General features: G+C 51.8%; 2 protein-coding genes across 3 annotated transcripts; both read right to left on the minus strand.

Moving 5' to 3' along the window:
• Positions 1-7,271: 7,271 nt before the first annotated feature.
• On the minus strand, positions 7,272-11,045 carry CBX4 (chromobox 4). The gene is made up of 5 exons (XM_054393874.1): positions 10,977-11,045; positions 10,834-10,877; positions 9,978-10,043; positions 9,107-9,173; positions 7,272-8,606 (listed from the first exon to the last, which is right to left on the minus strand). The coding sequence occupies exons 1-5, from the start codon at positions 11,043-11,045 to the stop codon at positions 7,272-7,274; spliced, it is 1,581 nt and encodes a 526-aa protein (XP_054249849.1).
• A 23,931-nt stretch (positions 11,046-34,976) lies between these two features.
• On the minus strand, positions 34,977-60,251 carry TBC1D16 (TBC1 domain family member 16). 2 transcript variants are annotated; one of them, XM_054393848.1, is made up of 11 exons: positions 60,074-60,251; positions 58,413-59,043; positions 43,499-43,660; positions 42,844-42,991; positions 40,703-40,870; positions 39,890-40,038; positions 38,998-39,132; positions 37,683-37,869; positions 36,354-36,533; positions 35,692-35,838; positions 34,977-35,222 (listed from the first exon to the last, which is right to left on the minus strand). In XM_054393848.1, exons 1-11 carry the CDS (start codon positions 60,249-60,251, stop codon positions 34,977-34,979), a joined length of 2,331 nt encoding a protein of 776 aa, XP_054249823.1. The 2 variants fall into 2 exon arrangements, with proteins under 2 accessions (XP_054249823.1, XP_054249825.1); XM_054393850.1 differs by lacking the exons at positions 42,844-42,991; positions 43,499-43,660; positions 58,413-59,043; positions 60,074-60,251 and adding an exon at positions 41,760-41,777 and having other exon boundaries at positions 40,703-40,855.
• Between the last annotated feature and the right edge of the window lie 697 nt (positions 60,252-60,948).

The raw sequence follows: 60,948 nt of genomic DNA on the forward strand, positions 1-60,948 counted from the left end.
CCTACCTCACCCTGCTCGCCCCCCAGCCTCAGGGCTAGTTTCTTCCTCCCTAAAGCAGCTGGGGACAGATCCTGCCTCTGCAAGGGTGACATGGCACCGCGGAGCTACACCCCGGGCGGGGCTGGACCAGCCCACTCCCTGCTGCCAGCACCAGGCTGGTGCCCCCTCACCCCACCTCCGTGCTCACCCAGCCACCACTGGCACCGGGCAGGAGAGGAATCATAGAATCATCGAATGTTTTGGGTAGGAAGCCATCTTTAAAGGTCGTCTAGTCCATCCCCACAATGAGCAGGGATGTCTTCAACTAGATCAGGGTGTTGAGTCCGAATTTCCACCTCTCTGCTCACAAGCTCTCAGAGCAGCTTGTGGGCTCCAATTCTCCATCTTTTGAGAGGCAGCTTCTGAAGTCTGAGTCCACCCGGTTTACACAGAATTGTAAGGATGGGGAAAGACCTCTGGAGATCATCCCCTGTTCTTGTGCTTTGTCAATGAAAGTAACACAGTCCCACATGAGAGGGGAAAGAAGCAAGGCTGAGTGATCCAAGGCCCTTCTACAAGGAAACTCCCAGCTGGAGCAGGTTGCTCCCTCTGGAAGATCAGGCTGCAGCTCATTTCACGCCCATTACTGAACCTCACTGTTCCTTGTGTCATACATCCCAGGTTTATCCCTGCTGCAGATGAAGATGGGTGTCCTGTGACTTCTCAGGAGATGCAGCTTTACATTGGCACAAGTTTTTGCTCAGCACAACCTTTATATCCAACACCAAACATGTTTGTTAAAGCTTCCATCAGCTCAGCCCCTCCATGCGGGCTGCCTGTTAATGTATTTTATAATAATATCTAAGTCTGTTTAATGTATTTTCTCTCTCTGTAGGATCTCTCTGCCCTGGCTGCTACAGCACAACAGCAACACCCTCTTAAGGTTTTGGTTTTTTCCCTTTTTCACCTCCAGCTAAGTAATTCTGACTGAAGCACATTTGTATCACAGAAGCTGCACCCGCTTGAGCAGTGAACAAACCTCCTGGAAAATGGGTGTGTGGCCATACCCCCTTCCCAGGAACAGAGCCTGTAACACTGCCAGGGCTCTACCTCAACTCCACTGGTGCCAGAGATGCCCCTTCCATAAAGGTCTTGGTGTTTAATAGAGATCCTAGAGGGTTTGGCAGTTGGTGATTAAGTTTCCTTCTCTCCCCACCCTTAAACCCCAGGGACCTGCCATCAGGAGGGTCAGCCAGGGACAGCACATGGCCCAGCATGTTGAAGCCACGACTGCTGGGATCCAGGGTGCTTCCTGCCGGGCTGTGCTGTGCTGCACATCATGTTTTATATGTCTGCTCGTCCGATAAAAATAAATCTTCATGTTTGCAGTTCGCTTTAAACTACATCAAGGTGTCAGCAGAACTGATGGCTCCCGCTGAGAAATGACTTCAGTAGGTGCCGGCAAATTGCTCCTGGGTGAGCCTGGGATCTCACCCCGTGACAGGAGGCATTGGCGGGTCCCAAGAGGAGATCTCAGCCACCATCACCCCCTGGCTCAAACTTTTATTATTAGAGACTCGTTTCTCTTCTGTTTGCACCCAAAGGTCCACCATTGTCATTGCCTGTGAGACCTCACACACTGGCATAGACCCAGAGCAGGCTCCAGCAAGCAGCTGCACCACCAGGACCTTCTTTTCTTCCAATCCTGCCCCAGCTGGCTACATAGTACTCATACAAAGCCACTGCAGCCCCTCTCCCACTTCTTCCAGCCCTGTCACCCTCCTGTCATTCCCTACAGCAATCAGGGAGTCCATCCTCTGGAGCACCATCCAACACCTCACTCACACAAGCATCCTTCCTTGCTGCATCAATGCTGTTCAAGACTGTGCTGTGTTGCAGAGTTGTGTTTAGATCAGACATTGCTGGTGGCAGCTGCCTCACGAATGCATTGAGTTGCTTAATTTTTCCTCTAATGGGAGTCTCCCCATCTGAGGATGCAGGCAGGAGCTTTCCCACACACAGGGCATCCTCCAGAGCCACTCACAGAGGCTCTGAAAGTGCTTTGGAGCTGGTTTGGGCTGTGCCCAGCACTGTGCAGCCTTTTTCCTCTTCTAGTGCAAACATAAACAGAGCAGTGTCCTTGCGGTCATCTCCTCCCGACACAGATCTCGCATGAATCTGGGCTGAATCCAAATGATCTTATCTGTGGAGGAGACAGAGGATTTCCTACCGCCAGGCATTTCAAACCATGGGATGGGGGAGGTGAGCAGGCCAGGGCAGGACTGGGGGAAACTGCTTACATCCCCCTCTCCCAGCTATCCCAATTTTGGTGGAAGGGGCTGCATCCCAGCCTTGCCCTCCTGCTGTTGCTCTCCCAGGCAGAGGGACACCAACCCAACCAAAAATCCAGCAACAGACCTTGGTGGCAGGCCTCTGCTGCTGGACCAGTCCCACTGGGTGCAGTTTTAGTTGAAATGGTTTATAGCAGCCAGCACGTGTGCAGCCGAGCTGTACAGCCCCTGCCGTGCTCAAGGGGATGGGCCTGGAAAAATACAGCCTCAACAGCAGCTTTTTTTTCCCATGAATGTTTACCTTGTTGCTGGCTTCTCCAGCAGGGAAAGAGATGCTAAGGCCACTGCATTCAGTAAAGCAAAACAGTTGGCTCTCAACGTCCTATAGCAAAATGCTAAATGAGAAAAACAAAGGAATCTCCCCCCGAAAACTCGTGCACTGACTGCCTGGAGGAGCCCAGACCCACGTATGAACAAAAGCACTGAGTGCCCTGACTGCCTGGGAAACTCTCTGCTTCCCACTGTGTATGCTCACATACACCTTCTGCCCTACTCCACAGAGTAGCTCCTTTCCCAGTCCCAGTCCGGACCTCTAAGTCTCCCAGTCGCCATGAGGCTGTTTCTTGTTCTTATTAAAAGATGTCATCTGTGTGCTGTGTGTTTATTTAACATTCTTCCCCTTAACAGCATCCTCACCCCAGAGGTGTCACCTTTTCTACCAAGCCTCAGGGCATGGCCTGTGGGTGCAGTGTTTCTGTCACCTCCCATGGAGCAGGGACCACACCAACGCCTGCTGAAACTGCACTGGCCCAGAGCTCAGCAAGGGAGGGCTGGAAGCTGGATTTCAACCCAATGCTGGTGCAGGCACTGGTACCACCACGGCTGGGGTGGGGAGAACCTGAAAGCAGTTTTACCACACGGATTTGCAGCCCCTCCTCTTGGGATGGCCATGGATAGGTGGACGCATCAGACCCTTTCAGAAGAGCTAAAATATGAACACAAATTCTCCTTTTAAATCAGCAAATGTTTGTCTGGAATAAATCCAAGCTAAGCAGAGGTTAACGCATTCCTGGGAAACACATTAAATGTAGCTGGTGTGCTCACCAGCCTCCTTAATGGAGCGTGGTGACACTCCATCTTGTCCTGGATCACTTTGATAACCATTGGAAGTCATAGTGGACTTCACATTAATTTGCTCAGTAACAGGCATTTAGGTTTGATGCACTTAATATGGAAAGAGCAAGGCATGAATAAGTAATTCATAGCCTAAACGTTTCATTTTTCCCAGCCAGTGGGCACAAGGCAAGGGAAGAGGGTGTCTTTTAATCCAGGAACTACTTATCACACCTTTCAGCATCAGGCAAGCTGCTGGAGTTGTGATAAACATGATCAAACTATTAAACTAAGAAATATCTGTCTCTGTGTTTTCCAGGCAATGGTGCCTCAAACCAACCACAGCTACTGCCAGCAGAGACAATATTCTAGGTGCTTCTCCTGCTGATGGAGCAGTGGTGGCCATAGGGAAAAGGAAGCTTGGAAAGCACATACTTGGAGGAACAGTTTCCTTAAAAACAGGCAACACAATGCAGTCCATGTTTTGAGATGTTAATGAGCTGAGCTGACTGTAAACCTGCAAACAGTTATTGTCAAGAGTCTCACACACCTACAGACCAGAGAAGGAAGCTGGAGACCCAGCTCATGACAAGCAGCAGTGATACTCATGCTTTTGGCCAGCAGGCTGTGAGCCCTTGTTTCAAAGACACAGCCTATTTGTGAGAAAACCTTTTGGTTTCCTCTGCCTTTGTCCAGCTAAAGAACAAATTCTCCCTTTGCAGACCCCCTGTCCCCACTCGAGCCCACCCGCCCAGCCTGCTTCTGGACTGGCTCCTGCTGCTGTCTGTCGAGCTGCACTTCTCCTTTCATAAATCACATTTTGCATTCTGAGCATGCGTCTCCTCTTCCATGCCATTTTTGTTTTCAGATAACCATTAGCTTAATTAATCAAGGGAAATGCATCATTTCTGATTGCCTGCTCTGCCAGCTAAGCCTGGGATGGCAGGGAAACGTCTCCCCCAAACCATTCATGGGCATTCCCCTAGTATGGACTGGGCTCCACCTGCCCAGTCTGCAGGTTTCTGCCCTGAACCCAGCACCCTTGGCCACCACTGCCTCTGCCTGTCACTCACACGGCCCCAGTGACATGCAAGGTTGATTAAAACCCTTTTAAGGTTCAGCACAGCTAACAGGCAAAATGTCAATTTTAATCAGAGTTCACCTCTTCCCACTTGCTCTCTGTGCCCATACAACCAGATTTTGGGGTCTCCTTGCAGGCAGGTGAAAACCACAGGCACTAAACACATTGCCCAAGTTTCTGTTGGCTTTGGAGTATCAGCTGAAACAAGAGATGAACCAAGCTGTCAGTGCTGACCTTGCCCACACAAACAAGTCTAACCAAATAGCTGGGATGGAGCCAGCTTCCTGGTGTAAGCTCACAGGAGCCATTTCCACCATCACATGAGCACACCAAGCAGCAGACCTGAGCTACACCAGACCGAAACCAACATCTGCAACAACGGTGTCCACAGTTAAGATTGTCCCACTTGGATATATGGCTGAGAAAATGGCATCCACACACTCAGTGTTTGCTTTTTCTCCAATTTAAGCCAAGCTGCCTCCTAAGAGCACTCTGCCTCTGGCATGAGAACATCTGTAAGCAAGACTCGGTCCGACATAGCTCACGCAGAGGTTCCCACTGTGAACAAGCCCCAGCAGATGACACCTGGCTGGATGCTGTCTCATCTTTCTGCAGATGCCACACAGCCCTCAGGATTTACAAAGGAACAGTTGCCAAGCTGACAGTTGAATTTATTTCGATAAAATGAAGCCTAAAAAGCCTGGACTGCCCAAAGATGGGCAACAGGAGATGCAGGGGTTGAGTTTTGCTTTGAGTACAGTACTGCCACATGCCCAGGCAGGTGCAGGCTGTTCCACAGCAGGACCCAGGGGCTGAGCCTGCAGGGTGCTGCCCACCTCTTGGGCTCTTACACATAGCTGGGGGGCAACTCACCCATGTCTTTAAGTAGCTCCTGTATAACCACAGGGGCCACCTTACCCAAACTAATTAATTCTGCTTCTCACAAGCTCCAGGCTCGTGTCCATATACATTAATATGCCATCACTGACAACATTTCAACTAAGATCTTGGGAAGAGAAATCAGCTCCGAGGAGAAGCTCAAGACAAGGACAACAGGTCACTGAACCAGTTTGACAAGCACAGATTCAGAGGACGGTTACTGTACGAGTGCTCAACTCTGCTTGGGGATGTTATTTGGGACCCTGGGGGAGCAGAGACTGAGCACTGTGTCTCAGCCATGTACAGATTGGCTCCACGGGCACACTGCTAGGTTGCCACCTTCATGTGAGACACTTTGTAAAGGATTAGCCCTGGATGGTATTTTCAGTAGACTCCAGTAATTATTAATCTAGTTCAGAGACATCTGCAGGCTTTTTGATGGAATTTGGACCTCCTCACCTAATCCTGATCCTCCCCAGCACTGGCAATGATGCCATGGAGAGTGACAGTACTGGGAGAATTTGCACTCACCCATCCACTGCAGCCACCTCCCCAGCCTGTGTGCCCAGCAGCCTTCCAGTGTCCCATTGCAGACCATGCAGAGCCTGTTCTTCTTGGGAGAAGCGCAGCCCTGCCTCAGCACCGCAGGGAGACACCGAACCACTGGCTCCTGCGACCTTGCTGCCTGCCTGGGCAGCACCAGGAGGAATTGGGGTGCCCTCACATGCCAGGGGCAGCACCAGGAGGAACCAGGGTGCACTCGCACGCCACGGGTAGCACGCTCTTGTCCATGTTCTTGGAGAAAAGGCAGAATTACATTCCACACACTGCACCTTGGAGCCAATTTTAACCTGCAGGTACCTGCTCCGGGGCACCCCAGCTGCTGCCTGCCCACATAGGAAGAGGGTCAGTGCCATCCAGATGCAGTTAACAAACGCACTCCAAATCCTGGCAGTTTTTGTAAAGGTTTATAGTCCTTTGCACTGATTGCATGATACATTTCTTCCCCCCCCCCTCCCCCCCCCGCCCCCCCCCCGCCCGCCTCCCCTCCGTGACACAGCCCTCGGACCAGGAAGCGCTGCTGGCAGCTTGTGCTCCACCTCCCAGCAGCTGGGCTTTGCAATCCGATCTACGCTAGCTGCAGAACATCAAATGCACTTTCAACATCTCCATTTAATATTTACATTCAAGCAATTAATAATTGGAAGCTTATAGTTTAGACATTTTCTAATAGCAGCAGTTTCTATAATAGCTTGTTTCGCTTTAGATAACCATTTTTTTTCCTCTTTTGTTTTGTTTTGCACATAGAAACAACCACGTGTACAGTATCAAAAAATATATACCAGGGATGGTCCTGCAGGTTGGAAGGAGGGCAAAGGGACGAGACTAACAAATGCTGAATGGTTAAAAAGGAGAACAGAAAATAGTTGTTTGATATAGTTTATAAGGTGATCTAGGGACTCCATAAATCTAGGCTTTTATATTTCATTATATAAATACCTACAAATAAATATATCAGTGTGGCCAGAGATCGACCAGCTTTCAGCTCAAACAATACATTTCAAGAACACCACGTACAAACGGGAGCAAGAATCACTCGACAAGTTAGCACTGTTAAAATATAATACTATAACTCTGAGTAACTGGCAGGCCCCCTCCTTGTGTGTCCTGGCACCTGCAGGTCCCAGGGTAGCCCCTGGCTGCAGGGCGGGAGCAGTAGCGAGGACACCCCGCATGGCAGGGATGACCACAGTGCCCAGCCCTGTCCCAGTGTCCTCTTGGTGGAGAGGGCAGGCTTGGCCACCACGGTGTGAGCAGGGGGCACACGGGTGCCAGGGAAGGGGCACCAGAACCTTAGAGGGAGGCTTCAGGGCTGGTGGCCCTGGGACAGGCAGGCAGCTCCCATGGGGAGCAGCCACCCTCCCACCTCACACTGTCACGTATTCCTTGAAGGTCACGGTCAGGCAGTTTGCGGTCACATCTGTGATAATTATATTCCCAAAGAAGGGTTTGAATTCCTGCAGGGACTCGGCCTCCTCCTCCTCCTCCACAACCTCCTGGGGCTGCAGAGGCTCCGTGGCTGCTGGTTTCTCAGCTGGTGCTGGTGGCACCTCTGGCTTCACCTGTGCCAGGGCCGGCTCGCTCTCCTCCCGTGGTTTCACACAGCGCAAGTCTATCGGCTCATCCAGGTCCGAATCCAGCAGGATGACCTCCGGCTGGGTGGGTGTGGGCGGCTCTGGCCGCTCCGGGGCTGGGGGGCTGAGGCAGGTGGGGGCACTGATGCTGCGGGAGGTCAGGCGCTTCTTGCCTGGCTCCCGCTCTGCGTGTGGCTCTGACAAGCAGCGCTTCCGCGCTCCGGGGCTGGAGAGGTTCAGTCCCATGGAAGAAGGGCTGTGCTCGCAGATGGGACTCAGGGACCAGGGCACAAGGTCTGGCTTGGTGGTGAGCTGCAGGGGCTGCTCCGTCGGAGGAAGGGGCAGCTCCTTGGCCAGGGGAGTCTTTCTGGGACTTTCCTCAAGCTCCACATCAGGCTGTTGGCCCTCACCCTCTGCTTTGCTCAGGGTGTTGCTGACCACCACCCTCTCCTCCCCTGGCTTCCTCCAAGACTCCAACTTCTCCTCCCCACCCTTCTTAGAAGTCCTCTCCTCTGTAGCTCGCTTCCGGGGAGGCTCCCCAGACTTGATCTTCACCGCTTGCATCCCATTCTCCATGTACTTGCTCATGACGATCACGATACGCCCATTCTTGTTTTTGTTCTTGACGATCTTCATCTTGCTCCCAAGACCATTGCTGGTCACCCTGTCCCTGGGTGGCGGCCCGGTACCACTAGATAGGTTCTTCTCAGCCCCATTCTTGCTCTCTGCAGTGAGGTTCTTAACTGGGCCCAGCATGTTTTTGGCTGGGCCATGAGCCCACTTGTCTGGGTGGGTGACCAGAGAGCTCTTGTTACTGTCCAAGCAGGCCTGGCTCTGTGGTTCCTTGCTGCTGGGCTGGTAATGGGGCTCGTACATCTTGGGGTCTGGCTGGTAGTGGTGGTGCTTCTTGCTGTTCAGCTGGTAGTAATACTTCCCTTTACTATGAGACTGGTGCTTCATGCTGCTCTCCTTGCCATTGGGCTGGTACTGGTGGTGCTTCTTGCTGTTCAGTTCATACTGGTGCTGCTGGCTCTTGCCAGAGGAGCCAAGATCCAGCTTGGGCCTGTTGTCCACGGCTGGGTCCTGCAGCCCCGTGAGGATGTTTGAGCGGCGGGCGAAGGAAGGAAGCTGCAACACAAACCCAGGGAGCCACGTTGAGCCAGTGCTCCGTCAGGTGCCAAAGGCTCTGGTGAAGCCCCCGCCCCTCCGGCAGCTCTCGTTACCGGACGCTGCATCGCGGGGCACTGCGTCCTCGAGCTGGTGGCCCCAGCCCACTCCAACTTACAGGCTGTGCATTGCTCCGGATTAATGAAGCAATGAAAAGAAGAAAAGCACCCTTCAATCAGCTGTCTGGTAACGGGGGCCAAGCGGGACTGCTGCTGCCGAGCTTGCGAGCAGCCTGCTAATGCCACCCGACCACGGGTGCAGCGGATCTGCCCTGCAACCCACAGGGAAAGGGGGGCTAGGACTGCCCAATGGGCTCAGTGCTGGGGCCTGCGGGTCCCTGGGGCATTGCAAAGCACCCGGGCTGCGCATATGGCTCCTCAGCATGATGAAACCTGCTGAAAGGGGCTCCCTGGGGACAGGGCCATGCTGCAAACAGGCTGTGGGCTTTACCACACATTTACCTGCACGACCAGAGGCTTTGGTTTGGGCCCCCGCTTGCGGTATCCCATCAGCTGCTCCTGCCGCTCCCTGCGGGAACACAGAGTTACAGTGAGGCCTGGTGTATGGACCCCCAGGATACACCCATCCCCACACCCAATAGCGTGACAGCTCCTGTGGTGCCAGTGACCCTGCATGGGTGCAGCAAGGGGTGGTGGGAAAGGAGCAAGGGCCCTGCAGATATGAAACTGTAGGTTGGGGGTCTTGCAGGTGCAAATCCACAGGCTGGGGGTCTTTCAGGTGCAAAGTCGCATGCCTGGGGGTCCCAAAGGTGGGAAGTCACATGCCTGGGGGTGCTGTAGGAGGAGGTGGTGAAATGGGGGCACAGCCAAGCTGCTGAGGCAGCAAGCAAGGCAACTTCCCTGCTCCCTCCTCTTGCTGCAGTGAGGGGTTGAAGTTTACAGTTTGCGCCAAAATACTACAGGAAATAAATGCACGGAAAGACGAGAGAAAAAAAAAAGGCTGAAAAAAAAAAAAAAAAAGCAAAAGGCAGCCAAAGCCCGGCCAAGCGCAGCAGCAGCAGCGCCGCCTCCTCCTCCCCTCGCAGGCATCGAATCCCCGGGCAGGCAGGAGCGCAAGGCGCGGCGTGGGGGGGCGCGGAGCACGGCTTGGAGGGGGTAGCGCGGCGTGGGGGGACCTTGACCCGCTGGCACCGCCCGCCCCACCGCGGCCGCTCCCCCGAAGAGCCCCGGCCCCGGCCCGTCCCGTGCCGTGCCCGCCCCCGCCGCGGCCCCCGGCTCCGTGACGCATCTGCAATTGCCGAAGCAGAAGCCCGCGGCCCCTCCCGCTGTGTCGTGTGTGTTCCCCCCCCCCATTACCCTTGCTGCTGCTCACCTGTTCTGGAAGGCGATGAGCAGCCGGGGGTCCAGGATGTTCTCCTCTGGCTCCCACGTGTTATATCTTGGAGAGAAGGAGAGCGGCCGTCAGCGGCGGGGCCCCGCCGGGAGGGACCGGGGTCCTGGGCAGGGGCACCCTGTCACCGCGACTCAGAGCAATGGGCCCGGCTGGGATCGGGTGTCCGGGGGCTGGGGTCCCGGGGGAGGGGGATGGGCGCAGGGAGGTAAGGGGGGATACACAGGGACGGAACTGTTTATTTAGCGCAGTTATTATTCCGGAGGAATTCTAGGCATGTCATGATGAAATTTTCCAAATCCCCTTTCCCGGACCCAGGAAAGCGGCCGCGGCGTGGAGGACAGACCCTGCCGTCGGGTCCGGAGCAGCGGCGTGGGCTCCCACTTCCACCACTCCACGCCACCCCCTCACGACACTGTCATGCGAACCCCAAAGACTCCGCAGCTCCGTGGCCGGTGCCTCCGCCTCGGCGGGCGGCTCTCGGAGGCTGCGGGACGGCGCGGGTTATTTTTGCGGTTATTCCCCCTCTTCCCTCCCCCACCCTGCTCCCCACGCCCCCCCCACCCCCACCCCCCCCACCTCTCCCCGCTCGGTTCTGCAATATGGAGCCCGGCTCCCAAGGAGGGAAAGGGGGAAGGAGCCATTTTCTGGTGCACATCAGCCGCCGCCTGCCCGCCTCACTCTGCTCCCACCGCCACCACCGGGCTCCGCGGCCGCTTCTCGCCGCCTGCACCGGGGCCCTTTCCGGGGCACCGAGAGCGGCGGAGCTCCCGCCGCCGGGACGGGCCGCCCCTACCCCCATCCCCATCTCCGTGCCCCATGCCCGCTCAGTACTCACTTAGGCGACCATCCCCTCCATTTCACCAGGTACTCGACTCTGCCCTGCGGAGCACGAGAGGCAAAGACATGGCATCAGCTGGACCCACCGACCGCTCGGCCGCCCCCCACCCCCACACCCCCGAGCGCCCCCCGTCTCCTCACCTTTCGGATCCGCTTCTTCTCAATGCTCTCCACCGCGAAGACGTGCTCCCCCACCGCCGGCAGCTCCATGCTGCAGCCGGGAGGGGCCGGGTCGGGCGTCCGCAGCCGCCGCTGCAGCCAAGCTGGGCTCCGGCTCCGGCAGCTCCCGCCGCCGACCCGATAGACACTGAACCCCGGCCGCCGCGGCACCGCAACCCGTGCAAATCCCGGAGCGAAACGTCAGGGAGGCGGTGCCTCCCGGGCCCGGCTGCCCGTCAACGGCGGGGCCGGGGGATTGGCGCAGACCTGCCGGGGAGCAAGGCGGGGAGGGGGCGGGCGAGGGCCGGGCAGCAGCGGCGGGGGTGTGTGTGTGTGTCGGGGGGAGACGCGGGCAGCCCGGCCCCCGCCCCCCGCCCCACGCGTGACTCAGCACAGCCCCCCACGGGCCCAGCGACCGGCGGGGGGCGGCAGAGCCCGTGGGGCAGGTGCGCGATCCACGCCGCACCGGGGTGGAGGGGGGGGTTGTCACGCGGGGGGGTCTTGAGGAGGATGCGCGGCTGGGTCGGAGGACAATCCCTCGCAGAAGTCCACGCCGTGAACTGTGGTGGGGCCGACGAGGGCTGTTGTGCCCATCCCTGCACTGCCCGGGGACGCCGCTCATCCCTTGGCGCCCGACCCGCTGAAGGAGGCGGGTGCCAGGGAACAGTCCCGGGCCTGGCCCGCAGAAGCCCTCGCCCCGTTTCCGCACCGGGTGCTGCTGCCGTGAGAAGCCCAGCCCGGGGGCAGCTAACGGCGGGGATCCCCCAATACAAGATGGCCGGAGCGCTCCGGGGGCAACGGGCCCGGGGCAGGTGGCAGCGGCGAGTTTCCCTCTCCCGGTGCCGGAAGCCGAAAACGGCGGCGGCGGCGTGCGAGGAGCTTGGGGCGGGCGGTTCCGCGAACTCGCTTCTCGTTTGAACGGATTAATAGGAGAAGGCTGGGGCCCACGCGTGCCCGCACTGATCCTCCGATTGCCGGGGATCCGCCAGGAACCACCCGCCGTTCCCTGCTCTGCTCCGGGAAATGTGGCGGTACCGGAACAGAAGGCGACCTTCCCCTCCCCGGGCAGGTGGAGCGGGGCCGGCCGTGCCCGCGGCCGCTGAGAGCAGGGCCAGTAGTCGGGCACCTTCCCGATGCCGAGACCGGTGGCTCCCTGCAGACCCCCTTAGTGGGGGTCGAGCAGCTCCGAGCTTTCCCCGCTGCTGCGGGAGTCGCGGCCCTGGCCCCGTGAAGCAGGACAACGTGGACGAAGCCCTGAGTGGAGCCCCCAGATCCTTCCGGGGTTCTCAGTTCCCAGGACTGGCCATCCTCTGTCCTGGCATATACTAGGCTGTGGCCCTGAGCCGCGGATGGGGGCCCCGGCCGGGACAGGACCGGAGCCACCGGGACGCAGCGAGGCCGCTCCCGTGTCGGGGTTCCAGCACCGCAGTCCGCGTCCGCGCTTTGCCGGGCCATGGCGTCCGCGCCCCGCGGGCTCCCGGCAACTTTGACCAGGGTGGGGGAGCAGCGGAGCTGAGCCCGAGCGGCACCGGGACCTGGAGCCGCTGCTCTGCCGGGGGCCGTGCAGCGATGTCCGGTTGTTTGAGGATGCTCGCGGGCCCCCCAAGGGCCGTTCCCGCGTTATCCCCACGGGTGCGCCAGGTCGCCGTTCCCCTGGAGCCGCACAGCCTCGGCTGGCAGGAGCCCCGCGCCTTCGGGGGGCAGCTCCCGGGCCCGGAGGTGCGGGGACATCGAGGAAGCACCGGGGGTGGGGGGACACGACGACACTGCTGAATGTCACCGCACCAGAGACCGTAACAAAGACGCAGCCGCCGTGATCGCAGAGCCGAGCCAATAAAAAGCAAACTGATATTACAATTTTGATTTCCCTGGAGGGCCAAAGGGGCTTAATGTAAGAATTATTATCCATTGTGAACAGCAGCCGAAAGCCAGCACGGGCAGGAAGATTTAAATTTTTCTTTCCCCCACCCCCCCCACCCCCCACCCTTTTTTTTCCCTTTAAACTTAGCAGTTTTCCTAAGAAACATTCGTTGAAATTTATACCAGTGAAGTTTGTTAACCCTCCCCTTTGACATTTCAAGCTTCTCCTGTTGCCAGAGGAGACAAGCCGAGCACAAACCACTAATGCTTGCAATAAAACTAAATGTCCAGGGATGAGGAGGATTTGGTGCAATTCCCCTCGATCTGGATAAGCTGCAGAGTGAAGGAAGCCCCCGTGGAACAGCTTCAGGCCCAGCCTGGCCAGGAAGGCTCAGCTCTTCCTGGGACATGGCCAGAAGGGGCAATGAGGAGTGCATGGACTGGCTGGCTGGAGATATACACATAGAACATGTATATTTAAAATGTGTGACACTAGTTGGAACTATATGATCTGTGAGGTCCCTTCCAACTCATACCAAGGATACAGAACCATAGCATGTCTTCTCTGAGGGACCTGTCTTAAGAGGAATAGGAGAGACCATTAATGAAATATAATATATATAAAAAAAGGGACAGCAACACTGAAAGCCAGTATTAAAAGCATTTTGGCCATTGTCTGGTTTGTAGCTCTGGCAGCTCAGCACCAGTGTGGGTCCTGTAGTTTTCTGCACAGTGTTCATCTGCTTTCTGTTACTGGGCTGATTGCACAGGATTCACAGTAATGATTGTAATGGTGGTGATTTTCTGTCTCTTACCTTGCTCAGACAGCAGCAGTTCATGAACTGATACATCTTTCTCTTTGTCAACTCGAAAGAGGACACCTGATTTGAACCACATAAAAATGTCCTAAATAAGGAAAGCAGGAAGCCTTTCCAACTGCTACCTCTTCCTGACTGGTTGGGGCATATCACAAGCATGAGAAAAGAAAAAGGGTTTCCAACCAAGGGAAGCAGGAGCCAACTGCTGCCTTTCAAAGCCAAGAGAACAGTGGGTTAGTCCCAAGTGTTTTGTTTGTGATATGCCTCTTCATAAGGCAGGTACGAGGTGCAGGTACATGTTCATGGATATCCTTCCCCCCACACACACCTGTGCAATGATTCAGGTTCCTCTTTATCTGCAGAGCATGGTCAGTAGGAACATGGCTCCTTGCAACAGGAAGACTCTACCCCTGGTGTGAGGAGCAGGTGGACAGGCAGACTGAGCCTGGGGGGCTCCAGCTACCCACCATGTACCTGTGCAGCAGGGGAGGGCCTGATCCTGGGCAGGGGCTGCTGGGGTGCAGCTGTAAGACAAAACCTCTAACAGTCAGAGGCAGATGGGCTTCCTGCAGGTGCTAGGAAGCATACCAAAGCAATTTCCCCTCAAACACTTGCTGGCCATGCTCCCTCCTACCACCCAGGGCTGTTGTCTGTCTAGGTTCATTCTTTTCATCGTTATTTATAAAGTTCTTACTCTGGAGATAGACCCTGCTCTGTGGCAGTGTCTCTCTTGGGTTGGGTTCTGCCTCTCCAAAACACAAGATGTTCCACTTCACCTTGCCTCTTACTCCAATAGCTCCTACAGATCCACTGTATGTTTGCTGTCAAGCAGCACTGATTACACGTCATCATTTCTGATGTTGCTCATTAGTCTGTATCATTATTAGCAATTCAAACCAGAAATTCTTTTTTTTTTCAGCTGTAATCCTCCAATTCCACCAAGATGATTCCAAGGCTGTGGTTTGGGTGTTCAGCTTTTCTTCCCCTCTGCCCTGGCAAGGCCAGCAGCTCCTCCTGGAGCCCGAAAAGGCGAGGAGCACATCCAGGCTCAGCACCAGATAACAACAGAAAGTTAATACATGAATAGTTAGAGCTTTTCTTTCAAGGCCACTCTCAGAGGGACTTTGTGACTCTCTTGCCTGTCAGTGTCCTTGGAGGGAGGGGGAGGACTCTGGCCCCATTCATTTCTACCTGGCTGCCCTTAGCCTTGGCCAGCTGGGCTTGTGGATTTGACCTTCTGCTTTTGTCAGCTCTGGCTTGCATTTAAAGTTGTGGCCAGTCTGAAAATTGGGTTATAATATAGCCCTTGCTGAGGTCAACACCATGCCAGAGGAAAATGAGAGAAGGAGGAGTAGGTAGGCTTGAAAAAAAAAAAAAAAGACAAACAAAACAACACAACACACAAACCCACAAAAAAAACCCCCAAACCCACCCACCCAATCAATAGGATGCCATGAGGTAAGATGTGAACAATGAAACCCTGCTCCAGGTTGCCAAGGCAAATCTGTCAATAGAGTATTGAACAAGCAAATCTGACTTGCAATTATTGTCTCCTTCTAAATACAAGCTGCCCCTTTGCCTCAGAGTTCAAACCCAATGCTGGTGCTGAGCAGCTCAGTGATTGCTGGCTGGGGCTGTTTGAGAATGGTGAGGGAAGAGTCAACTCTGCTGGAAGCTGGGATGGAATTTACTCCATCACAGGCACTGAAAACCCCTGGAGCGTCCCCACCACCTTCACTCCAGCAGCTGAAGTGACATGTGCCCTGCCCCCAGCATCAGATGCTTTCCAAAGCTGCAAAACCCCCTTTACAACGAACTGCTCAATCTCCAGAGCTTTCAGTAAAACACACAGGACCATGGAGCAGCCACGAGTGTTTCCAGATACAGCTTCAGGAAGAAAACCAGCACACAGAGTTCCCAGCATTCTGTAACACTCAGGAAAGCACCACCAAGAGCAAGCACTCGAGGCTGTGGCTGTCACTGTGGAGCAATTGTGGCGGCCTCAGCACCAAGTACAGCAGCCAAGTCTGGAGCTGCCACCCCCCACCCAGAGGCAGCAGCAGCAGTGGGAAAATTCAGAGGCAAAACCACTCTGAACTGGGTCATCACGTGGAAATTCAAATGGCTTCACAAATGCACTGCTGCAGTTGCTGCTGCTGTGCATGGGGCCGTGTTAGATAAAGCCTGTTTTTTTTTTTTTCTGGCACTGCTTCCAGCACAAACCAGGAGAGGATGCCCACAAAATTCCCACAGAGGAGGCACTTGTCAGGAGCACACCATGCACTTCCATGGCAGTTAAACAGAGCGCAGCAGAGCCTGCTTTCATGTGGCTGATGGAGGGGCCAAGGCAGAGTACACATGGCACCATTACCCAGAGCAGCTGTGTTGGGGGCATGACTGGGCTCCCCTTATCCTTGGAACCCCCACTGTGAGGAAGGAGGAGACAGCACTACCCTGCAGAGCCGCAGTCAGAAAAAGCAGGGAGGTCAGCACCAAACAACAAGTTCCCAGGAGATTCCAATCCTAGGGAATAACTCCCCTTCCCCGGGGCCCTTTCTGCTGTTCCTTCATCCCCAGCCTCAAGCATGGGTGCCAGCGAGAGAGCCTCAGAGACCATCTGTCTTTAAGCTTCTTAGAGTCAAGGAAATCAGGAAAAATTCAGAGGAAAGAGGTACTGAAGTCCCTCTGTCCCTGGCCGTGAGCCTCCTTCCATGACAGAAGGCTCAACATCTACCAGCTGGAAGCAGGTCTCACCTGCTCCACGTCCCCAAACCAGTGCAAATTGCTGGCAACACCAGGCAACAAGCACTGTGAAGTGCTCCCACCTGGGAAACATTCCAGTCTGGAAGGGAGCAGGGGGGTGTGGGTATGGACAGGAGATGGGAATCTGCAGGGAGCCCAGTGCGCATCATCTACTCTGTCCTGCCCTGCACCTTCTTGGCTGTTGCGTTTTGGCTCTTCAAAGCAGCCCTGGAGAAGGCTGTACTTGGAGCTCTCTTCCTCCTCTTATCACTTAAGCTGATGCTGTTCCTTGGGAGCTGAGTGGAATTATGAGATTTCCTCCAGCAGGAGCAGGTCTGCGCATGTGTCTCTTGGTGAGGCCAAAATCCGCTGGTGGCAGCGGCGAGGAGCTGCTCACTGAGTTGTGAAATGATTGAGATGTTTTGTGCAAGCTTTTCCAACCTTCTCCATCCACTGGAATCACAAAAATAATCCATCAGAAAAATAAACAGTGCCAACACACTGCAAGCCCTGGACAGCTCAACTTTCAAGCCCCTCCACAAAAATCAAACAAGAAGCTCCTGGGGTCAGGTATAGTTTTGTATATAGAATCCCCCAAAAAAACATGTGGAACAAAGCTTCCTCTGCAACAAAAGCCACATGGGGAACACTGGAATCCTGCACATGGGGCTGGGATGGCTCTTGCCCAGGTATAGTAGTCTGAAAGTGGCTCTGGAATTTCCTGTCCTCTCCCCTCTCCATTCTCCAGGTAGACAGAGCTATGCTGCTGCCTGCCCTGCACCCACTGCAGAGTGTAAGAAAGTTGGAGGCTCCAGGACATCTTGCTGAGGAGAGCAGGTTGGGGTGGAGATTAGGGTGGTGGTTTGGAAATGCCATCCACAGAGGCACAAGGGAGAAATTATCCTCTGTGGCTTCCCAGGGCTTCCCCCTTGTGATTCTCCGACACATTTGAGAGCATAGCAAGAATTTCCCTTTTTCTTAGAGGTCAGGTTGAGAAGCTGCAGCTCAATTCACACTAAAGATGTGAGGACCAAAGCCTCCAGGCAGATACTTCCACTGTCACAACATATGCAAGCCTGGCCTCTGATCATGCTCTTTAATGAGCAAAACCACCAAGCTATTCCTAACAAAGTGAGTCAAAGCACATACCTGCAGGAGGGTCCTTATCCCTTTTTAGGAAGACAATCTTAGATTTGCACCTACTACAAAGTCTTGACCATGCAGAGAAGTCACTGGGCACAGTGGTTTGCCCCACGTAGTCTGGTGGCAGGATAAGGGCAGCTAACTGCTGGACAGTTAGCTGGAGCTGCCAGGGAAGTGTTTCAGCCAGAGCTTCTCAGGTCGCTCCAGCTCTGCATGGACAGCCAGAGAGAGAGCTTCACTGGAAGGGCCATGCTTTGGAAGCATAAAAGCATTATCTTGACATTTCAGTCATCAAACCCAGAGAAGACTGGAGCAGCTCTACCTGTAGTTTCTTTTAAAAGCATCGTCACCTTCTAGAGAACATTAAACACAGGGAAAACCAGTCCAAAAAACATCCTCAGGAGATAAACCACCACCTGAACCTCAGCAATAACACATGCTGCTAAAACTGCCATATGCAGCAAAACCTGATTCCTCCACCTCCTGTGGCTGCAGAGCCAGCTTGGTCTGCCCACACCCACAGGGATGCTTGATCTGTTCACCACACACCAGGCTGCTCCTCTGACCCCCATGCTCATTCCTTAGGTCAGGGATGGCCTCAGGCCCATTCCTCTCCACAGAGCTTCCAGGCACTTGGTGCTGCTTCTCCATCTTGGGCAGGAGCTGGGCTAAGCCCCATGAGAAAGAGCCTCAGCCCATAGCACCCAGAACTGCAGCCTGGCTCCCACCCACACAGGCAACAAAGCCTGGGAGCCACAAGCATCCACAAGACCTTCCCTGGCTGCACAAGAAGCTGAGCTGAACATACCAAGCTTTTTAAGCATAGAGATTGACTGGTTAATTGATTGACTGATTGATTTGCTAAGATTACAGGTGAGTGTGCCTGCATCCAGGTCCTGCCATGAGCTGCCTGGGAAGGGCAGAGCTGTGGACAGCTGCTCATGGGGCACAGGGAGGGAGAGAACAGGAAGAGGGGAAAGCTGCAGCCCATGCTGGGACCTGTGTGGTCGGTACTGTGTGGGCTCCTGGCAGCAGAGCTTTTATCTCTGTGCTCTGTGCCATGCAGGGGCTCTGCTCCCTCGGTATCTCGGTAATGTTTGTGCAGCACCTGGCACGGCCAAGCTGCAGCTCCAGCTTCCATCCGCTGCTGGGACCAGTTGCTGTGGCAGAGTGGTTAGACTGGCACCCATCCAAACTGCCACCCCAGCCTCCCCTCCCCGGGCAGCACAGTGATGAGATCCATAATTGCCCACAGACAGCAATGGTAATTACTGGTTTGGGCTGGGACAGCTCAGGGAGTTGCAGGAAGAGGAGCAGGCAAGGGCCTTGTCAGCACACGTCCTGCCTCGTGGTACGGAAATGGCACACAGCAGAGCCTGGCACAGGGGCACAGTGCTGGTGGTCGCGGCAATCTGCCCAGCCCTTCTTGAGCATGGCAGAGCTGAGCCCTGGGATGCTGTGAGGATTGTGGAGGTGGTGATGGCCACTGCACCACTGGTGATGGGGACCTTCAGACTCTGCAGCTGTGGGGGCTGTGAATCGCTCAGGGTCCTTTGGTGTCTCCAGGGCTGTGGGGTCCTGGCTGGTGACACCATGAGCTGCAGCTGCAATGAAGCAGTCAGGATGTGGTGTTGCGGCCATGCAGCAGGTGGGCTGGGGGTTTGCTCTTGGGCCTCTCCTTACTCGAATAGCTACAATAGCTACAATAGCTCCAGGCACATGATTCCTTCAGGAGTGAGTTGGGACCTGCTGGGATCAATCTGGCAGCTGTGCCACGGATGAAGAGCTGCAGCCACATCTCAAACAAGTGCTGCTGCACTGGAGCCAGGGGCTGGCGACCACAAGATGCAGCACTGGGCAGCAGGGTTTTGATCTTGCAAGGGTGCTGCCAGCTCACACCCATGCAGCTAGGCTGGGGAGCCTCTCCTGCGTACTGGGTGCTGCTGGGTGCAGGCGGAGGGAGGAAGTGTGCAGGGCTCTGTGGTCAGGCAGTTTCCATCCTCCCTGCACCTGAGCCGAGGCAGTGCTCAGCTCCCCGGCAGCCCTTCCCTCCGGCTTCCTTCCGCCCACACCACTCAGCCAGCATCACCTCAGCATCCCCTCGGCAGGTCCAGCTGGAGCCTGTGGCTCATCGCAAGATGGTTTCTCCACCCCAACCACTGCCCTGGCATTCTAAATCCTCTCAGAGGATTACACCAAGTGTTTATGTTTCCAAAGGGTCTGGAAGGGTTTGCTGGCCATGCTGGCTGCTGGCCGTGCTGTCACCAGAGAGCTCCCTGCTATAAAGCTGCTTAGGCCAACCCCTGAGCCGAGCTGCATTAAACCCATTAGGAAGCGTCTGCCTTTGCCTGGGGGTGGGAGTCCAGTGGGGCAGAAACATGGAGGGTTGTGGGACTTAATCCAAGGCAGCCACTGGATGTGCATCACAGAAGGTGGGGGTCTGCTCTGTTTGTCCCCCTCCTGCCAGCCTGTGGGACTTGGGTGAAATTCTGCTCCCACACCCAGCGTGAGTCCCTCCAGCACAGCAGAGAGCTCAGCCCTGCGCCTGGATGTGGTTTGCAGGGTGTGCAAATTTCCTCAAGCCAAAGGCTGATCTCTCTACAATGGCTTGAAAGGAGGTTGGAGTGGGGTGGGGGTAGGTTTCTTCTCCCTAGTATCAGATGATAGATCAAGAGGAAATGGCTTGAAATGTGCCAGGGGAAGTTTAAGTTGGGGGTTAGGAAAAAATTCTGTACTGACGGAATGGTCAGGCATTGGAGCAGGCTGCTCAGGAAGTTCAAGAAATGCAGACATGGCATTTTGCTACCTGGTTTAAAGGTCATGGTGGTATTAGACTGATGGATGATCTTAAAGGTCTTTTCCAACCAAAACAATTCCATGATTCTATCTGTGAGTCCTCTGTATGTGCATTAAACAGGGCACAGTAGGCACTGGGTGCACCAGCTCATGCCAGCTGTAGGCAACTGGAAATGGCCATGCAGGATCTGGGTGAGCACTGCTGGGGAGACAGACTGGTCACTGACTGGTTAAACTGGCTCCTCCAACCTCTGCCTCTTCTTGGACTACCTATATTTGGTTATGTAGAGCAGAGTGTTTGCTAAAGGACTCCAACTGGACTCTTAGGATTCTGCTCTGCTCCTGCCTGGCCAGTCCTGTCCCACAGTGATGTTGTCCTGGGCTCTACAGGTGCTGCAGATGCTTTTTCATGCTGAATGTTCAGGTGAAGGTGTTGTGGGAAAGATTTTGCAATTCACACATGGGACAGTGGCAAAGCCGCGTGGTGAGAGCAGGGTGCTCCCATCCTGAGTCCTGCAGCCTGAGAAACACAACAAGGCAGGGCAGGGGGAAACTCTCCACTGAGTCCTCTCCTCGTGCTTTTCATTCACTGGGGTGCCTCAAAAAGAATTATGTCCTCTCAGCAGGGTTTCCATGGGGAAATTTGGCCCCTCTAGACACTATGTCTCCAGGCTGTGCTCACAGGATGCCACAAGCACAGAGTGTCACAAGCTGGATGGATGTTTTCACCTGAGCATGAGTTGCCCTAGGCTGGAGGAGAGGAGCCCTGCACGGCTGGCAGGGGTTACTGGCGTTGTCCAGGTGGCAGCAGCAGTGCTGGGCAAGGGGCTCAGTGTTGGCCAACCCTGCAGTGCTGGGAGTCACCCATGGAAAAATGGCAGCAAGTGATTTGGCTGTGGCAAGGGGAGGCTCTGGCGTGTCTCAGGAGAGCAGTTAGCAGGCAAAGGCACAGAGATGCTGTCCCTCGGAAGGATGGAAAAGGTCTCTCCTTGTGCAAGGCTGCGCAGGGCTGTGGCTGGGCTGGGGCTGTTCCTTGGAAAGCTGCAGACCATCTCCCTTTTCACTTCCCCTTCTCTCAGGCAAGTGTGTGCCCTGGACAGCTATTTTTAGGCTGCTGTTCACTGTCTGGTTTCCCCTGGGGATGCTGAGCAGGTTCTGGGAACTCCAGCTGCCGCTTGGGCAGCAAGAGAGATGCTTTGCTTCTTGAGCTCACTCCTTCACTCCTCAGCATGTGCACTAGCTCTGCTGCCCTTCTGCAGCTGCCCTGGCATGGGAAACCCCCCACATACCAAGGACAGCAGTGCCAATGCTCCTGGGGTGGGCAGAATGGCCTCATCCAGGGTTGAACTTCAGCCCAAGTGCATTTGCCCTCTCCAGAGGTCTTCTGAATTTTGTACCTTGTGGTTGCTTTGATTTTCTGGGGTGCATGCGGAGGTCTGTCACCCACACTGGCATGCTGGTTTGGGATGAGGCTGGGATGGGGGCACCTGGGATGCCACTTGGAACAGCTCCTATTGCCATGTGTGCAGTCACCCTACATCCTCAGTGCCCTCTGAGGGCAGGTCACACACTGGGACAGCCCAGACCAGCACCAATCCGCCTTGCACAGCCTTGTCCAGGATCTAACCCAGCAGTTCCCACCTCTGCTCCCTTTTCTGCCTCGATGAATCACAGAATCAACCAGGTTGGAAGAGACCTCCAAGAGATCATCAAGTGAAACTGATCACCCAACCCTAACTAATCAACTAGACCATGGCATTAAGTGCCTCATCCAGCCTCTTCTTAAACACCTCCAGGGATGCTGACCCCACCACCTCCCTGGACAGCCCATTCCAAGGGGCAATCTCTCTTTCTGTGAAGAACTTTCTAAGCTCAAGCCTAAACTTCCCCCTGTCCTCTTGTTCTGTTGCTGGTTGCCTGGGAGGAGAGACTGACCCCCACCTGGCTACACTGAGCACAGTTTGTCCCCATGTTGGGCTGCCTGTAGCTGAGGGGTGCAGGACAGTGTCCTGTGGTGACTGGAACATGAGGACAGCCTCCGGTATGAGGTGCCCCAAGGCACCTCATGGCTGCCTGGCCACCGTGGTAAGATCTCACATGTCCCAGCCTGTGGTGACCTGTGGTGGAGCCCAGGCTTGCCTGGAGGCTGGCTGGCTCTGAATTGGAGGTGGCTCCATCCCCTGGGGTGACAGGCAGCAAGCGAACAGGCTGGCTGGCTCCTGTCAGGGGGTGACACCGTGGGGACAGCCAAGTCGTTTGGTCTCTGACACACCCGTGCCTCCCGGCAGGGCACACCCTTTCCTCTGGAGGGGAGCTCGACTCGCCCGGCCGCAGGCTCCCCGCAAGCCCTGCCTGGGTACCGGTCAGGAGGAGGGTTCCCAGGGCTGGGCGTGTTGGTTGGTCCCTTCCTTGTCCCTCTGTCTGTCGGCAGCTCATTTGTCTGCAGCACTGTGAGCAAAATCTGGGGCTGTGGCTCTGCCCTGGCTTGGTGCAAGGGACTGCGTGGCTTAGGGGGCCAGGGAGGTGTGAAGTGACACTGTGCACACTGGCAGAGTGGCACAGGGCGGAGCACGAGGCTGGGATGGAGGGTTGAGCGGGACAGGGATGGGGGATGTGTGGGACAGGGATGGGGCTGCACGGGGAAGAGGGACACAGATGCAGAGCTGCAGGATGCTTGGGGACTCCCCGGCTCAGGGGGCTGCTGCCAACACAGGGCACTTTACTGCTCAGTTCCAGCTCCCCCAGCGTGTTTGCCCAGGCTTGGGGGGGGGGGGTGCATTCAGGGCAGCCTTGGGTGATGTCAGGGCCAGCCCCAGGGAGGCTCCCAGCTCCACCATTCCCTTCTTTGGATCTCAGCTGCAGCAGATCCATAAAAGGCAACGTGGGGAGGGCGTTGGCACTGGGCCCACTGCATCGGGGCCGCTGCATGTCCAGGGGAGTTGTTTTGGGAATTGGGGCTGTGGGCTAGGGCTGCTCCCAGGGCTCTGCGCCTGCCCTGCAGAGGGGATGCTCCAGGCACCCCCAGCCTATTGCTGTCCTGAAGAGCAACCTATGTCCTCCTGGTTCCAGGAAAGGTCCAGGCAGCTCCTGTCCTGGCAGAAAAGTCCCCATCCCAACACCCATGGGTGCCCAGGGTGATGAGGAGTGCATCTGGTGGGACCTGCATGGGCACAGCCAGAGCTGCAGCTGTGTCTCAGCTGGTCACACAGCCTCGAGAAGGGACTTGCTGGCTGAGTCTCAAATGCCCTTCTCAGGCCTGCTCCTATCTAATATGTTCTTTGCAGAATGGCAGTGCCAGTCCATGGCACAGGGATAGTGTCTGCAGCTGAGAGTAGCTCAGGAGGTGTGGCAGATGCCAAGACATGAGAATTGGAGGGATCAGGAGAGACTGGTGTGGACTGAAGCACAGAAATAAAATCCAGGCTGAAGCCACACTGCTAACCCATCCCAGAGGATGCTTGAGTTTGGAGGCATCTCAAAGGGGAGATAAAGGGGCAGGAGTAGAGGAAAAGGGGAAGGAGCAGCAAGCTCCAGAGCTTGTTACACATCAGGGTGGCAAATATGATGATGATGAACTCCACACAAGTGTTTGGGCTGGACTGAGCTGTTGTAGGACCTGCTGCAACACTGAGGACCAGAGCTCAGAGTGAGCTGAGGTCTAGCAGGTGTGCAGTAAATGCAGTCAAACCAGACAGCTGCAGAAAGCAACAGTGGGGAAAAAGGTGGAGACAGTGAGATTTTGGGGTGATGCAGGAGGACCCATTCTCTTTGGGGACTTGCTCTGGCTCACCCCAGGGATGCCCTTAACTGGCAGGGATTGACCAAAGCCCAGGGAGAACAGCAGAGATGGGCAGATAACAGATCCACCACCGAAGAGTGACTAATTTGAGAGGAAAGCCCAAATGTGCTGTGGAGCTGTTGGCCAGGGCAGGGTGTGAGCCAGCCCACAGGAATGTGGGGAAGATAAAGAGTGAGGAGGAAGGGCGATGCCCCAGGTATCGGGGTGGGCACTGCAGAGCAGCAGGGCAAAGTGTGAAGGCTCAAGGCTGGGGCCCTGCACTGGGATGTGCTTCCAGCTGGTGAGGAGGATAGGGTGGTGAGACACTGCAACAGGCTGCTCGGAGAAGCTGGGGATGCCTCTTCCCTGGAAGTGTTTTAGAGCAGGCTGCATTAGGTCTGTATACATCCCATATCCCTGCCCATGGCAGGGAGGTTGGAACTAGATGATCTTTAAGGTCCCTTCCAACTCAAGCCATTCTATGAGTGTGTGATGGCTCTCCCCAAAAATCCTATCTATTTTGGGCCTTTCAGGTGGGGTTGGACAAAGGTTGGAAAGCTCTCCTGAGACAGGGGAGCTGGTGCAGGAGTGCTGCTGGTGCTCCTGGGCAGTGCCCAAGAATGACTGTGGCAGCAGCTGCTGTGTCCTTCCCAAGCTGTGCTCCCCCACCCACGTTAATCTCAGGCACTGCCTCCGCACAGCCAGCAGCTTCCTTGCTCCTGCTTCAGCTCACGAGGGGCTTTTGGCAGTGCAGGCAGGTGATGCTCATCCCAGCTGCAGGCATTTTAACCTGGCTTTGGACAAAGCAGAGTCAGTTCCCATCAGTGGCACCCACTTGCACCCCCACCTGGGGTCTGGAGCCCTGGGGCTGGCTGGTGCAGAAGACACTGGCTGGCTGTGCCTGCTCACTCCCTGAGCTACAGAGGACATGAGGCTGATTCATCTCTTGCCTTGGCTTCTGCTTACGTACACTCAGGCTGGTCGTTGCCTGCTTGAACAGCTAAATTAAGCCCAGCAACAATGGGCCATCGATTATCCCATTCTACTTCCATCGGGGCTGGCTTCAGAGCTGGCTGCTGGAGGGGCAGCACAGGCAGCCCTGGCAGGGGCTCAACACAAACAGCCCCTTGCTTGGTTCTGCTCTGAGAACCCCTGAGCCCCATGTGCCAGACCAGGCACCCTGCTAACACCGGGGCCACAGCCCCACCTCAGCCACTCTGCTGTTGCCTCCAGCAGGGACAGTGTGGCAGAGCCACAAGAGGGCAAGAGAAACAGCTCCTGTTCCACAGAACCCCCTTCGTCCTCAGAGAGCTCTTGGTGACCATCCCAGCTGTGACAAGCCTGGGGCCATGTTCTCTCTGCCCCCAACTTTCTGTGGGGCAGAGGGGTGTGTCCCCTCCCAGGCACTTCTCCTCTCCTTGTTGCTTCCCTCTGGCTGTGACAGGCACACTGCCAGTCTCCTCCTCTCACATGTATTGCTTTTGAAGCCTAGGAGAAGCCCAATGATGGCGTCCCATGGGGCTCCCTGTCCTGTCCTGTCCTGTCCTGTCCTGTCCTGTCCTGTCGCATCCCATCCCATCCCATCCAATCCCATCTCATCCCACCCCATCTCATCCCATCTCACGCAGGGCAACAGCCCCAACTGCACCAAGTCTTGGGTGGTCTTTTCTTCCTGTACATCAGTCTCTCCTCTGCCCCACACCTCCATGATGCCTGTGGGCATCCAAGTGCCCATGAAAATCCTTTTAGCAGAAATTTGCAGGAGAAGACCTGGATCAGGCCATGCCTGTGGCACCAAGGAGAGGAGTGGGCACAGGTCTGGTCCTGGGTGACCTGGGCAGTGCTGTGTGGGAGTGCCTCTGGTGTGGAACTCAGCTGGTTGCCCACTCCCCTTGTGATGCTCCTGCTCGGGGGAGCTCCAAGGCAGCACAGAGGAGGGGTGGCAGTGACGCTGCTGTGTCTGCACAGGGATGCTTTGACTGCAGATCTCCTACCTGCGTCAGCAGCTGAATTCCCTGGTCTCACTCCCTGCTCTGGCAGCTCCTTAACCCTTTCATTCTGGTACAGCTGAGCACACAGGCTCCTTGGAGCTTGTCTCATGGTGCCTGTGACTCCTCTGTGTCTCTGTGACTCCTCTGGCTTCAGTGACCAGGCTGACCCTGTTCCCTCTCAGCTGCAAGAAGGGATGAAGAATTTTCCAGCTTGGGAAGCTACTCTGCATGCTGCTTGGTACACCCAGCTCTACTGCAACCTTGTAGCATCCTTTTCCAGACTGGTCCTGGCTATGCCACCCTCTACAAGCAGCTGGAGCTGCTGCCATTCCAAGTCAGGGCTGGAGGCTGCACTGGGGGCTACTCCAGGGGCATGTTCTCCCCACTAACCCTGATCCCTGGGGAGATCCTGCAGCACAGGGGCTGCTGCTGCTCACCAAGTGCCTTCCCAGCGCTCACTGCTGCAGCGCCGAGGTTGGGGCAGATTCATCACCTTGGCAGAGGGCCTAAAGCCCAGCTGGTGTTTGGGCTGTTTCCAGGGTTTCCTGCCACCACTGGAAGTTTTTCAGTGCCCACCCTTGCATGCTGTATGTGGGAACTAGGTTTCTGGAGCTGGGACCCAGGTGCCAGAGTTGATTTGGGCTGGGCAGCCCTCCTGGCAGGTTCCCGTGCTCCCTGGCACCAAACACCTCTCTGCCTTCACCTGCAGCAAGCATTCTGCCCAGTGCTGGGGACTCAGGGTGTTTGCCATGTCCCCACAATGCCTGGACTCTGTCAGGACCCACATGACCTCAAGCACCCCCATGGCAGCGAGGCTCAGCGAGGCTCTTCCCAGTGGGATGACTGCTTTGGATTTTAGATTTTTAGACTATTTTCTGTGCTGTATGAGGCTGTAAAAAGCAACATGCAATCCTGGCTCAGCACAGGCCGGACACAGAACAGTCCCCTCCAGGACACTGGCCTCTTCAACCTGTGAAATCACCTGAGAAACCTCTGGAGTGATGAGGACTTGGGTGGATGCCACCTCCCTGGCTGCCTCTGACACCGCCAAGGTTAGCCAAGCACCAGCTGCAGACAGAAGCAGCTTAACTTGTTTGTGGTTTCTTGAAGACAAACCCAAGCCAAATAAAACCAAAAATCCCAAGAAAAGTCTTTAAGCAGCTCCTTCTCCAGGTCTCTGCTGCTGCTTTCCCACATAAAGCAGGAGCTTTGGCAGGGACTGAACTTGGAGCTGAATTCAGAGGGACCTGGCAGGGGAGGGGGGTGGTGGTGTTGGATGTGATGACCTCAGGAGGTCCCTTCCAATCCCTACCATTCTATGATTCTACAATTCTGTGGTGTGGCTGGGCATGGTGGAGGGATGGGAGATGGCTGAAGAATCTCTTCCAGCTGGCAAAAAGCACCAATAAAAGTGTCAGCTGACACCAGGTCCCTTTTTCTGGACTGCCTGAGCTGTCACCGTGCTCACTCTGCTGTTTCTGGAGCACACCTGGCACTGCTGGCTCAGTCATGGACCTCAGGAGGCATGGACAGCTCCATGTGTCCAGCCAGGCTGCAGACAGACTCGAATCCCTTCAAGGCAGTTTTCCTTTGTTGGTCCTTGTCCTTGCACAAGGACAGTCACTTGGTTCATTCTGCTTTTGAAAAAAGCACCTGTAGCAGAACTGCTGTTACCTGCTTGGGGTACCTGCTTGGGGTACCTGCTTGGGGTACCTGCTTGCACCTCCAACCCTCAGAGTCCAACAAAACCCGGGATGACATTTCACGGTGCAGCCAGAGCAACAACAAGGTGGAGCAGGTCCTTATGTGAAAACAAATCCTAACCTGGGTGTTGATGCTCACGTGGGATGGCCCCAGGGGCTTTAACAGGAGGATGCATTTTGATTTTGCTTTGTTTTCCTGCTGTTTGTGCCACTGCACTGTGATGTGGCTCCAGTTTTGCAGAGATGCCAACCAGAACAGAGCAGCCTGCAAGGGGAAACAGAGGAACAAACCCAACCCCCTTTTGATATTCCCTTCCCCTGAGACCAGCTGGGGCTTTGTTTTAAAGGTGAGCTGCAGAACATCAGTTGAGATGACAGCAGCTTGCAGACAAGGATGGGGTTGGAAACAAACAACCAAAGGCAGGAGGCTGAGGTGTGATCCCCCTGCTTTCAGGAGGCTGGAGGATGATCTGAGCCTTCCAAGAGAGGGAGAAGGGGCTAAGGAGAGCCCCAGCCCTGGGCACAGCTGTTGAGAGTCCAGTGCAGCCCCAGCACCCCTCTCCCAGCCTTGCTGCCTGTGCCTGGCTTGCTCCTGGAGGGCTCAAAGGCTTGCACGGCCAAAATCTACTCCCTGGAGAATGTCTCCAGCACTGACTGTTTCTATTATCAGTTGCATTTTCTTCATCAGTTTCAAACACAATATTTATTTGAAGGACAGGGGTGGCATTCCCCCCCTGCCCCAGAAGTCACAGAGAAGCAGGGTGTGTGCAAGTGACCTAGGCAAGAGCTTGGTGCTTTCAAGCATCTCACCCAAACCCAAACCAGCCTGTTGGGTTCATTACCCTGACTTGCTTCATGACAACATTACCCAAATATTTTCTTATTAAAACCAGCAACACCTGAACACTCCCTGCTCTGGCCTGGCAGGTGGGTGAGGTCTTAACAAAACCAGGCTGAAGAAGCCTCTAAACCCATGGATCTTCAGGTTGAGCTTAAAATAGAAACTGGTGTCCAGCTCACTGGGGGAGCCCAGGGCTCTGCCCCAGTCCCCACTGCAGCCCCCTACTTACCCCATGGCAAACTGGTGTGGCCAGCTGTGGACCTTGGGCTGCCAGAAAGGAGTACTGAGGGCACAGCAAGGCCAAATGGCTGAGACAGGGTTTTAAACTGAAAATGTTTAAACTGAAAATGTTTCAAGTGAAAACGTTTAAACTGACTGAAAATCTGTAAACTACAAATGTTTAAAATGGAAATTTTTAAATCAATACATTTTAAGCTGAACATTTTTAAATGTTGCCTTTTTTTTTTTAATCCACTTGAGGCTGGCCCCATAGATGTGAGTGCTCTTGGAGCTCTGGACATTAGATTTCAACAGTTAAGGTACCACACATAACGACCACTGCAGTTTCCAGACTACAGCATCAAAATGGCCTGAAAAATTGTGATTTGAAGGCAGAAAGTCCATGGAATGTGATGAAGAGTCCATTCCCTGCTTGAACACCTCTGAGGATCACCTTTGCACTCTGCTCAGCTTCCTTCTGCCCCAAGTTGGTTCAGCCACATGCAGAGAGACCACCAATGCCATAGTGGGGCACAGCAGCTGGGAGCAGTGCTACCAGTCAGAAGCTGGAGGCAAGCACTGAAATGGTCTTGCTTTTTTCTTGGGAAAGTAGTCTGCAGAGGAAGAAAGTGAAGCAGGATCTCATGCCCCTGCTGCCAGGGACACAGGACATGGTAAAAAGCTCAGCACAGCAGCAGGCATGGCCCAAAGGGAGGCCAGAGGCCAGAGCTCAGCTCTGTGACCTGGAGAGGTTTTGAAGCAGGGGAGCCTGGACCTTCACAGCAGAATTATTTTTCAAAGCCCTTTTCAAGTTTGAACTAAGAGAGAGAGAGAGTTGTCTTTCATAGCTAGAAGAAGAAATGAGCTCCATTCAAACAGCAGTGACTTTTGGGTACTTGGAAAATGTTGAAGCCCTTGGCTGAAGCACAGCCTGCAATAAAATTGGCCACAAAAGTATTTAAGGAGCTTCCTCTAAATTTCCAGCTTCAAAGTTAGAGCAACCTGGTTCTGGAGCAGCCTATGGGGAGAGGGGGAAATATTTCTTCACTGCAAGGGTCATCAAACAGGCTGCCCAGGGCAGTGGTGTAGTTGCCATCCTTGGAGGTGTTTAAAAGGTGTGGTGCTGTGGGACATGGTTCAGTGGTGGCCTTGCAGTGCTGGGTTGAAGGTTGGATCTTGAAGGTCTCTTCCAAGTGGGGACATTCTGTGATTTGGTGACTCTGGGAGGACACAGCAGCTTTTGGGATATGACTCAAGGTGGGAAAGGGCTGGGCACAGGGCTGAGCCAGGCAATGCTGGAGAAAAGCTTTCTCCACCAGTGCTCTGGTGGCCCTGGGATGGCCACCACCAGCTGCTCCTGAGGATGGTCCTCACCACAGCCTCATCAGCAGGCCTGTGGCAATTCCAGGCTGGTGCCACCAGCATAGCTCCCCTTGGCTTCAGCTTTTCTCTCCAGGTGGTGGAGGAAAACCACTCCTCATCGTGTGTTGTCCTCTAAGCGTTTGAATGAGAGAAATCAGCGGCGTGTGGAGCCTTCCCCACAGCACTCTGGGGCAGGAGGTGACCATGAACTACAGCTGGCCAGACTGGTCTATTTTTATGGTGTAAGCAAAGAGACAGGGGATTAATCAGCCAGCCCAGGGGGACAAGCTAAGTTGGGTTTTAAATTCTTTGGTGCCTGTAATAACTCAGGTGAGTCTCTTTGTTCCTGTGAGCTGTAATTTGTCATTTGACAGACAGCGTCCCTTGAACGCAGCAGCCAAGTGGCCACCTCCAAGCACACCTTGTACCTGGGCAGTGAGACCAAGCCAGCACCACTGCCTCTGCTCCACTTCCAAAGGTGAATTCCCCTCAAGTGCAGAAGGCTCCAGCAGCAGCTTGGTTGAGCATCTCTGCTCCGTGCCTGCCTCAGCTGCCTGCGTGGTTGCTCCTTAATGCCAGGGACAAACAAACCCATTTCATCCATCCTACCATGCACTTAGGTGTGGGGTGGCTGTCTGCCTCTTCCAGTCCCAGGATGGTGCAGGAGGAGCTGTCCTTGCTCCCTATGGCCACCAGCAGCCCAGGCATTGCAGGAGGTGCGGGGCTGTGCGGTGCACACCAGGCTCCTCAGCTTTCCAGACGCAGGCGATCAGATTCCCCTCCGGGATCAGGGAGCGTAGTGTTACCACTGCCAGGAGCCAGGACTCGGTTTTCTTTCTTTCCTGCTCCCCTTCCCCCCGGCAGCAGGAGGCAGGAGGATGTGTCAGCTCCAGGCTGAGTCTAAAGAGGCTTATGCTGACTATTTACCTTTGCAAGAGTCTATTTTTGGCTGCTCGGCTGCAGCTAATTCAATGAACAGGGCAGCGATTCAGGAGAAGCCACATGAGGGTCATTGTTTCTAGGCTCTGCACTACTCCTTTGCAGGGGCTTCTTTTTTCTGTTCCTTGGGTGTGCTTTGTTGTTTTTTTTTTTTCTTTATTTCTTTTCAGATGGCAAAGAGTGTCACAAAGGTCAAAGGCGTCTTGGGGACAGGTCAGAAGGACCTCAGAAACCTGTTCCCTGGCCAACACTTGACTTGTTGCCTGTCTTCTGCTGCAGAAGAATTCCCAGGTTGCTCCTGAATCCCCAGGTGCTGCTGGAGGGCTCCAGATTGGCTCCAAACACCCTTCTGGTCTCCATGGCTCCCACCCAAAACAAGCTCAGCAGTTCGTGGATATCCAGTGTGAGATTAATGATGACATCACGAATTAATGAACAGATTGAGACCAGAATCAAGCTCACCCAGGATACAATCGCTGCTGGTGGGCAGGGAGCTGTGGGGTTATCATCTCTGCCTCTGTTAAAGTATCTGCCTGGAGCCTGGGGAGCTCCCCATGCTGAGCACAGGAGCCACTGCAGCAGCAGGACACCTGACATCTCCTGCTGGCAGTGGGACCTGCAGGGGACACCAGGCAGAGCAGAGCTGGTCACGGTGACAGCTGCTGCCACGTGGCTGAGCACTGTCAAAGGGAAAAACATCTTTCCCCTGTGCTGGAAAACTGCAGCACAGAGCCTTCAGCTGAGCAAATCCTGAGTGATGCCCACACTGCTGAATGACATTTGCGTAGTGGAAAAATAATGCTCAAAATTATCTGCTTCATCTCTTCCTGTGGTCTAAATTTTAGTGGCTGGGAATGACTGCTGCAGCAGAACCAGCTCTGTGAGGGTCACAGAGCACTGGCACAGTGGAGGTTGTGGAATCTCCTTCTCTGGAGACTTTCAAGACCCTTCTGGATGTGTTCCTGTGTGACCTGTGCTAGATTCTATGGTCCTGATCTGGCAGGGGGGTTGGACTCGCTGATCTTCCAAGGTCCCTTCCAACCACTAACCTTCTGTGAGCCTGTGATTCTGGGAGGTGTTTGCTGATGCCTTCCAGCCCACTGCCAGCAGCTGCTGGGCCAAGGTGGGCTCTTCCCACCCTGTGCCTGGTACAGAGCCTGGCAGAGCTGCCCACACACTGGCCACTCCCTGACAGTGCTCCTGAGGAGGCACCTGCCTGCTGTGGCACCGACTGATGAGCTGTGGTGGGGTGAAGGCTTCATGGCAATGCCCATCCCAGGTAAGAGGGCAGGTGGCAGTGGGCAGTGCCTGGCTCCTGCTGTCCCCATAGGGAACTGGCACCTGCCTGCCTGTCCCCAAGCCATGCTGCAGCAAGATGCTCCTGGTGTTTTCTGACACTTGGTTTTTCTGACCCTAATTCAGCCACCACCACTTGGAGCTTGTATCTAGAGGGACATCACTGAGTGTCCCCAGGTTGACATCAGCAGAGCCTGGGGAGAGCAATGCAGACCCAGCACCCAGCACAGACCCAGCACCCAGCACAGCTCCTTCCTGCTGCAAAAGGACCAGCTCGAGGTGTGGGGATGGTGTCTGGCCAAGTGCTGCTCCTGACACTGGAACAGGTTGCCCAGAGAGGTGGGGGTTGTCCCATCCCTGGAGCCATTCCAGGTCACATTGTCTGGGGCTCTGAGCAACCTGCACTAGTTGAAGATGTCCCTGCTTACTGCAGGGGGCTTGGACTAGATGACCTTTAAAGGTCCCTTCCCACCCAGATCAGTCTGTGACTCTATGACTACAAGGTATGACACCCAGCCTGGACAGCAACATACCACATAAATGCCTCACACAAACTTTTATTATTCACTGACACATCACCAATCTTGCAGAACTCTCTGCTTCCCAGCAGAGCAGCCACCAGCCCTTACATGAGGTGTCACCTCCTGCAACCCCAGCAGGCACCTGCAGCCATGGTTCCCCTCAAAGCTGGGCTAGTTTGGAGGTGTGCAATACTGCAGGAGGTTTCACCTTTCCTCTTACCAAGGGGAAGGTTTTCATCCTCTGAGTTAAAGGCACACAAATCAGGAGCCAAAATGTCCTTCTGCCCCTCACCAGCCAGCCTTTGGCATGGTGCCTGCACAGGGTCAAGTCTCCTTCCCCTTACAAATGTGCACTTGGTTTGTGTTGGTTTCACACAAAGCAGCCCAGGTGCCAGCCTTGCTTCCCAGAAGGTTTGGGGCATGTGGGCTCCAGAACAGGCTGTGGGTTTGGCCTTGCAGAAAGACTTTTAGGGAAATTTGCTTGTCAGCTGCAGGACCCTGCTGCAGCACTCTGCAGGAGGGTATGAGGTGTTCCCTCATGTGCTGCTGACAGGACAGACAAACCTGGCAGACAGTGCTGAAAAGCCAGTGTGGACTTTCCCCTGCTGCCAGACCATGACATGGTTGTACAGGAGGAGCAGAATGACTGAAGTGAGAGGGAGTAAAACCAGGAGAGGCTGCAGGACCTGATAGGCTGTGCAGAGGGATGCAGCAACATGGCCCAGCCCACTGTCACCTCAACTCCTTTTTCATCCATGCAAGGCAACTACTTCCCTGGCTCTGTTTGGCACAAACACTGGCTCAGGACATACCTTTGGTTGCCACTCAATTTGGTAAGGGATATTTGGCAACATAGCTGTGCTCAAGAGGCCAGCTCCACTTCTAGTTGGCAAATTTTATAGCAGACAAGAGGAGAGATGTGTTGTTCTTTCAAAAATACTTCAAGGGAAACCTTTAGCAGAGACAGAGCACAGCAAAAATGACTGCAACAAGCCGAGTTTCATTTTCACTTTGGGGAAGAGGGTGCACTACTGGCACCAGCTGAGGATTCTGAAGCCCTCTTGGAGTGTGGGCCACAAAAAGATAGGGCAGGACAGTAAATATTCAGTAACTGAGAAGAGTCAAAGGAAACATGATGGGAAACACATTGGGAACAACAGACTTCCATAAAAGAGTGCCTAAAGCCTGCAGTTGTCAGCATAAAGACACAGCTTTGCTGTAAGGGCATGAAGAAGTCACCTTTGAAAGGTGTCTATCAAACATCCTGATGCTAAAGTGGTGCATTAAGACCTGTGGCTGGACATGCTCTGTACAAGGGGGGAAAAAACCCAACATGCCAGACAGTACTGTGAGAAAAAAGGCAAGAGACAGACCTTTAAGTCTCCAGTTCCTCCTCTCCAACAAAGCAGACACCTTCCCTGCAATCCCAACAGTCTGCAGGTTTATTTTTTGGCGGATTATAACTAAAATGGTCTTTATGGCTCTAGAGAGAAGCCACCAAGCTGCAGGTTTTGGTTGAAGCAGAGAGTGAGTGCATGTGGTGTGCTCTGGATGGAGGAGTGACACCGACAGAGCTCTTGCCACAGCTCTGCTCCTTCCACCTGACCCACAAACACTGCTGGATGAACTCAGCTCTCTTTAGTGTTCTCATTTCTCATCAGCAAGTAACAAAGTTCTGGTTGCTAACCAGTCCAGTCCCAGAGGCAGAATTAAAAAGTCCTTGTTAAGACCTAGAAAAAAGCATGTTCCTAACAAACCCAAACCCAAGCAGGTGCCAACACTGTTCCTGGTTTGATGATTTTGTTCTAGTTCCACCACCAGTGCACTGGAATTTGCTTTCCCTGTTGAGTGGGTTCATTCCTTGTCCATTCTCCACTCCTGTCAGGAGTCCTGACCAGCTACCCCTCCACTTTTTCCTATGCACATCCTTCCTGCCTGTCCCTCTTCCTCTGTCACACCCTGTTCCTCTGCAGCTATTTTCGGAAGGTGAAGACGTCTCTTGTTTTCAGGCCTCTCTTGCCTTCACTTCCTGCCTTAGGAGAAGACACTTCCACCAGTCCCCCATAGGGGCAGCTCTCGGACTCGGGGTGATGGCCTGAACACTCCACAGCAGGGATGAAGCCACTGTCCCACATTCCTGTCCCACACAGCTTGCACAGGTCATGCAGGCTGCAGGGGATGCGAGGTAAGAGGTGGAACTGATAGAGCAGGCTCCTTGCCTAGAGGGAAGAGAGAGAAAAGTCAGGCACTCCTCACCAGGGGACTGACAGGAGAGCAGGGGTAGTCCAGGGCCTCCTGTCCAATTGTCCTGCTTGGCTACCTCAGAAGAGCCAAAGCTCCAGCAAAGGGTGAAGGTGGCCTGTGCTGCAGCACAACCCCAGCCTGTGCTTGCAGTCACCCCCAGCCAGAGATTAAGCTGGAACCATGGCATGAAAGCTCTGTCTGTCATGGCCCTGGGTATGTGCAAGGGGTATCCCAGCCCTCACCACCTCCTCAGCACTCTACAGCTACCTCTGATTTCTGCAAAACTTTTTTCCAGGCAGACAGCATCCTCCTCCCCTCCCAGGTTCCGGACAAGCAGCGGGATACAGGGGATGTGGAAGGTGAAGCATCACTCCCTGATTTTCTCAACAATCATCTCATCTCTCAGACTCAAGACTCAGCCCACACCAGCACCTAGGCATTTACCTTCCTGAGCACAAGTTCTCCGTTCATGTGCATGGCCAAGTTGCCAAAATGCAGCAGCATCTGGTCAGTGGCCAGCTGCTGTTCAATGACATCATCCCCATAAATCACCACAATGGCCACACAGATGAAGAGGTGGAAATAATCAGTCTGCAACGAGAAAACAGGGTCTGGAGTAGAGCAAGTGGAGGCAGAGGTCTGACTGCACCTCCTCACCCCACCCCGAGCACATCCTTTTGTGCTCCTTCTCATTTTGCCTGGTGATGCAGAATGTGATCTACTGGTGAATTCTGCACTCTTCCCTCTACAGTGCAGCAGCAAGGTTTACACCAGAGCTTTCAAAGCAGACTAGTGATTTTTGGGAAGACATTCTGCAGCTCTGTCAGGGAAGGCTGAACTTCAGAAGTGGATGTCCAGTACTTTCTGGAAAATCTCCTTTTGAATCCTGGACATCCTCGAGGAGGAGGAGAAGCAAACCTCCCTCCTCCTGCTGCACAGACAAACCTCTCCAAGAGTTGCAGACCCTCTGTAACACCTACTTATTTTGGAAGCTTTGCTACAAAGAGCCTTTATGGAAACTCTGCAGTGCTTGCTGAGATGGTGAGGACTCAGCGAAGGCCAGGCTGCTGCCCGGTGCCCACTGTGCCCATCGCCAGCTCTCTGACCTGGTAGTGTGCCCAGCAGGCTTCCCACATGCGCAGAGCCTCAGCGTCTGGAAATTCCCTTTTGAAGCAGAGGAGGATCCAGCGGTGACAGAAGAGCATCTGCAGGCCATCCTCTCCCAGAGCAGAGAGGTGCTGGTGGAAGCGTGGGTGCATGAGCCGCAGCAGCTCCCGCAGGTACAGCTGCAGAAGACACTGAGCTGAACTGAGCTGCTGCCTCCTGCACCTCCTGCCCCCCTCACCCACCATCCCCAGCAGCCCCTGCACTGTGTGCCAGGCCTGGGCTCCTGCAGAGCTGCCCACAGTGCTCTCCTCTCTCAAAGCCCTCCAGCTTTATGGCCTGTTTATCACAGCACAGCCAGCAGCACACTGGGGTCTGTCATCGCAGGCCAGAGCTCACAGGCCATGGCAGCTATTCCACAAGGAAGGATGGAGAGTGGAAAGAAAATCCCCTGACAGCTACATTGTGAAAAGAAAAGAAAGGAGAGAGTCAGGCTGAGGAAAGCATCTAGGGTCTTAAAAACCACAGGAAAGAAAGGACAGAGCTCTCTCTGGCAGTGTTTCACTGCAGTAGAAATGATCAATAGGGTGGTGATCTTAGAAAGCCTGACTATAGAGGCACATCACACTGCCTAAATCTGTGCATTAACTGACTGCACCTCACCAGCAGCCTCCCATGGGCTTTCTACCACGAGTTTAAATTGGTGCCATCACAACCCTGGCCAGGATTGTTCAGGTTTAGAATGGATTTTTCAGGATCTTAGTCAGAAAATAACTGACATTCATGTTAAAACCTAAAAGGTTTCCATTTCTAAATCAGATCACCTTACTTTTAAGAAGCTGTCAGACACAGAAGGCTTTTAATTTGGAGATAATTTCAAAAATCTATTAACAATATTAAGACCTTAACAAGCCAAAAAACAACAAACAAAAAACCACCACAAAGAGAGCTGCAGTTCAATCAACAACTCTGCCTCAGTCACAGCAAATGCTCCAGAATCAGGACAGAAACCAACCAAGTAGTCTTCACTGCCTGAGGGAAGTGCAAAGATAAAGTAAGCAGCATCCTAAATACATCTGATCATCAAAGGTTCCTTGAGTCAGCACTCTTTAGCACAAGCCAAGTAACTTTACTTGGACAATTTATTGTCTAGACCTGCCTCTGGGGTGTCCCAGTCACTCAGGATCGATTTTATCCCTTTGTGGCTTTGGAGTGTGACTTGGTGTGTTGGAACCCAGCAGCCCAGGTCAGTGCTGTATGGGATTCTTCTCATTTGACTGAGAAGAAGAAGCTAAAGACAGGGCTAAAGGGAGGTCAGCATTCATCCTCACCAGCTGCTTCTCCATATCCTCATCCCGGGGTGAGCTGATGAAGATTGTGTTCTGCATCAGTCCTACAAAGCACCAGAAAGTATCTGACTCATCTAGGATCTCTGCCAGGAGTGGAGCAACCAGATCAGACATCCCCTGGGAGTATCCAATTGTTGGGTTAAATACTGCATAGTTCAGCAAGATCCTCCTGGAGAAGAGATGCAAAAGGAGAGGTGAGATGCAGGAGAGGGAAGGTCACGGCTGAGTCCAGCACCCCTTCATTCCTACCCAAACTTCCAGCACACAGGCTGAGTCAGCCAAAGAGCAGAGGAGCAACAGATCACTCCTGCCATCTAAAAAATCAACTTGCAATTGCACCCAGAGGATTGTGAACTTCTGAGCACCTGTGTAGCATGTTGCATCCCACAGAACTGCTTTCCCTGGAAGAACCATGTCTAGAAGCACAACAAAGATACACTAACACTACAATTATTTTTTTTAGGATTACAATATTTTGTATCAATCCATTCAGGATTAAAACATCTTGCATTCATCCAGAGAGGCTCCTGGATGGGGAACAAGAACTCTGAGTAGCACGTGACAGCCTAAGACAATAGATTTAAAGAGAACTCCTCAAGCTCCAGTTCTCCAGCCACAATACAGCCCACTGGGAGCAGTGCATGGGTACAAGCAGCACTGCTCATCTCAGGTACAGGAGCCTGTGGTGAGGTGCTTTAACACAGATAAACCCTGCTGCAAACATCAGCCCAGTGAAATTAACTCCAGGAGAAGGTTTTCAACACACAGACACCAAAACAGAAACAAACAAACAATTAGAATTTAAAAATATTTAAAAAGAAAGAAATGAAGGGGAAAGCTGATGCTTACACATCCAGGATGTATGGTTAGAAGAAATCTAACTGTTCTACAGACACACACTCATAAGTCACACACCCATGAAGCAGACTCTGGTGTGCCTGTCCTCAAGTCCACCAGGAGAATCACAGACCAAGGAACTGCCCATGACACTGCTGCAGCACCCATGACCCTCCCACAGCCACAGCCAGCTCACACCTTTTCCATGCCCATGTACAGGGAAGACAGGGGATGAGAGCAGGGTTGTTATATCCAGAAGCCAAGGGCTAAAGAAGCAAGGAAAGCACTGGGGGAGAAGTTCTTGTTTCGGCATCCCTTGGTACCAGCCACCATATGCATGGTCATCTTCAGCATTGTCAAGGCAGTAAGCCAGCAGCCTGGCCTGTGGGGGCTTACCCAATTTTCTCTACATTTCTCTACAGAACCATGTTGTTTGGGACACTGAGATGAGAGCCCTCACCTCATGGTTTCCACGTTTGGGTTGTCCTCCCCTCGGAAGAACTGGTTGCTGCGGTCGGTCCTCACCACGTCTTTATCCACCGTGAACTGGACCTTACGCCAGAAATCCTTCTGCTCCTCTGGAGTCATTGAGAGCCTGCAAATTGAGCAGCAACAGGAGTGTGTTGCCAAGAGGGGAAGATGATTGCCAGGAGGACCAAAAAGCCTTGTTTCAGCCTTAGTTTGCAGAGAAAAAGCTACTCCTGTGCGGAGTTTTGTCATCACCTGAAAAAGAGACAAGCAGGTGTGTCCAGAGCAGCAGATTTGCTGTCCACATGGATTACTAGAAGGAGCCTCCCAGGTTATAAATGTGAGGATATGATGTGTTTTCTGTGATAAAATCCACTTTAGAAGCAGTTGGACTCTGCTCTCCCCTGCTCCTTGAGGGTGGCACACCAGAACTCACCTCTCTGTTAACAACACTGCCCCTCTCCATCTGGAATGCACCCACAACTAGTTTACAACATGCAGTTCTTGCAGCAGTAACTTCCCTGTATTACATATCCCTTCTTCTTCCCTATTTTTACATCCAGATATCTTGATAAAGAAATAGAAGATCCCATTTTCACCTCCAGTGTCCTAAACCAAGCATGCTATGTGAGATATGCTTCCCTCAGTGGCACTGATGAGCCTGTTTGAAGACCACAAGTAAGGTAATAGTTGAGCTACTAGCTCCAGACCCTCAGGAGCTCTGCTGTGCCTGACACACCTCCTTCACCATCCCTCTCATTTCTCTACTCCAACTGGTTTCTCCTGCAGCAAAAGATGCAGAGACTTCATGTATCACCATCAGTATTCCTGTGATGTCAGGCATGAGGAGAGATGAGGAGGGGAGGATGAAGCTGGGCCCTTACCTTTTCTCCTGGATCTCGAAGTATTCTTTCCTCTTCTGCAGTCTCAGTGCCTCCCTCTCTTCCGAGGTGGACTCATAGCTGTAGTAGTGCAGCAGGAAGGGCCACACCTCCCCACGGATGGAAACATCAATCCCACCAAAGAAAATGGCCTGGGAGAAGGAGCAAAAGTTATGACTGGTACAGTTTGAACGTTCCCCAAAACAGCAACAAGAAACCTGCCGGCTACTGTGCTGCGGTGGCTTTGCAGTTCCTTGCTGACAAGTGACGCCTTGATTCAAGCTCCTGCAATTTGCACATGTTTAGAGGGAAAGTGCTGGCCTTCTATTCCCAGACGAGACACAAATCGGGCTCATTTCAATGTCAATAACCCCCCCTGGAGAGGCTCTATGATTAACGTGTCGTTCTCATGTCACGGCTTAATCCTCAGGCCCGGAGACACCGCATTTCACTGCAAACTTCTCTCTCAGGACCTGGACCCAGCGCTCCCCTGCACGTTTCCAGGCAGTAATCTCAAGTTTTCTCCCTTTGATTTGTTCACACTGCCGTTTGTGAACACGTCGGGCAGTGGACACTTGGGTTTACTAACTCCAGCTGGACAGCTTCTGCTCCAGGCTCAGGTGGGAGATGCTCTCCTAGACTCATCTGCAGCCTCAGCAAGACCTCCAGCCAAGCCCTCTGTGCCCATCTTTACACACTCAGATGCCCACGTCCTGCCCCTGGCAAGAAAGCAAACTCTCGCAGCTTCCACCAGGGTGCCCGCACTTTGCAGCAGGAGAGAAAGGCTCAACCCCACAGCAGCAGCTCTCCTCTCACCTTCTGCAGCTTGTACTCCTCTTCCACCTGTCCAGACTCATTCAGGTGATGGAGCCAGGCAGACACATCAAGACGCTTGTAGGTGTTCTCCTCGGGGTGGGTTTCTGAGGAGGGCAGCTTGGGGCGGCGGATGGAGAACTGCATACACATCCTCTCATCAGTCAGCTGCTGAACCAGGGGAAACAAACCCAAAATCTGGAGGCAGGAGCCACGGATAGCAGCAGGAACCCAGTGGTTTTCAGAGCAGGAAAACCTTTTTGTGTGGTTGGTGTAGGATTAAGCACTGAGGTGTTGAACTTGGGGGAGGGTTGGGGTTTCCCCACCCCCCCAGATTCCGACCATTACAAGAGGAAAAGTGATTAGAATAGTTAAAAATCTTGAGTACCACCAAACAGATTCATCTTGGGGAAAAAAAAAATTGTTTCCATTCCTCCCCCAATCTTATCCCTGACCTGAAACTGAATTAATGCTGCTTACAGCAAAAACTTCACCCTGCCAGGAATGCCTGCAATAAATTACATATGATTGGCCATATACAAAGGGATTGCTGTTAGGCAAGTGGGGAACTGTACTGCCAGGCTCTCTAAGGGCACTCCTGATCCCAGTGCAAGACTGCAGCTGACATTTAATTTAAAAATCAAAGGTTGTTCAATGCAAAAAGTGAGCCCATGCGACCATAATAAGAAAAGCAGCAGGGGGCTCTGTGGGAAGGATGGAAATTTAAAAATCACTGTTTCTAATAAGCACATACAGTATCTTAAACAGATAATTAAAGAGCTCTTATCACATTTGTATGTAGATTGAACAAAATATGGCATGGTGCCTTGTCAAAACATTTTCCAGAGCGGTGTGCTGCGCTTCACAAAATGGATGAAAGGCTCTGACAGAATTTCAGATCTACCACTGCAGATTTCCCAGCCACCTTCCATGCCTAAAGCACACTGCTGACCTGTCAGGGCTAACAGAACAACTACCTGAGCAACTCTCCTGGATTACCTTCCCCCATATTCCACAGGCAGAACAGGAATGGATGGGGATAAGCAAGTACGAGTGAGACCTCAGGGCTGACTTGCATCCTAAACAACAGCCAACATGTTGTAGCTTCCTGCCTGACTTGGTGACATGAACTCAGAACTTCTTCACCACGAGGGTGATGGAACACTGGAATGGGTTGCCCAGGGAGGTGGCTGACACCCAGTTCCTGGAGATATTCAAGGTTAGGCTCAACAGGGCTCTGGGCAACCTGATCTAGTTGAGGATGCCCCTGCTTGGGTTTGGACTAGATGACCTTTGAAGGTCCCTTCTGATCCAGACCATTCTATGACTCTGTGATTCTGTGATTCTGTGACTCTGTGATTCTGTGACTCTGTGACTGTGATTCTGTGATTCTGTGATTCTGTGACTGTGACTCTGTGATTCTGTGATTCTGTGACTCTGTGACTCTGTGACTCTGTGATTCTATGATTCTGTGACTCTGTGATTCTGTGACTCTGTGACTCTGTGACTCTGTGATTCTATGATTCTGTGACTCTATGATTCTGTGACTCTTTGACTCTGTGATTCTGTGATTCTGTGACTCTGTGATTCTGTGATTCTGTGACTCTGTGATTCTGTGACTCTGTGACTCTGTGATTCTGTGACTCTGTGATTCTGTGACTCTGTGACTCTGTGACTCTGTGATTCTGTGATTCTGTGATTCTGTGACTCTGTGACTCTGTGATTCTGTGACTCTATGATTCTGTGACTCTTTGACTCTGTGATTCTGTGATTCTGTGATTCTGTGACTCTGTGATTCTGTGATTCTGTGACTCTGTGATTCTGTGACTCTGTGACTCTGTGATTCTGTGATTCTGTGACTCTGTGATTCTGTGATTCTGTGACTCTGTGATTCTGTGACTCTGTGACTCTGTGATTCTGTGATTCTGTGACTCTGTGACTCTGTGATTCTGTGACTCTGTGATTCTATGATTCTGTGATTCTATGATTCTGTGATTCTATGATTCTGTGGTTCTATGACTCTGTGATTCTATGATTCTGTGGTTCTATGACTCTGTGATTCATTTCTCCACCACACTCCCCTGGCTAAAAACCTAAGTGTGAAATATCTGCTAGGAAACCCTCCTTGCCCATCAACCAGGTACCTGGTCCTTGAGATGGGTCTCTGTGCAGTACTTCCATTGCTGAAACACCTCAGACAGTTTATCCAGGCCACCGTGGTGAAAATGGAAGATCTTGTACTGGCTCTCCCTGCTTGCAACAACCAGCTGTCCACAGGTACATGCCTCATCACTGTGGGACAAAACAGTGGGGACAACCATCAGGACAAAGAAGGGTTGAGTAGGAAGGGGAAACATCAGATGAAGAGCCCTGGTGAGGAGCAGGCAAGGGAGAAGGTACCATAGAGGTGTTAAGAAGCTGTAGATGTGGTGCTTCAGGATATAGTTTAGTGGTCATGGTAGGTGGGTAGTTGGGTTGGACTCAATGGTTTCAAAGGTCTTTTCCAACCTTAATGATTCTGTGATTCTATAGATGAAGAGATGTCTTCTACACTCCCAGGTTATTTGAGACATTTTTGCTAAGACAGCTAAGAGCAGCCTTTACCTTACTAGGCAAAAAAATCCTTCAGGCCCCATAAATGTAATTCAGAGACTCTTCAGGGGAAGGCTGACACTTGCTTTCCTGGAGACAATCATTAGGGAAAGAATTCCAAGGGAGACTGTAGAAGCCATCTGCCTCCAGAGCCCAGTGTGCACTGATCCAGAACACACACTCCTAGCACACACAGTAAGACCTTACCTGAAGAAGAGGCGAAGGGATCGCATTTGTCCCAGGTCCACTCTAAAGACACCACAGACCTGCTCCAGGGCAAAGACCTTCTGCTGCTCATCCCATCTGGTGCCCTGTGTTTGCCCATTATTCTCCTGGAACTGGGCACTGGTGTCAAGGCTGGAGGCAGAGCTGGTGGAGCAGGTCATGCGATTGTCACACGTGTCCCTGCAGCCAAGAGGAAAAAAGCCCCCCCAGACATCAGCCAAAGGCTGCAGTTGCAGGCAATACACAAACACTCCAGGCTAAAACCTTTTGTCAGAGCTCTGAAATTGGAATTCACTGCAGGGCTGAGGAGTCAATAGCTGACAGCCCACACAAGAGACTAAATCATTTTAATTTAATTCCCTATTTTTTTTATTTAATCCCCCCCCAATGATCCTGGTTTTGGTCTGTTCCTGAATTCCATGCAGAACTGGGGAAAGCTCAAACTGTTCCTCAAAACACTGACTTTTGACAAGATAAAATTAAGAACCCCGGTATGGGAACAGCCCCCTGAGCCTTTGGTGCAGCACAAGGACCAGTTTGAGGATCCCAGCAGTACAGCAGGCACTTGCTGGCTCTCCGGCCCACACCACAGAGCCCTTCAAACCACTATGGGACTAATGACCCCTTTGGATGGTAAACCTTAGGTCACTGAAAAAACATGATTGCAAAAGTGCCAGTGCTCCACAACCTGCTTCAGCACCACTCAGTGAATAACCTCCCAAGGAAGAGACTTGTCCCACAGCTCAAGTGAGCTCCTTGTGCAGCTGCTCCATGCCCAGTCAGGGACAGGAGGAGTGAGCACATTCTGACAGCAGCATTGACCAAGGATCTCATCTGACAAATTCCCTCAGTGACCAATAACATCCATAGATATTTCCCCTGAAGTCAAGTTTCTCATTGTGCCTTTGCAAGTGGACCTGGAGCCATGTGTATGAACCTCAGACAAATGGTTTCCACTTGTAAACTTGAAATTTTGGTGAGTTGAGGAGCAGGAAATCACACATGAGCTCTTTAACCCACCTAAAGCAGAGAGTGAACCCAACCAGCTTTCAAGATGTGAGGAGCTCACCATGCCCCAGATATTTATCTCCAAGAGCAAACTTCAAGATGAAAATCCCCAGATGCCCACCACCAGCCCCGACCCCAGAAGAAAAATATCTCTGCTTTGAGACTGAAGTGAATCTGCAACTGTGACCCCTTGATTCTTAAAAAGGCCAATAGATGTGAACAATCTCAGCACAAGCTCTGAATGGGTTCTGCTGTGAAATCAGGGTTTGCAGAACAAGGGCAGTAGCAGGTATAAAGCCAGCCCCCTGCAATGCCACTTTATGCAATGTTTTCTAATCCGCTTATCTAACAATGTAGGCACTGAACGCTGAAAATCACACACTCAGCATGCATCTGCAGCACACCACATCAGTATGCTTTCCAAGCCTGCCTACAGTGCCTCTTCCATGGGGAAGAGCCTTATTTGCAGCATCTAACCCATGGTTCAGGTCATTGCATTCCAATGGATAGGTCTCCGGACATCCCAGTTAGCTGTGGGTGAAATTTTGAAGCGAGTCCCTTGTGAGCTGCCCAGTTCAGAGGTGTGACCCAAAACCTCAGCGCCCACACGCAGGGGGAATAAATCCCTGAGTCCCCTTCTCTACTTCTGCAGCATTATGTAGATGAGACCAAGCCTGGTTTGCTTGCAGCCAAGAGTGGCCTCACTCCCCTGCTCAGGAAGTTCTGCTGCTCTGTTTTTCAGAGAGAAAGCATCAAAGCAAAACTTCCATTCAAGCTCTTTGGAGGCTGAGGTCTTAAAAGTGGCATGGCAGTGTCACCATGGGAGCAGGGATCACTCAGCATACCCAAGCTCACTCAAAGAGCAATGACAGCAGGTTTTCTGGGTTAAACTTCCAGTCTACTGGGATAATTCCAATAGCCAGGGATACTTCCAGTCCTAATCACTGCTAGTGAGACCTCACCTAGTCTCACAACCAGGTCTGGAGCCCTCAATACAGGAAGGACATGGACCTGATGGAGCAGGTCCACAGGAGGGCCACAAAAATGCTCAGGGGGTTGGAGCACCTCTGCTACAATGACACTCTGAGGGAGCTGGGGGTGTTCAGCCTGGAGAAGAGAAGGCTCCAGGGAGACCTAATAGCAGCCTTCCAGTACGTGAAGGGGGCTTGCAAGAAGGAGGGAGAGAGACTGTTTGCAAAGGCCTGCAGTGACAGGACTAGGGGCAATGGCTTCAAACTAGAGAAGAGCAGATTTAGATTGGATGTTAGGAACAGGTTCTTTACTATGAGGGTGGTGAAACACTGGAACAGGTTGCCCAGGGAGGTGGTTGGAGCCCCATCCCTGATACTCAAAGTGATGCTGGACAAGCCTCTGGGCAGCCTGATCTAGTTGAGGATGCCCCTGCTGACTGCAGTGGGGGTTGAACTGATGACCTTCAGAGGTTCCTTCCAACCCAGACCATTGTATGATTCTATGATTTTATACTGACATTATCTGCACCTTGGGAATTTTTCCATGTGGAAATGAAGCCTTACTTTCTGATACAGCTGCAAAATACAACAGCTTCTAAAACATTCAGTATCTGGGTCGAAGGTTGGGCTAGATGATCTTGAAGGTCTCTTCCAACCAAGGATATTCTGTGATTATGTGATTCATGTTAATGAAAAAGTATGAGGAGTCTTGGTAGGAGACACTTGTGCTGGACTGCTTGCTGTAAGCAGCTGGTATTTATGGAGCAACACTTCATAACAGCCACAGCTGGTAGCACAGGATTTTCCTGGAAGAGATGACTCAAACCAGCTCAAAGACTAAGCAGAGGCAACCAACTTTCTAAAACTCTTGCAAAGATGAACTGGTCAGTACAACAAAGGGCTGGAAGATGTGCTGGCTGAGAGGATCACTGGCCTGCAGTTACCTTGTCACAGGCCAGTGTGCCCATTCCTCAAGAATATCATCTCAAATGACCAGTGGCAAGACAGACAGACGACTGCAAGGACAGTTTCCAGTAGAGTCAGGCGAGCTCACTGCGATCCTGGGAATCATGTACCCCCTCAGCACCAAGTGCCAGTGCCAGCTCCTTCTGCTCCATAACCAAAATCTGCACCAGATACAGCAGTAGCTACCTGAGAACTCAGGGGCTGGAGAGCTCAGTCACAAAAGTGCTGGCAATGTTATACTTTCTGGAAGCACTTCTTCAAGACAAATGTTTACAGCTCTCCTTAGTTGCAAGCCTGCACACACATCCAACACAGGGGGGACGCAATCTGATGCCTCATGTGTAAGTGGATTGACCCTTCCTGGACAGCAAAAAAGCCACTGAGTGCAAGCACAGTGCCTCAGAGTGTGCAGCCAGGGAAATTCCAATGATTTCATTGATGTAGAAGATGAAATCTGAAAGAGACATCTGTGCACCTCAAGCCCTTCAGAGAGGGCCATGAACACTTACATTCATCTACAGTGCAGATGCAGAGGGAGTCCCACCTCGTACATTGGGGCATACTTAGCCACTGTGGAATTCAAGAAAAAAAACCTCCCTGTGTTTAAAATGACTTTTTCCTGTACATAGTGATTGAAAGAAAAAAGAAATATTGAAAACATTCTAATCTGTTGGACTGTTTTGAAAAATCATTTTAATACTGAGACCATTCTCCACATAAATAATGACCAGCAGTGTGATCAGTGCTGATTTTGTGGATTTGGGGGTCACAAGACAAACAGATGCAAGGGAAGAATTTACTGCTTGTCAGACTGTTCTATCTGTTAGATGAGGAATTTATACCAGAGCGCCCTGCAAAAACAGAGAGCTGAAGCCCTGCAAGGCAAATAGCTGGAGGAACATTCCAGAGAGACTTTGGGTTGTGGGTTCCAGGAAAAACAGAGCACCAGCTAGTACACAGCACTGCTCAGCAAAACAAGAGAACAAGTGCAATGGTCCACGGGAATAAAAGCGACAGGGGAAAAAAAAATAAGGAGGATTAGCAAAACCTGAGGCAGGAAATCCATGGACATATTCATGATTCCACTTAAGCCTTTCCCCCTTACTGAAGTCCCATTACTCTTTTGTCTCAAAATACATCTCATTCCTGCTGGTGAGCAGGAACAGGGGTGATGGATGTTGTCCACTCAACAATCAGCTCCAGCAATCGACCATATCTGCATTCCTGGAGTTTTTGTAGCCCCCAAGAAAGCAAGTGACTGCATAAGGCAGTCACATCCTCCTCCCTCCACAGGGGAACTCTCTCACACAGGGACAGATACCCTGCAAACAAGACTTTGGACGTGCAGTGATGTAGTCATGGAACATAACCTACTGCTGGTACACACCTACAGCATGAAGAGGATTATTTCTGTTACAGAACCAGGGCAGAGACCTGCACTGATCACATGGGAAGCCTCTTTCAGCAGCGAAGATCTAATAATTCATTTACAACATGATGTGACAAATGTAATTATAAGAGAGAAAGGGGCTGAAGATCACAGCCATGGTGTGGCAGTTCACTAAGCTGTCAGCGTGCACCACCCGGTTCCCAGAGAGCCTCTTGCCAGAGCCAAACCCTCCTTGGTTGGCTCTCCATCACCACTGCACTGAATCACTCCTTGGCTAATGACAGCTCTGCCTACAGCTTGAGCTCTTCCTGCAGGCTGGCTGCTGAAACATCATTTATAGACAATAAGTATCATCATAATGTATGAGCATCCATGTAATGGGAATTACATGCCCCTTTTCCTCCCCAGGGGTTAGCATTTCTCTGTTTCTCCATTATTCCCCACAGGCACTGACCTTTTAGGTTCCTCTTCTTTCCAGCAAGGTGAAATAGCTCAGGGCAGCATCAGCTGCCTAAAACGTCTAAGATAGCTTCAAACAAACAATCCATCAATAAAAGTACAAAGCTACCCTGAAACACCTAAAAATTTAGTGTAGTGACTGCACAAAGTGGGGTAATATCAGGCAGCTGGAACCCAAATCTATTGTTCTGATTAAAAAAGATGTCCTTGCCACTCTACATACATAACGAGTTGTGAAACGTGCTGACTTCAGCAGCCTATAGAAGATGTGCAAAAGAAAACAGATTGGCAATTTGGGATGGGGAAAAAAAATAAAAAGAGAGATTTGTCAAAATATTTCTGCTGGTTCTGTGCCATGTGGCAGGGCAGGAGTGGCAGGACCCCTTCCGAGGAGCACAGCCATGCAGGGCCAGACACTGATGGTGAAACGTTGCAGTTGCACCAGCTCCTCACATCTGATCAACACAGAGGAGTAAGTAGGTTAAGAATTGTGCTAAATTCACCCTCTGGCTGAAAATATTTGGAACCTTGAAGTTCCTTTGCCTCGAGAGAGCCCAAACAGGAATGACTGACAGTGACCTTGGTGAGTGGGGACAAAGGTGTTAGGCAGTTCGGAGGGAAACCCAAGCAGAATTTCTGAAATAAAATGCCAAACCACCCTCACGTGGAAGCATATCTATACATCTGCAAACATGTGGAAACAAATATTCTTCCTGGCTGTTGGGAAAAACTGCCCAGGATATTACAGTACAAAGTACAGGAATGCCAGCATGGACTTTCCAAAAGCTTGTTCCACCGGCTTGCCATTGATCTGTTTGCTTTCAAAACATAAATTTCCTCACGTTGAACTGCACTAAATGCTATTTAGTAGCTAATTAACTTTCTGTGCTGAAAACCTCCTGTAATTGCACTTCTTTCACCTTTTTTAGCCTGAGTCCTCCAGGGAACCCAAGCTGTCCTACGGCATTTGTTCTGCTCATTTCTATCTCACAGGCACAAGTTCCTTCCCGACACTGGACTGCCAATCACGGCTGCAGAGGTCACTGGAGACCAAATTAGGAGCACTCTGCCTCTGACAAACTTGCTTTGCTTAGCTTGCTGTAAAGGGAAAATAAAAGGTTATAAAAAATAATTGTATCCTTTCCTGCCCAGCACCAGGAAGCAGATTCAACAGAGCTTCTAAAAGTCAGCCTGGTATTGTTATTCACTCTCCATATTGTTAATGGTATTAACAATATCCAAAGAACAAGCTGTTTACATCTTAAGAGTCGGTGTCCCTCCCTCCCCCACCCCCTGCAGGAGAAGAGCAGAAGTTGGTGGTTCCCAGCCATCTACACCTCACCAGCATGGGCTGCAGGAGGGCACCAACTTCTACATCCACCCCTCTGACCTTGGACTGCAACAGCAAGCTCATGATCAGGGATGGGGCTCTGGATTAACATCAACTCTGGGAGCATCAGACTGACAAATAAAACATTTTAACACAAGGAAAAGAGGGACTCAGGGAAACCCCATTATGCAGCATTGCCTTCTGATAGGCATAATTGGTTTGTCCTTGAGAAAGAAAAGATCAAAACAATTTGTTGTGCTTTATGGGGCTTCTGCAATCCACTTTTACAGCGCCCTGCCTGCCTTCCCAGAGCACACACATCCACCCAGGGCAGGTAGGACACGTACTGGTTCATCACTTCTCTGGTTCATCACTTCTGCCACTGGTTCATCACTTCTGCCACCAGTTCAGGATCCCAAATCTTGTCAGCCAAGAGCCAGCCTGCTTTGATGGGCCAACCTGTGCCATGGTGCTGGGTGCCTGCACCCTGGGATGACCCAGCTCCGCTGGTGCTGGGTGCTGCCCACCTGCAAGGCTTGCTGAGGAGGGTGGCAGCTGAGCAAGAAGCCTCGCTAGCTACACTGGGGGCTTTGTTGCTCCTCATCATTCCTCCAAGTCCTCATGGGCTGAAGGGAAGCCAAGAGATTTTTAGAGGGGGCATTAGAAACGTAGCCCTGCTCACCTCCAAAGGGTGTTCCCCCTAACTGTTGTGAATTAATCCAGAAGGAAAACAAAATGAACCCAGAATTACTTGAGTGAATTATTTTGACTGTAAATGTGAAGGGGGGAAAAATAATCAGATGTTTGTAATGAATTAATGCCTGTTTTAATCTCTTGCACCCAAAGTCTGGAATGTGATACACACAGACCTTTGGTTGAAAGACAAGCAAGCTGTTTTTTCATGGATGAGGCTACCAGACAGGTGTAGGCTCCTTTGGTAAAACCCAAGCAAGGTTCTTCTCTGTGACTTCTTGTTGCAGTGAGGTAGCAGGAGCAGAATTAGCAGTTTGATGCTTATGAATAAAATACACATAGCTTCCAAGAAGCCAAACACAACAAATCATTTAGAGCTGAGCCTAGGCTGCTCAATGATGCAAATGTTGCCTTCATTTTAAGGAAGGAAAAATATTCCAAAAGCTGAATGGCAGATTTTTACAATCCATACAGAAAAGGGGCACCTCCTGCCTAGGCTTTAGCTCATTAATAAATCAATCGAAATGCAACACTTAAAAAAAATAATTCCTTAGATGGAAAAAGTGATTTCTCAGCAAAGCCTGAAAAAGAATGTTTGCTTTTCAGCCTATTCCAGACTGGAAAAGGGGACCTTTCTTACCAGTGTTTATTTTATATTTAAAAATCAGTAGATTATTTTTGCCCCAGCCCCCCCCATCCCCCCCCTTTTTTTCCCCTTTCAGTTCTACCCATGCAAAAATAAAATTCCACACTAATTATGCTAATTACAATCAAGCCTTCAAAACCCTGGTCCCTTGAAAGCCCTGAAGATTACCTTTGTTCTTATATTCTTGGCTGTAAGCAATGAACTGGGAATTTCAGGGGGACTTTTTACTGACAGACGAAGTTAACCAACTCCCCGGACTCTGCGCTGCTGCTGACCCAGTATTAGCAAAGCCAACACCACCCAGGGAGAATTTCCCCATTTCCACAATACAATGAGGATTTCCCCAGGGAAGAGCTTTCTTCAAGGAGCAGAAAAGGGAGAGGAAAAAAGGAGAGCTGGCTAAAAGCATGTTTCAGAGTTATTGTAAATGCTTAATGCTGTTATAATTGTGAGGACCGAGCCAAGAAGACAGAGACTATGCAGATTTATTTGCATATACTGTTGCACTTCTTCGAGGGGCCATGCTCTTTATTTTGATCCAGTTAACACAATTCTTCCCTCACAAAGCTGTGGATACCTGCCAGCACCATTTATCTCCACTCTCAATTCGGGTTTCTGGGCGTTACGATCGTATAAATAACAGAAGAAATGTGAGACAGCCCTGGGAAAAGGCTCTTTATTGCTATGCCTCCCGCAGCAAACCCCCGCTGCTGGGGCTGCAATGGCCAGACCCCCTCCCCGCCCCACTGCCCACCCGGGAAATGCCCCAGGACAAGCCCACGCCGTCATTTTCTGTCAGTAAATCCCTTTCACCGCAATTCTACAAGTGAAGGACACCGGGAGCGAGTCCCAGCCCCTCAACCCGTGCGCACGGAGAGGGCTGCAAGCGCAGTGCCGCGGGCCGAGCGCTCCCTGAAGCGGTTCTGCGGAGCCGGAACAGGGCTGGGGGGCAGTCGGGTGCTAGGCGTTAGCAGTCGGGGAGCGAACGGCGGCTCGGCTGGGGATGCCGGGCTGGGGGAACAGTGGTAGGGCCGGGAGCACTGGGCTGGTGGGGGTAGGGGGGGGCAGGGCAGGGCTGGGTATACCGAGGCTGGAGGACGGCAGGACCGAAACAAGCCGGGCCCGGGGTGCCGGGGCTGGAGGCGGCAGGGCCGGGCTGGGCCGACCACCAGGAGCGCCGCTGGGCCGAGCCCGCCCCCTGGCGGCCACGCCGTGCTTACGGCCCGGCTCGGACGCGCCCACGGTCACGGTCACGGCTACGACCACGGCCACGATCCCAGCCTAGCCCGAAGCCCCTTTTCGCGGGCACTGAGTCCAAAGCGGGAGTTCAGAGCTCCCCCGTCCTCATAGCAAATCCCAACACCACCAATAAACCTGGAGAGTGAAGTGGGTCCTCTCCATTCCCCCACCGTGGGAGGTCTCTCCCTGGAGCATCATCCCCTCCTCCCATCACTACTCTCTTATCCGTCCCCCAAAGCCCCCGGTAAAAAGTCTTGCCCTCCTGCTAGCTGCCATCCCTGGTCTTGAGTTAGCTGTCACCATTTTCTTCCACAGCCACCTGGCAGTGAACCGATGGAGGGAAAAAATCAAACCTGCTGTAATTAATGTTCCTGCTGCTCAAATATTTATCTAAAGCAGGATTGAGCCATGTGCCTCCACAGGTTCTTGGATCTGTCCAACCTCCTCAGCATTGCAGCTGGTGACAACTTACAACTGATCACACAGCATTGCTGATGGCAGACAGCAAAGGCTGGCTCCCCTTCCCAGACCCAGCTCTGCACTGCCTCAAAATCCTGCCTTAGATGAAGTCACCCACCCCACGACTCAAAGAGAATGGATAAGGGACTGTCCTTCTGATGGAAGGAGGATTTGTTGATGTTTTTGGTTTTCTTTTTCTTCTTGGGCATTGGTTTGGGTGCAAATAGAATTGTTTCAGTGTCTTACATCATAAATTGCATCAGTTCAGGCAAGGTCCCAGGGAACCGGAGCCTGAACTAGAAGCAGTGATGCACCCTGTGCACTCACCCTCATGGCTGACATCATCAAAAGTGGGCTAACACAAGATGCTGCAAGAAGTTACAGGAGATTTGGAAGTCTGTGCCCAACTCCCCCTGGTTCTAAGACTATAATCACTTCTGTTACAACAGCGATGAATTCCCAACCTCTTGATGACTCCAAAGCTCCTGCCAGTTCACACTAATTTCAGCTCATTTCCCCTATAATTTTGCCTCCTGTTTATTCTGCAGAGGCCTGAACAGCCCTAAGCCTTTCAGGTGAGCTGCCAAAACAACATGATGCAACCCTCTGCACTGTTACCACCCGCTCCCGCAGCTGCGGCCACCCGCCGTAACGCTGCGCCTCCGCTCCCTCCTGAGATGGCAATTTACTGATTAGCTCCCTGGGAAGAGGCTTAACAACAGGATGTGCAACACATCTGTAAAAATTGCATCAACTGCGACGCCAAAGGAGCTTTTCTTTGTGTTGTGTGCTTTGCCTATGCCATCTCTCATAGTTCTGTGTGTTCACGTCTGCTGAAGAACATGAGAATGGTACCACTGTGTAGCTCCTTTGTGGAAATGTTTCATTGTTGGCATTACTGGTTGCTAAAATGATCACCTTCTTAGGAAAGATGTTTCCTTCTCACATTGATATCCATGACCACATTGGTCACATCACTTCTGCTTGACCTTTAAGGCAAGTGCTGTGGAAGTGTGAGCTGGCATCTGTTCCACCGCATGTGGAACTGTTTGCAGAGCTCTGGCCTCTGGCCAGATGCTGCCCAAAGCTCCACACATACAATACCATCACCAAAGCTTCTCGGTCCAAATTCTGACTGGAATCCACCAACATCTGAACCTGAAGTTGGTGGAGGAACCAATGCTGGCATTTAGTTGTCCTCTTCAATATTTTGATACAGTGCTCATCGGGGGACAGCAGCTGTAGTTTGTTACTGAAGTGAAAAGGCTTTAGCAGCCCCAGCACCCATTGCTAGGGAATGCTCCTGTTAACCAGGAATTGCTCTGGCATGGCCCAAACCACCCCCAACAACCCCACTTACAGAGCACTAAGTGCTTCTGCAACTGATTGGTATAGATCTGATGTCATGGTCAGTTAAAATAACTTCAGAAGCATGGGTTGAAAGACATTATATAGGTGTCAGATGCTATTTGGTCGCCAGGATGTAACAAAAGGCTTTTTAGTTTCACTTTACTGATGGGGAAAATGGAAGCTGAGTAATTTAGCAAGGGGGCATCAAGCCAAAGCTGGGTATAGAGTACACTTGTCCTGAATTACTGCCCTTCAGACCGCAAAGCAAATGTTTCCTCACAGACAGCAAACAAGGGTGACAAGGGAGAAAGGGGACAGAATGGGATGCTTTTATTTCCAGCATCCCTCCTTTCCTACAGAAATGAAGCCATGACAAAGCCCCTGTCAACACAGGCATTTCCCACACAAGATACCTCCCTGCAGGAACCACGTACCAGGAGCAGAACAGGTTACCCAGAAGGTAACCAGGACACAAAACCCAAGAGAGCAAAGCCACCTTTCCATGAGCAATGAGTGCACTGTGCAGAGAAATGCCAGGCTCGTCTGAAGAGAGAAGCAAGAATGTGTACAGTGGTGATGGGACACTCCCACAGCTCCTAGCCTGAGGAATTGTGTAAATGGGAGGAAAGCATCGATCACTGCATGGGATCCCTGGCAGCCTCTCAAACTGAGAAGCAAAGAGGAAAACAATCCAAAAAAACAATGGCTAAGTTTTTATTTCCTTATGTTCTATCAGGAGAGCTGTTAACTTAAAATGACTGATTGGTGTAACTCAGCCACTTCCAAGCCCATCTCCCTTCTTCCTCCCTGTCCCTACTCTGCACACAGCAGTATGTGTGTGTTGGCTCCCACCAACCACCTTCTCAGAGGATGCTCCAAGAGGCACACAGGGCTTGTGACTCCTGGTCTTAAGGATATTTGGCAAGCAACTTCCCGAGCCCCTGATCTCATCTGATCCAAGTCTGTATGAAATTCTTCCACGTCCTAATTCTTCCACAGTCACATTTTTTTCACTTCTGGTGATATCTAATTGCAAGATATATGATGCATTGCTTCAGCTTCCGAAACAAGCATGGGGAAAAGCAGAGCTCTCTTTACAACTGCTCCCCAGCACAGAGGGAAATAACCAGAAACATTTGCTCCTCTTTGCAGGGAGGAGGAGGTAACCGGAGGGTAGGGAGGGGAAAAAGAGCTACGACAATCTTCCAGCAACACAAACTTTGTTCACACTCCAATTCTGGCTCAGATGGGAAGCAGCCAGCAGGAAAAAAACAAACCAAACAAAAAAAAAAAAAAAAAAAAAAAAAAAAAAAAAAAACAAAACAAAAAAAACAAAAAAAAAAAGCTCCAAGCCAACCAGCTTTAAGAAACAAGGAAGCTGTTCTCATGCTTGTAGTGACTTCTGAAACAGCATTTGCTGCCCCCCAAAACCGCTGGGATGAACAAGGAGATAAGAAAGTGCTTTCTGATGAGGCTTTTGCCAAGTCTTCTATGAAGAATCTCTGACTCAAGCACTTTGTAAGGTCTTGCAGATACCATGCAAAGAGGCTCTATGGGGAAGAATAAATTGGGAATAAAAATGGACACACTGGACAAAAGCCTTTCAAGTCTCAAATCCCAAACAATGAAAGGTCTGTTTTATTAATTATGAGTGTCACATCTGTACGAGGCTTCCAGACTGGTGCCAGACGAGTTAAAGAAAAGCCTACCAGCCCAGGAGGAGTGTTTGCAAAAGCAGGAGCTGCTGGAGCTCAGCAACCGAGAGGAAAAGCCGGCAGAGGGCTCACCCGAGCCAGGCTGCGAGGGAGACGCCGCAGGAAGGTGCAGGCAAGGCTGGGAAGATGCAGCAAGCTCTGTTTCCTTCCTTCCCTGACACTGTCAGCAGCTCAGAGCATTGCAAAACAGTAAAACCACAACACTGCTTGCCCCCTTGCCATGCCCCATGCCAGCACCCTTCTGCTTCTCTCTCGGTGCTGCCTGCACACCTTGGGCAGCACATGGCCTTGTGGCGCAGGCTAAGGATTTGGATTTCCCTAGGATGAGATCAGGCTCCTGGTTTTCAGCACTTAGGACATTATTCTGAATGTGTCCCTAACCATAGGGATAACGACCATGCTGAGGCCACAGCTTCCCCACACAGACTGAAAGACAGGAACATTTGTCCTTTAAGAACCTTACTGATGGAAAACAGAAATGTTAGAAGTGTTGAATGGATTATGATTTTTTTTTTTTTAATGCTTAAGACCAAGAAATTTGTAAGGCAATATGACCTTCTCTGAAAACCTGAACCCTTAAGCAGCATCCCAGTGCTAGAACACAGTCTGGAAGTGACAGAAAGCCTAGAAGCAACAAAATAAAGTCATTAACTAGGAATGATATTCCATCATTCCAAAGACTCCACTGCAAAGTGTTTTCAAGGTGTGTTTTGTGACATTTATGTAGCTTCTGGTCTTCTGCATTCCTGTGAGTATTCGTCAGAAAGACTGTCAGGCATCATGTTTAGAGAGCTGGAAAGGTCACTGTCAAGCTGAGGTTGCTCAACACAATTTACAAAGCAAAGGCCCATCCTGAGGAAAGGCTGAGGGAGGAGACTCCTCAGGGGTGACCTCATTCATGTTTAGCAATATGTAAAGGGTGAGCCAGGCTCTTCTCAGGGATGTCCAACGAGAGGGCAAAGGGCCATGGGTGTAATCTGGAGCGCAGGAGGTTCCATATGAATAGAAGGAAGACCTTTTTCACTGTGGTGGTGACAGAGCACTGGAGCAGGCTGCACAGAGAGGTTGTGGAGTCTCCATCTCTGGAGACTTTCAAAACCTGCCTGGATGCATTCCTGTGTGACCTACTCTAGGTGATCCTGCTCTGGCAGGGGGGTTGGACTGGATGATCTCTCAAGCTCCCTTCCAGCCCCTGACATTCTGTGACTCTGTGTGATCTTGGGCACCCCATGTCTGCTTTGCAGCAGTCCTTTTTAGCATGAGGAGAGATGTGGTGGGACAGGATGGGATGGGACAATTGTGCTGAGGTGCTGCTCAAACCACTGCCCACCCAGCTGCTGCAGACATCAAACCCAGAAAACCATGTGGACTGACAGTTAATTAGGAGCATACTGCTAGAACACAGAGCAAAAGCAAATCTGATACAAAGGCTGAGATCACTGCACTGAAGTGTTTTCAAATATCCAGAGAGAGTTGAATCAATTAGAATAGTTCCTTCATAAACCTCATCCTTTACTGGCATTCACTGGGCTCGAGATCAGCCCATAAAGAGGGAAATTCTCTTCAAATGTCAAGTCTTAATGCAGTCTGTACACTGCTGACACACACAGAGGAGAGCTCATTTTTCAGTTTCAGGTGCAGCTTCAGAACTGAGCTACAGCCTTAAAGTCAGCCTCACAGTGCTCCATGAACACAGCACATCCACCCTCCCCGACCTGGAATGAGTGACACACTGCACAGAGCACACACCAGAAAGCCAGAAATGTTTGATACAGGTATTTGTTCCTCATGATCCCTTTGCCAAGGTGCCCTCTTTTCCCTATGCAGGGTTTACTGCAGATGCCAGTGAGAAATGTTGACATCTAGACACACCAGAGCTGACAGAAACACCCAGGTTAGACAGGCAAGAATGAATATTTATATTGTCTTAAGCGGGACCACGTTCTGAACATCAGCAAAACAAGCTCATACATGCAGCTTTCATGTCGACACAGTGCCTTGCAGAGAGGCACCCAGGATGCAAAGGATGCCAGACAGACACTTTGATGTGGCTCTCCACAAGAAGTAACTACAGCATCTCCTCAGCAGAGCCAATCAGACCCACAAAAGACCTTTTTAATTTAGTAATGCTGCTTTCAGGGCTCAAGACGAGCTCACCTGTGAGACTTCACATACACAGCCCTGAATGTTTGGGGCCAGGGTTCACTGAACAAAAGCAGGACTGGCTGGCAAACAATTTCCTGCAAATTATACAGGTGCCTGAAACAAGACAGGATATTCAGCTCAGTGACACACTGATCCATAGATTCATAGAATGGTTGGGGTTGGAAGAGACCTTTAAAAATCACCCAGTTCCAACCAGGGACATTGCCAGGGACACCTTCCACTAGATCAGGTTGCTCAAGGCCTCATCCAACCTGGCCTTCAAGACCTCCAGGGAGGGGATATCCATGACCTCCCTGGGCAGCCTGTTCCAGTGTCTCACTACCCTCACTGTAAAGAATTTCTTCCTAATATCCAGTCTAAATCTTTCTTCCTCAAGCTTCAGTCCGTTCCCTCTCATCCTATTACTACAAGCCTTGATGCTTCTCAGTTTTCTCTACTATCTCCAAGCTCAGCATCCAGCATCCCACCTATTCACCCAGAAACGGGAGAAAAGGGTGCACTTACCTGCTCTCATTATCCAGAAACACAGAACTACTGCTTTTCCTGAGGCCTTCACCAATGGGAGAGAGGCAGAAGGGGGAAAAGAAGGCATCAGAATCAGAGTCAAAAGTACTGTCCCTGCTCACGTCATCAGCAGACAGCTCCAAGGAGCCCTCCTCCTCCCCTGGCTCTGGCCTGCAGTCCAGACTTTCCTCCATCCCCTCCACCGACAGCTCCGACCTGTTCTGCTCCTCCTGAGAGCTGATTGCCGATAGGATCCCTGAGTCACTGCGGGCAGGCTGGGGGGACCGGCAGCTGCCGTCGGCCGCGGGGCAGCACTGCGACAGCTTCTCCCCTTCCGAAGAAGGGGAGCTGATGTATGCCACATCTTTTACAAGCTGAGACAGAGTCAAGATGTCTTCTCCCTTCAGGACCACTGCTCCTCTCTGCTCGGTGGGGGAAGCTGGCCGGACGATGCCGAAACCCTGAGAGTGGCGACCGCGTTTGCGGGGAGCTTTGCGGACAGGGGAGCTCTCGGGAGTGATGTAGCGCAGGGCTTCCTCGTCCTGCCTCTGAATGCGGGAGTTTGGCACCCAGGCAAGGATAAGTGTGGTTCCCAGTAGCTCATCTTTCTCCATGTACAAACACAGATAGCCTTTAAGAGAGCAAAAGCGCAACCAGTGATGACACAGCTTCTGCATAAGGCTGAAACGCGGCCATCCCCATCTCCCCTCACTCCCACCCCCGTTACACTCGGGTGAAACAAACCCTTTTATTTACCAGGAGAGAGTTCTGCCAAATGAATTATGGAGTGCTCAACATTATTCAGGATCTGTGAATCATTTTGAGCCTCCATATGGCTTTTGAATAGTCTACATTCCTACCAGCCTAAGTGGACATAGAAATGACATGCAAATACTTCAGCTTCCTGGAGGGATTACTAAGCAAGAGTTAATTCTGAAATATGTTACCACATGAAAAACTTCTATTGTTTGTTAGTTAAACAATTTCAAGTGCCAGCCAAACCTTTCTTTCTCAAGAATATTTACTTTGGTGTAGCTAAAGGGTTACAATTTTCATAGAAAGCCAATGGGAAAAAAAAAAGTCACAGACAAAAAGGGAAGCATGGGTCAGGGTTCACAGAATCATCAGTTTTGTGAGGCTAAGCCAGTAGCCACGGCTCTCTTTGATGCAAACATGAAAGAGTGCAGTAACAGATTAAAATAAAGGCACAAGGCTGTATTTATCTTCATTTATTCCTGTGCATACAACCACAATCAGCTTTTCTTCCTTTTCCTTTTACCAGTGGTTGTTGAGGCTGCTTTAGCAATCATGACAGTTAGAAGATGATATTTGGCTTCCCTAAGCAATACACATATTTGAAAGAGCAGCAGAAGTTACCATCCTCACATGATGACTCTCCAGCTTCTGGCAATACAAAAGGACTTACTAAATCAGATAAAACTTCACTTGATCAGAAGAGAAAAGAGAAATACATTTTCCTACCAAATGAAGAGCTGATGGATCAGTTTGTGGATAGCTTTCTTTAGTCTCCTATAAGACTGCTTTTCCCTGATCTGCACTAGCACCTCTTCAATCTTTGGAACCCGACATCTAGAACTTGATACAAACACACACCCCAGGAAAGAGAAAAAGAGTGAGCAGTGTCTGCAACACTCTGTCACCTGGATGATGCTCCCCGATGCCTTGAAGCAGCTCAGGTGGGTGGACACAGACATTGTTCTTCGAGTAGATAATCTCCCCATCAAGTATGGAAGCTGAGCTGCTACTGCCACCAGAATTCAAGGTCAGGAGGTCGGAAGCTTTTGAAGAGGCACGTCGGAGGAGTCGCCCCAGAGACATCGCCAAGGAAATGTTTCCATTATCTGTCAGCTTTAATCAGGAGCCAAATTCAGAAGATCTGTCAAGAAAGAGGAAAGAACTGGGTTAGAATCAATACAGATAGCACAGCACATGCCTACCACTGTCTGAGAAGCAAGAGGTCTCCCATCAACGGCTGCAATAATCTTACAACTCAGGCAAGAGCCTCCGAATGCTTTGGATCTGTAACATCACCTCTGTGTTTTAAAGATGCCAAAGTATAGTATCCTGGGATGGTTTCCTCTGCAACAAAGAAATATGGAGGCAGTAAACCCCCTGCATTTTAATAGTTACTGTGGGGAGAAAACAGGAAAATAATGCTTGTTGCTGCAAATGGCCCATTAAGGGAATAACTCAGCGACGCAGAGCTGCCCAATGTATCACTGTCCTGGGGATGTCAAAGAGAGCCAGAGTAGACCCCAGAGAATTCTTACAGCACAGAAAAACTGCTGAGACCTCAACATTAAACAAGGGGCTGCTGCTTCATCCACAGTAACCACTGAGCTCCAAGAAAACATTAATCAAACCAAGTTTGTCTTGTGCTTACCAATTTTTGGCATAATCCTGCCGTGCAGTTGAGGTTTTGGGGCTGGGGTTTTGTTTCATTTGCTGAGCAGTGATGGTTAAATGGAGTTTTTTTCAGAGGTAAGTGGCAAAAGTCCCATGTTCCACAGAGCAG

This window comes from Indicator indicator, chromosome 29 (genome assembly GCF_027791375.1).
Source record: "Indicator indicator isolate 239-I01 chromosome 29, UM_Iind_1.1, whole genome shotgun sequence".
NCBI lineage: Eukaryota > Metazoa > Chordata > Aves > Piciformes > Indicatoridae > Indicator > Indicator indicator.

What these genes read in the sequence shown, in the direction of transcription:
- CBX4 (XM_054393874.1), bottom strand. Translation starts at nt 11,045, where the DNA reads ATGGAGCTGCCGGCGGTGGGGGAGCACGTCTTCGCGGTGGAGAGCATT. An exon ending in AGAAGAAGCGGATCCGAAAG is followed by an intron (nt 10,878 to 10,976) that starts GTGAGGAGACGG and finishes CGTGCTCCGCAG; the next exon opens with GGCAGAGTCGAGTACCTGGT. An exon ending in CTCATCGCCTTCCAGAACAG is followed by an intron (nt 9,174 to 9,977) that starts GTGAGCAGCAGC and finishes GTGTTCCCGCAG; the next exon opens with GGAGCGGCAGGAGCAGCTGA.
- TBC1D16 (XM_054393848.1), bottom strand. Translation starts at nt 60,251, where the DNA reads ATGTCTCTGGGGCGACTCCTCCGACGTGCCTCTTCAAAAGCTTCCGAC. An exon ending in AGGATATGGAGAAGCAGCTG is followed by an intron (nt 36,534 to 37,682) that starts GTGAGGATGAAT and finishes TGTCTTCTGCAG; the next exon opens with CTGTACCTGCGGGAGCTGCT. An exon ending in GAGAACTTGTGCTCAGGAAG is followed by an intron (nt 35,223 to 35,691) that starts GTAAATGCCTAG and finishes TCTTCCCTCTAG; the next exon opens with GCAAGGAGCCTGCTCTATCA.